Raw genomic sequence first — 72,089 nt, 5'->3', positions numbered from 1 at the left:
GGTTGCTATAGGGAGGTTTTGACACCGTTCTAGGGATGCTCTGGTGGCAGGATTTTGGTGGTTAGAAATAGCTGTGCTAACCAAGATGACTGTTGTGGCTTGATGGCAGTGCCTTCCAGTGGCGGTGCCTCTGATTATTTTGCTGGTGTTCATGGTAGTGTGGTTAACGGCTACAACATTGGGGCAGACGATGATGTTGTCAGCGGCGGTGTAGGTGGTCATGCTGGTGGCGAGGACGTCAGTGATGGCGGTGGCCTTTGCTATACTATTGGCCCTGATAAAGGCTACTATGGCTTGGAATATGTGGTTTCCATATTGGCCAGATGGATTAGGGTTTTGTCCAAACATGTGTGTGAACTAACCACACGAAAGGTAAAACCCCTTCACTTTCTTGTATAGCAGCTCAACCTCTACTACCTCCGAAGTAAACCGAAATAACCTGGATGACCATATATAGCTTGTGACTAACATTCAAAACCATCCTGAAACGTTGCTTCGCCGCACTGCGCTGGAGAGCAAATTAATCAACGTGCAAAAATCTTCCCATTAAGGATCCCAAGAGTATTAGCAACTGCTCCGTCCTCAGCTGTGGTGGTAGCTTCCTCACCACCACCCAAATTTTCAAAGAAGACAGCTGTGTTGGCCCTGAAATGCCAGGGACCGCTGTAGAGGATTTTGTTGCACTCCTCCTTCTTTTTGAAATGGAATAAGAACCATCCCTCAGCTTGTACAGTGATCAATTGCAAGAGGCGATCCTTCAAGCCCCACACTCTGGCTAGGGTTCTAGGCACCCATTTCCAGGCCTTGCGACTTACCCTTCACTACAACAAAACTGGTCTTTTATGACACATTTTACGGCTCACATTTGACGTGTGTCGTAAAAGATTGTCATTTACTGTGCACATCTCATGTGTGCCGTCAGAATGTCTTTATTCGGGTCATTCACGGCGTGCATCTGATGTGTGCAGTAAATTTAGTCATCTATTAACGACGTGCACAAATATATGTGCCATAAATGAGTTATTTTACTAGTCTTTTACGACATACTTTTCAAGCATGCCGTAAATGAGGTATTAATTTATTTTTTTAAAAAAAGATTTGATTTGAAAATCAGCTCATTTACGTTACGTTATTCTCTTGAAAACCTTCTCTATCATAAATGCATCTCCAAAGAAAACCTTCTCCCTATACTCAAAGTTTATTTCGGAGCTGCTCTCCACCTCAACAAAGTCATCCACGACGGAGCTGCTCTCCGCCTCAACAAAAACCACACCCTCCGGATTGCAATCTATTTGGAGCTCAGGACAAATCGATTTGGAGCTCAACAAAAACCATCCTCGTTTAGCGCCATGGGGGTTCCAGTTTGCCTCTGGTAGAAGTATCCGTTCATCTCGTTTCATTGAGCTCAGGACAAGCCTCTATATCTCTCTCTCTCGTTTTTACTCTCTTGGTAATTTCATCGAACACCTTCTCTGCATCTTCAATTTCCTACTTTCTTCTCACTTCCTACATTTTGTTGATTCACATTTTTGTGTCTCAGCTCGTTTTGAATTTCCTATTGATTTTGCGGTTCAATTAGGGTTTGATTGTGTGGACTGATTGTGAGGGCCAAGAAATATTGGCTTCGTTTCTCAGGAAATAGCGATAAACTTAACAGCATTGAGCAAAATCTAATTAGCCTAGGTGCTGTTTGTTCTTTTTGATTTGATTGGTATGCTATTTATTCAACTGGCTTTGTTCTTTTTGAGTTGATTGGTATGTTGTTTATTCAGCTGGTATTTGGATATTGAGAGTAGGATTAATGGGCCGTGTGAGTTTAATGCAAAGGCATGTAACTATTTGTGTGCATATGTGTGTGTGTTGTGTACACATTTAGTACAATTCTGATACAAGCTGCAGATTTGATATCTTGGGCTTTAGCTTATGTGGTTCCAGGTGGTACTTTCATTTTCGTGGTGTTGTTCTGGAATTTGTGTTTAAGAGAAAAGCCATATGTTCATTTTAGTGGTATCTGATATGAATACAATGTGGAAATGGCTCCCTATTTGAAGTATCTTGATACAATGTGGCTATTGGTCTATTAATGCACAAGATCTCTGTATGCACATGCTCATTTTTTAATTGTTTTGCTGCTGTAGTAACTGCACTTTATTGTAATACTTCGTTTTGCAGATCAAAGAGCTGAATTCATATGTAAAATTGAGGAAAACGTAAGTCCAGCTAGCCATTTTATACTAATATCCATTTTCAGTCTTCATGTTCTGGTAGTAAAGGTCTGCCATATTTACACACCATAATGAGTGTGTGTCTAGAATTGGAATCATTTCCCGAAGGGGGATTGCCATAATTACAATGACCTGGTGGAATTTTACAATACTTGATGAACGAAACAGTTTTAGATTTGAGGATGTAGGGAATGTTCAGTGTTGTTTTGTTGAGTGGTTACATCTATATGTGTTTTGAGTCTTTTGACACTGAAACTTGCCATAAAATCTTTGCTTGGATGAACATTTAACTATTCATGTGTGTCTTGTAGACTCTAGAAATATAAAGACGGAAGCAGCTCAAAATGTTTTGGTTGTTGGTCCATCTGCAGCAAAGGCACCGTAAGTAGTCTCTTTCTTTCTTGCTTTCCAGTTATGTTATTTTGCATTATCTTTAGGAAGATTGTAGACCTCCAATGATGTCTCTTGTATTTGTTGTTTAATTGCTATATGCTGCTCACCATTTGCCCTTTTCTCAAATATATTTTCATGTTGTCCTGCTCATCATTTGCCCTCTACTCATCATGGCTTTATTCTAATTTCTAACTCAAACACACATTTGATTATGTAGTGACATGTGATTTGTGCTTGTTTATTGCCAGGAATAATATTAGAATTTCGGGTAAAGGCACTTTAGTGGTTTCTGCTCCAGGATCATATGAAAGGTTTGAGCTTTGTCCTTCTCTGAAATTATTGATGCCTTTATAGTATCCAAGTTAGTCTGGTGATTACTTTCTTTTACATTATTTTTCATTCCAGACTGCAATTCATGTGTAATAGCTTTGAATACTTGGGATAAGTAGCATATTATGCATTTCTTGGCTGTGCTATAGTTAACAGAAATATATCTGCAATGTTAGGTAAATCGGGCCTAATAGTTTGTCAAGTTCAGTCTGGATTGTCTTTGCAGCTCTAGTTGTTCTTCCAATTAAGTAGTTCAGTTCTTCTTACTGTGATTTTCAAATGCAAATACAACATCATTGATGCAGTGTTTCAAACCAGTTCTCAATGCTTAATCCTAGTACTGTTTTGCTGTGATGCATTCTATTCATTAATTTTTCCAGTTCAAGCAAACATATGAACATAAGGACCAAGAAAGCTTTCCAAAGTAATATGAGCAAAATTTGAAAACTAACAGCATATATGAAAAAGTCATGGAAGATTTTATGCACACTTATAAATTATAGTAAGTTGTTTATTTATAGTATAACTCTAGTTGAATGTAAAGAACATAAACTCTTGGCCATGATTGTTGGAAAATTGCAGTGCACGAAGTTTTTCATGATATAGCTTTGTATCGACCGACAAGTGAGTTCAATAAGCTTGATGCATCTAGAGGAAGTGTAATCGCATGGCCTGTCAAATATATTAAGGTGAATTTGGCTGTCAATTGAGGTACATTAATACTCTCAAGTAATAATCCCAGCTGTGCTCAATCTTCATATTTTTTTTTTTTGGCTTCTGTTCTATTTTCTTGCTGGGAAATGAGAAGAAAATACAATGAGTTAATTGGCCATAAGAACAGGGGTTTATTTTTGATTGAAAATTGTTGTTTATTTCTGCCTGAAAATATAGTATGAGATATTGTTATTCTCTGTTTGAATGAATCTGATAGCCTTTAGTAAAGGTCGAACTGGATAAGATTGAGATATTGTTTATTTCTGCTTGAAAATATAGATTGAGATATTGTTACTCAATGTTCATCTGATCGCCTTAGGAATTTCCAGTAGTTTAGCATCACTAGCATAGCTCTAGATGGTCTTACCAAATAGCTAGTGTAGTAGACTAGGTTCAACGTTTCATTTGCCATGCTAGAAGGTGCATTTCGATGTTCCAGGGATCATGAATTGCCTTGTCAAGTTTCTTTTGCTACTTCAATTATTTGGCTATTATATGGCTTTGATAACATTGAGTATAACTTGGCAGCTTGCTTATCAATGGTACTCATGTATGTTTGTTGACATTCTCAAATGATTAAACATTTTTTTTGTTTGGTTCTTTTGCCAGTGTGTGTAGGAAATGATCTAGGGATCTTGGCTTATGTAGAAAATGATCCAGGTGGTGGAAGTGATGTTGAAACATCAGGAGGACCTGTACATCCTCAAACCTTGAGGCTGTGAGCAGAACATCACAGAGCAAGGATGATCTAGCTAGCATGTTTTATATTTGAATATTAGTTTAATTATACTATGATTTTGTAATATGAAATTTAATTGACATAATTTACTACATGAATGCTTCCTTTTATTATCCTTGAATGAAAGGATTTAATTGAAACATTGTCTATTAGAAGTGTGAATGATGACATCTTTTAAGACACGCAAAAAGGTCTCTTACGACACCCAAAATAGTATTTTACTACTCTTTTACGACACGCAAAATGGTTTTTTATGACACGCAAAAAAGTCTTTTTACGACGTGCAAAATGGTCTTTTACGACTCGCAAAATGATCTTTTACGACATGCAAAATAGTCTTTTACGGCACACAATCAAAGTTGTAAGACATCTTTTACGGCATACAAAAGAGTGTTTTACGACGTACAAAAAATGTTTTTTACGACACACATTTTGTGTGCCACAAGAGAAATATATCTTTTACGACACGCTTTTTTGTGATGTGAAGTTGTCTTTTACGACACACATTGTGTGTCGTAAAAGACCAGTTTTGCTGTAGTGCTTCTTCCAACGAGGTAGAAGAAAGTTTCCGCAATTGCAGCCGAACTAACATGCTCAAAAATCCATTACGTCGTCCTCCATGAGTACCAACATCGCCGATAGTCGTGCCACCATTTCCGCAGCCATTGAAGCCTTGAAAAATTCTCGAAACTAGAAAAAAACCCTAGTTTTCACAACCCTAGCAGAGAGATGCTAGATTTTTTATGATGTCAAGAAAAATGTGATTTCCTTTTGATTCATTCGGACAACGATTTAGTGTTGCTTAAACCCTTAAAATTTTGATCTCCTAGATAGAGAAAGAAAAGAAATAGAAATTATAATAGTTTTTCCCATGACATATATATATATATATATATATATATATATATATATTCAAGCTGCACAAATAAATTTCACCAAATTAAAGAGAAGATTATAGCTAATGAGAAAATTTTCTGAAAATACTATTCATTTATGAGAAAATCTAGAGATGCGGAGTGTGTCTATATCTTTCCCTGTGAGTGAATCAAGTTTGCGGCCGCATCACCAGTGTTTTATACTCATTAGTGTATTCTAAAATAAATGTAATCATGTATTTAATCATCATACCATAAAAAATGATCACAAGACGCAAGTTTAGGCTCCGTTTTAGATTGCTTCGCTTTAAAAAAAATCAGATTTTGTCTAAAACTTTATATTTTATTGTGTTTGGGAAACAAATTTAAAAAAAGCTTTAATTGAAAATTAAAGGTCACTGGCAACAGATTTTAGAAGCAACCTTTAGGTTGCTTTTAGAAGCTACTTTCAATTAAAACATGCTCTGAATTTGTTTTATGTACTGACAACACTTTTAAAAGTATTCTTTATCAGACACAAACCTATTTTAATTCACAACTGATTATTCTCACAACACAGCAGCAGCAGTATTTTTTTTAAAGTTACAACAATCCCAAACTAGTCCTTAATCTGTTTTTTTTTTTTTTAAAAAGTTATAGCAATCCCAAACTAGCCCTTACTTTGCAATCAATATAAATTGACTTTTTTTTTTTTTTTTTTTTTTTCTGAGGAGGAAAAGAAAAACAATTACAAATTGAAATCCCTACTACAATCAGATCTAAAAAAGTCAAAATTAAAAGCGAAAAGAGCTGAAAGATGAAGTTTGTTAGACCACGTCAGCGGAGAATCTGAACAGTGTTGGCAATGACATCGGCATAAAATTTGCTTGACGAGGCACATGGCAAATTCAATTGATATGTCCTGTTATAGAGTTCTTCTTTTTTTTTTTTTTTTTTTTGTTGGGTTTGAAGTAGGCCTCATCACTTAGCCCTTCGGCCCTAAGGGCTAAGTCCGCCCGGCCTTTGCATTAGGGCGGGCCGGCCCTACCCTTTCTCAAATAGGGTAGGGTAAGGGTCATGCAAATGAAGCCCGATGCTACCCTACAGCCGGGCCAGTTTGAGCCCGTTAGGGCCAAACCCGGCCCGGCCCTTTAAGCCCTAATAATTTTCTATTTTTTCTATTTTTTAAATATGTTTCTCTTTAGTCTATAACATACAACTTATCTATTTTTTGTAATTGATTTCCTAAGCTTTATTTTCTTTAATTTTTGTTTCCTTTGTTAAACAACAATTAATTTTGGGAGATTTAGAGAGATAATTAATTGAAATTAATATATGTTATATTTATAAATGTTATAACTTATAAGTTAATTCCAATATATATATATATATATATATATATTTGTATTAAATATGATCAACAAAAAATAATAAGTCTTGTATTACCTATATAACCATTGAGCCACATTTTGAGATAAAAAATAAAAAATATATATTTCTTTTTGTTAAACAAATTAAGGCCCTTTTAGGCCCATTTAGGCCCTATTCGGAAGGCCGGCCACACCCGGCCCTTTCGGTTCTAGTGGCTCGGGCCTTTTGAGCGGGTAAGGGTTAGCATATTTAAGCCCAGACCTGACCCTAAATTTTGTTGATTTTGACTAGGCCCGGCCCGACCCGACCCTAAGCCCTAAAATTTAGAGTAGGGCCTGCCCTAGCCCGGCCCATGATGACCCCTAGTCTGAAGTTATAGAGTTGTTGTTCCCAAGGTTTTGGCATAGACCAAAAAAAAAAAAAAAGCTTGAGTAGTTGAGTCGTTGGTTTCTAGTAACATGTACTCAGTTTGCAGAGAATAACATGTCAATAACTAGCCGCTGGACAACAACTTGTCAAAACTCGAAAAAACATGCATGGTCATTTGTGGACACCAGAAACCTGTCTGTGGACATAGGGGTCGTCAACGGGCCGGGCCCGGCCCATTAATAACGGGCTTGGGCCGGGCCGGACCAGGCCTTGCTATATTTTTAAATAATTGCGGGCCGGGCCGGGCCGGGCTTTATTAAAAATCAAAGGATCCAAGCCCATCCATATAAAGCGGGCCTTGCGGGTTTTTTCGGGCCGGGCCGGGCCGGGCTTAGCCTTGCGGGCTTTTTTGGGCCGGGCCTTGCGGGCTTTATTTATAAATAAATATTTAAAGACACAAGTATTTTTTTTTTTAATCAAGCTTTGGAAATTCAATGGATAATGATCAAATACAACCAAAGATAACAATCTATATAACTATATTGTACCCAAAAAATCTATATTTATATATAGATACTAATTTGTTGATAAATAAATTTTTAAAGACACTAATTTTTTATAAATCTATATTTATACATCATACACTCCAAAGAGCTACATATAGCAATTCAAAGAAAATGAGAAACCGACCGTTGGATGAGTTTATTACAATAAATTATGAGTGTGGTAAAAAATTTAGCCAATTTCACCATATTTTTGAATCCGATCGGATTGGTCAACCGTAGTCACTTATATGTTTTATTGGTTGACCAATGGCGTGGCAACCGCAAAACGTGCTTATTTTTTCACATCACATTTGTATATATTCCATCGATGGATGTGCGTGGACATAAGATAAAAAAACAATTAATTTTAATTACAAACACATTGGACTATACTAATTTTATTCCTATAGTTATATGACTTATACATTGCATTTAAATTGTTTAAGTTCATTCTAAAGCAACCATGAAGTGGAAAATGAATTCGGAGAAACCAACCGCTTGATGGAGAGATTGTAATGTTTCATGGTGGTTGTAGAAAATCCAGCCAATTTGGTTCACGTTTCGAATTCGATCAACTAGGTCAAACGTAGTTACTCTTATAAACTTATATTTATATATCATACACTCCAAAGAGCAACCCCTATCAATTCAAAGAAAATGGAAAAACCGACAGTTGGATGAGTTTATTACAATAAATTATGAGTGTGGTAAAAAATTTAGCTAATTTCACCATATTTTCGAATCCGATCGGATTGGTCAACCGTAGTCACTTATATGTTTTATTGGTTGACCGATGCCGTGACAACCGTGAAACGTGCTTATTTTATCACATCACGTTTGTATATATTCCATCAATGGATGTGCGTGGACATAAGATAAAAAAAATTAATTTTAATTACAAACACATTGGTCTATACCAATTTTATTCCTAAAGTTGTATGACTTATACATTGCATTTAAATTGTTTAGGTTCATTCTAAAGCAACCATGAAGTAGAAAATGAATTCGGAGAAACCAACCGCTCGATGGAGAGATTGTAATGTTTTATGGTGATTGTAGAAAATCCAGCCAATTTGGTTATCGTTTCGAATTCGATCAACTAGATCAAACGTAGTTACTCATATAAATCTATATTTATATATCATACACTCCAAAGAGCAACCCCTATCAATTCAAAGAAAATGGAAAAACCGACCGTTGGATGAGTTTATTACAATAAATTATGAGTGTGGTAAAAATTTAGCCAATTTCACCATATTTTCGAATCCGATCGGATTGGTCAACCGATATGTAGAATATATATATGCACATATTTTATATAGAAGTATAATTGTATAAGAACTTCCACACACACACACACACATATATATATATATATATCTCTCTCTCTCTATATATATATATATACACATACATATATATTAATATATATATATATATATATAAACACACACACACACACACACACACACACATATATATATATATATATATATATCTCTATATATATATATATAAACACACACACACATATATGATATATTGATATATATATATATATATATACAGATATCTATATATACAGATCCTATCCAGAGCGAGGCATCGCTTTGAAATTTCAGAGCGAGGTTAGGGTTTAGGGTCACTTTTCGGTTGCATATCCACATCTCAACCGTTAGTTTTTAGGTACTAATGTATAGATCATCTCTGCAAAATTTCAACGAAATTGATGGTCTTTAAGGTATCTAACTCGCTTAAACCAATGGACGAACTGAATCTGTCTAATCTGAACCGTACTAGCTTTAAGGCAGTTATCAATGCCTTAAAGACCATCAATTTCGTTGAAATTTTGTAGAGATAATCTATACATTAGTACCTAAAAACTGAACGGTTAAGATGTGGATATGCGACCCAAAAGTGACCCTAAACCCTAACCTCGCTCTGAAATTTCAAAGCGATGCCTCACTCTGGATAGGATCTGTCTATATATATATATATATATATATATATATATCTATATAAACACACACACAAATATATATCTATATGTGTCTATATATATATATATTTATAAACACACACACACATATAGATATATCTATATATAACACACACACACACATGCATATATATATATATATATATAAACACACACACACACACACACACACATATATATTATATATAATATTTTGCAGGCTTTTACGAGCCGGGCCTAGTGGGCTTTTACGGGTCGGGCCTAGCGGGCTTTTGGCGGGCCGGGCCGGGTTTTTGTGGGCTTTTTTGTGGGCCTCCATCGGCCAACTTGATCCGCGGGCTTTTTGATGAGGCCTATGTGGACACTAGAAACCTAGGTTTATTATTATTATTATTTTGTCTGTAGCCTTAATTAAATTCTAAAAATTTATTAGCTAATATATGAAGGATAAAATAGTAACTTTATATATTGAAATAGAAAGGAAAAGGCAAAAACAAAGAAAAAGTACGTGTGGGGGACAATTGCAGACCTCTCTTGGTGGTTCATGGTTGGTACTATCTTGAATATGAGTTTTTTTCTTTTTTTCTTTACATGTATGCACTACAGCAGAACTTCAATCAGAATAGTTGAATGTTTGAGCTAACCGTAGGTCCATACATGATTGAAGACACACGTACAAGAAAGAAGGATCTATCCTAGATTTTGTTGGGTTAAGAGTTGCAGGCCGCTCTGTTTTGGGGCCATGCATTTAAGTGTAAAGGACGTTTATTCAACGGTTAAAGTTTCCAATTAATCAATATTTCAGTTGTCCAATAATTTGATCAAAATCAAACTTTTATTGTTTGAATCATCGACTGATGGAAGGGATGATCCCAGGCTGCCTAGCTAGATCTAAATTTGAAGGATGGACCAGCCAGCTGGTTTTAATTAGATGAACAAATACGTACTATTTCTGAAAAGAAATTACCAGAAGCTTATAGAAATTGAAGAGAACATCAGCTTTCAAAACTGGAATTGGTTTGAACCTAAATTTGGCTAGATCCAGACTTGACCGCAGAATCAGCAAACCTGAAAGAGTCCAAGAAGCCATAAAAGCAAGCATCACGCATGAGAAGTTAATAGGTATCTTCTAAAGGCATAAGAAGGATATCGCATCGATAATTTTCTTGCTCTTAATTATATATACCTACCCATAGGCCATCCGCCATCCTTGGATACCGCAAACAAATGAAAAGATTTCTGATATTTATATATACCAACCCACAGGCCATACTACATATAGTCAAACATATGGATACACCAAACAAATGAAAAGAGATTTCTGATATTTATTGCAAGAGTGTGATAGATGAACGTGCAACTGTCCATCGAAGAGTTTTTACACAGTGGGGGCCTTGAGATTTTTTTTTTTTTTTTTTTTTTTTTTAAAAGGAGGTACTGGGAAGGACCACAAGGAGGCACGCAATGACCTTTTTTACCCGAAGTCCAACACAGTGCCGCGCCAAAGACGCAGCGACACCCCCCCTCCGGGCATCGAGTACACCAAATAGGTGGGCGTGCCCTCCCCGCATAGTCTTTTCCATACACAAGGCTCGAACTTGAGACCTCTGCCTCAAGTCCCTCAATTTGCTTAGTTCCGTCGCTTTCCCTTTCTTTTTGAAAAGGTCGTTTTTTTTTTTTTTTTTTTTTTTAAGAACGCCAATACGGCTGTCCTTAATAAATTTGCTATTGCTCTTTATTTTTTCTTTTTCTTTTTCTTTTCTAATTAAATAGTTTTATTATGGATTAAATTTAGTTTACTCTCTTGAGGTTTGGGGGTAATTTCATGTTAGTCTCTGTCATCTCAATTTAATCATTCTACCCCTCGAGTTTTTCAACTCTACTCAACCGTGTCCATTCCGTCCAATTTGGACATTAAGTCTTAAAAAAAAGCCACTTTAAGGGCTAAAATTGTCATTTCAAGGAAAAAAACACCATGACAAAAAAACAAAAATAAAACCATGACAAAAAAAAATTATTCTTCTTCTTCTTCTTCAATGAGAGAGAATTAAAAAAAAAAATACCATGACCAATAAAAAAATTCTTCTTCTTCAATGAGAGAGAAATAAAAAAATTTAAAAAAAACATGACAAAAAAAAAGAAGAAGAAATTTTTTTGTCATGGTGTTTTTTTTCCTTGAAATGACAATCTAAAAAAAAATTCTTCTTCTTCAATGAGGGAGAAATATAAAAAAATAAAAAACCGTGACAAAAAAAAAATTTATCATGGTTTTATTTTTGTCGTGGTGTTTTTTTTTTTCCTTGAAATGATAATTTTAGCCCTTAAAGTGGGCTTTTTTGTCAAACAAACTTAACGTCCAAATTGGACGGAATGGACACGGTTGAGGAGAATTGAAAAGCTCAAGGGGTAAACTGATTAAATTGAGAAGACATGGACTAACATGAAAGTAAACTGAATTTAATCATTTTATTATTTATCATAGTCAAAATACATCAATTTTCTAAGTTTGAATTCAAAATTTAACAGTCAAGCAATAATAAAAATTAACAACAAAGCACCGCTCATTCAGGTTGGTTAACTCATTTATTCCATGACATACAAATGACAATATATCTCAAGAACACATAATTTAAACTAATGAATCTTCAATTATCAAGTCACTCAATTGTGGTGCAATCAAATTTAAAACTGTCTTTATATCTCATATCATGTTTGTTGACATGAGCTGTATCAATTAACATTATTATAATTTATCTTGTGTATCGATTAGATTTATTTTATGTATCAATTAGCATTAGTGCTATGGTTAACTTAGATTACGATTGATTACATTCCTTTGTGTACATGGATGTAACCTTTGTGTACATGGATGTAACACTATATAAACCTCCTTGAGAGATGAATAGAGATATGACATTATTCCATATACTTTCTGACATGGTATCAGAGCAAAAACGCTCTTGAGACCTAAATTTTTCATACCCAATTCCGTTGCAGAAATAGCAAATACCCATACCCAATACCTGATTTATACCTATGTGATACCAAGAACAACTTCACTTGTTCTCATACCAGTACCGGAAAAGTATACCAAACTATCATACCCAATACCACATTCAAATACCAAATAACCGTATCCAAATACCCATACCATAGCTAAGGATTCAATTCAAGGCTCGACCAGATCGAACACTCGAACCAGGCCTGATCGACGATGACGTCAGTTTCATATTTGAAACTTGCACCAACATTCAAGACCCGATTCTTGGAGAGATCGGATTCGAAGGACCTGCTGACTTGCCTCGCAGAACCAGACGCCGACGAGCAGGACTAGCAGACCCGACCTAGACCAGTGCATTGTTCACCTTGCCACTCGACACTACCAGGCCTCCATCCAATCTACTAGACCTGGAACCAGACTAGAACCATCAACCCAGAGCCGTCGAAGAGCAACATACCAAACCTCGACAAAACAGACTTCCGGCGACTCGAGAGTAGATCGCATACGTACCCAGATCTATGACAAACACCGTCGATCGCTAATATCAGACCCGACGTCTTTATTTGCAGAGGACCAGTCGACCAACAATCGACTTCAAATCTGGCAGAGATCGAAGGTACCCAGACCACTGGCAACGTCAAGCATCATCGTTTGTTGCTGATTCATTCAAAGCCGCAACCCATTTTTTGTACGTGGCTCGACCTGCTTCAGGACCTGCTTTGTCAGATTCGGTCCAGTTGAGAATCTAACTAGACCTGACCCAACTCTCAAAAAAAAAAAAAAGGGAAGGAAGGAAAAGGAAAAAAAAGGATCCGTTGAATTGAAAACCAAAAGGGCGGCTCAAGCAAAAGTTAGGACACGGAAAAAAAGAAGAAAAAAAAGAAGAGGTTGACCGAGTTGAAAACCCGAAAGGGCAGCTCAATTAGAATTCATGAGGAATATATTTGGTGCTGACACGATGTCTGTCTCCAAGATGTCCTCAAAGACGAATGAGGTCAATCAGTACTTTTGCTATGATTCTGCCTTCGCTTCAGCCTTTCAGGCTAACTCAAGTACACATGGCAACTCTTTGAAAAATTCAAACTTTAAAAGGAAAGATATGTGGATAATTGACTCAGGTGCAACTTGACAGGACCCGCCCCGGATTTCATCCTGAAATCCGGAGTGGCCCTGCGGGGCCCACCTTAGTAATAACTCTACCGAGAACTGGTCGAGTCACCCCTAAAGTGGACTACCCAAAACAGTAACCCACAATAGATCAGAGCCAAACAAATAAATGCGGAAGCTATTCGTCAACTATGTCTCGAACCACGTACGCCCGACCTCAACTAATAATGCCTGCAAACTGGGCATTAGAAACCGAAAGGCCCAGGGGAAAGTAGACGAAAAACGTTAGCGTGAGTGGACAAAAATAAACAAATTAAAAAGAAAAAGATTTCATACTTTCCCACATTTATTTCTTTAAAAAAAATTCCCGATGCATGCAACATTTATAAAACGTATGTCTTTAAAACTCGGAGTCTCGTGAAAACATACCAGTCCCCGCTGGCTAAAAGAATCGGACTAGCCCCGCTAGTCAAGTAACAAATAGTAGGATATGGGGAAGGGATGTCACCATACGGGTAAAGGAGCCCCTTAGGCTCAACCTACCCTCGACTACCACTCACACATAGATTGTGTGAGGAGGAGAACTAATAACCTCGACTTCCACTCACACATAGATTGTGTGAGGAGGAGAACATTACCTCGACTGCCACCCACGTGAGGAGGAGAATACGTCACCTCTACTGCCACTCACCAACACAAAGTAAGTGAGGAGGAGAATAAGCTACCTCAACTGCCACTCACCAACACAAAGTCGGTGAGGAGGAGACCTAATCACATGACCCGTGTATGGTGAGGAGAAACCATCGAAAACCAGTAAATCCGTAAATCCATAAGGCTTCTCCAAAATCTCTCAAGATAAAATCCAAAAAATCCGAAAGGCTTTCCCAATATCTCACGAGAAAACAAATAAGTATATTCCAATGACGTGACCCCACACGCCAAATACTCTCAAATTCAGAATCAAACCCGGAAATTAGTACGAGCACAAATTCCTTCGGAAAAATCTCATTTCCAATAATATTCCAGAATATCTCAAAATTGACTACTAAATATAATATGTAATCCAAAAATCATCTCGGTAAAATAAGTCGTCGAGAAAAAATCACGTAAATCATATTTCCAAATAATAATCATATATTCCAAAACCAATTCCGAAAGTCATACCGAGATAAATCATAATTAAATTCCAAAATCAATTCATATGCTCGGAAAGTGATAGGTTAATTAAATAGAAAGTACTTTAGTAAATAAATGCATGCATCACTTATTTAAAAAAAACAAAAGTCCACTCACAGTACTATTGGGCGACCACGCAAACGAGTTCCTTCATCTAGCCGTAGCTAGCAACATTGCCCTGGAAGAGCTCCAATTTGGCCGGTGAAAAATTTCCAGAAAACTCCAAGAACCCTTCGACGCCGGTTTGGTGGCCGGAGACGACCGGAATTGCCGGAAATCGACAAAACTCCCAACCTGCTACAGTAACCGTAAGTTTCTCGGCGTCGAAACTGCATTTTCCGGTCGATTCACGGCGACCCACCACCACTAGCGAGTCCGGAAGGAGGAGACGAAGCTAGGGGTGGTCGCGGTTCATCCCCAGGTGGCCGAAAACGGAGGCTAGCCGGAGCTGCAGAGGAAGGAGAGAACCGGGGAAGAAGAGAGAGAAAATCGCGTGGAGAGAGAGAGAGTGAGAAAAATTTAACCCCAACAGTAACTTTTTTAAATTTATACTACTTACCATGAACAGTAACTTTAGTATTTCGCTTATAACTTTCGTATACGAGCTCCGATTTTTACGTACCACATATCCACGCGCTCGGTTTAACGACCCCTACAACTTTCATGAAGAACATTTTCTCAAATTTTGACCCGAATAAAAAGTCAACTTTTAGGGCCGCTAAAAGTACGGAAACGAAAGTAAAAGTGAAAGTAGTTGTCGTTTACCGTCCAAATGACTAGTAAACCGGTGGATTCAGGTTCGGGACGTTACACAACTGATCATATGACTCATGATCCTAGTGTCATCCAATAATTATCCCCTGCCTGTATGTTAGCTGTCACGAATGCCAATGGTGACGCATATCCTATCACTGGTGTTGGTTTTGTATCTTTGACACCTTCTATAACCAGATACAGTTCTAGTTGTCCCCTCTTTATCGAATAACTTGTTGTCTGTGCGTCAAATTACTAAACAATTATATTGTTGTGTAATCCTTTATCCTTGGTGTTGTGTCTTTCAGGACATCCTCACAGGATAAATTATTGGCCGGGGTATTGAGAAGGGGGGATTGTACTACATGGAAATGACACATGCTGGTGACCTCCGTGCAAGTGAAGTACACCATATTCAGAAGGATACTTCACCAGGAAAGGAGAGAGAAAACATATGGCTGTGGCACCAGAGATTGGGACATCCATCATTTGGTTACCTGAGGTGTTTGCTTCCTACCTTGTTCAAAACATGCAAGGAATCTGATTTCCAATGTGAGACGTGCATCTAAGGAAAGAGCTATGGTGCTAGCTATCCCATCAGCAATTCTCGCAATGCCATGCCATTCGATTTGATCCACTCAGATGTATGGGGGCCATGTCCAGCTACTCCTTCTGGTACGCAATATTTTCTGTTATTTGTGGATGATTGTACAAGAACGTGATGGGTTTACTTGTTGAAGCATAAAAGTGAAATTTGTTATATGTTTCAAATCTTCCATACTATGATCCAAACCCAATTCCAGACCCTATCAAAGTCTTCCGCACAGATAATGGTGGTGAATATGTGAACCATGCCCTTCATCATTACCTAAACAACCGTGGCATTATCCATCAGACCACATGTCCTCAAACTCCTCAACAAAATGGTGTGGCAGAGCGAAAAAACCAACATATCCTCCAAGTTGCCCGCTCCATGTTAATCGGAGCCCACATGCCTGAGTATTTATGGGATGATGCCATCCTTAGCACCGTTTATCTCCTAAATCGCCTACCTACACAAGCTCTTAAAGTACCAAATGAGGATGCACACATACGACCAAAAACACCACTTGAAGCTCTTGGCCAGTTCTTTACCTTACCACCTCTCCATACCCTCCCACCCAAGATCTTTGGTTGTGTGGCTTATAGACACATTCCTCGTAGTCAGAGAACCAAGTTGGATGCTTATGCTGAAAAGTGTGTTTTTGTGGGATATGGTTCTATCCAAAAAGGATATAAGTGCTACAATCCCTCTACCCGAAAGTTATATGTTACCATGGATGTGACATTCTATGAGCAACAACTTTTCTTTGCCCCAAAGACTTTTCTTCAGGGGGAGAGCACATCTAGAGAAGAGAAGTCTTCTTCAATATTGGAAGTGCCAGAAATTGTTGTGGAAGAAAGAATTGTGGTACAAGAAAGAAATCAAATAGATCTAGAAGCACCAGTAACAGGAATTGCCAATTGGTTTCAGTCAGTCTTGCCAGATTCAACTGAAGACCCTCTACTCCTACCACATCGGTCCCTATTTCTCATGAGGATGCTCTTGAGGTAAGTCTCAATCCTGAACTTGAGTCAGATATTGTTATAAATGATGAACATGTCATTGATCATGAGTCTAATGTCATCATAGATAATGAGGCTAACTCTGAAACAGACCCCAACACTGAAATAAGTGTGCCCCGTAAATATCAATTGCCACATCGTACAACGAGAGGGAAGCCTGAAGCCCAGTATGAGCCAAATCTTAAGGCTAAAGCCAAATACCCCATAAGTAATTATGTGTCAACTCATAGGTTGTCCGAGTCATATGCATCATTTGCGTTTCAATTATCTACTATTGTCATTCCAAATAAAGTGCAGGAAGCATTAGCATATCCCAAATGGACTGAGGCAATGAAGGTTGAAATGGAAGCTTTGGAGAAGAATGATACATGGGAACTAGTACCAAAACCTCAAGGAAAGAAAATAGTGGGGTACAGGTGGATCTATAGCTTGAAATATGCTGTTGATGGGACACTGGATAGGTACAAAGCAAGGTTAGTTGCTAAAGGCTACACACAAACAAATGGTATTGATTATCAGGACATTTGCACTGGTAGCCAAGATTAGTACTATTCGTGTACTACTGTCTCTAGCTGCGAACTTGGATTGGCCCTTGAAGCAGTTTGATGTGAAGAATGCATTTTTGCATGGAGACCTGAAAGAGGAAGTACACATGGATCTCCCCCAGGGTTCATTGCAGGTTCGCAGGAAGGAATGGTATGCAGACTGAAGAAGTCTCTATACGGGCTCAAGCAATCCCCTAGAGCATGGTTTGGAAGGTTCAGATAGTCTATGAAGGCAGTTGGCTACAAGCAGAGTAATTCAGATCACACTCTCTTCTTAAAGCATAGAAGAGATAAGATAACTGCCTTAATTATCTATGTGGATGATATGATAGTGACAGGAGATGATCAGAAAGAAGTGAAGAAGTTGGAAGCTTACCTATCATCTGAATTTGAGATGAAAGATCTTGGTGAATTAAAGTACTTCCTAGGCATTGAGGTGGCCAGATCAAAGGAAGGCATTTTCCTATCGCAAAGGAAATATGTCTTAGACCTACTCACTGAAACTGGCATGTTGGCTTGCAAACCTGCAGGTACATCTATGGAGCAAAATCACAAGTTAGCAGATTATCCTGATCAAGTGATGTTAGCCAAATAGCCACCCTCAAGTATAAGGGCCAAGTTATAGTGTAGGGGATTATGAGTATGGGATATCGTACCCAAGGGATTGGAAAACCCACTCTAGCTAAGGAAAACCTAAAGGGTGCTAGATGAATATGCAAATGTACAAATCATAAACAAGAGCTCACAAGTGAACCAAAGTTCATGGTGAATATATGCAAGATGGTGTAGTGGTTTGATTTTTGGCTTTGAAAATGGTTTCGAATCAAATTAACACAAAATGAAACTTGAAATGTAAACTAGGCTATGTTAAACTAGATGTGATAAAATAGATGGAAGTTAGAGCTTTAGGTTGTTCACCATAGCCTCTCTTGCATGCATTGATGTTCAAACTATAAGTAATGCAATCCCAAATATCCAATTACCCTCTTAGCATCCGGATAAGACTACTAAGGCCTAAACTCCTTTTATTTTATCAATTTCCACCGGATAAGTGCGAAACTAACTATCCAAGAACAAGTTACATTACCGGATAAGTATTAATTCCTTGCTCCTAGATGCATAAAGATTTGAGTTTAGATAATCAAGCAAGCAAACCAATCCTAGATCTAGGTGATTTTAACTCACTACCCTCACATACACACCTAGTGTGCTATCATGCTTTCAATGTCTAAAGCTAGCTATTTTCTAAACATTGTTCATGTAATGACAAATACAAAGTATTCAAATTAGCTAGATTCAAATACAAGCATTCACTTCTTGAATTAGCATGTGAAGATGATCATGGAAAATGCATCAAATAAGACTCAAACATCAATTCATTACAAGTTTGGCTATGGCTTTCAACCCTAGCCCCAACAAACTAACTACTCACTCATAATCAAATACATAAGCTTCAACATGTTTATGAACATCAAACTAAAAAGTAGGGATAGAGAAGGGACTAGTGATAATCAAGTTGAGGATGGTGTAGATGAACTCATGTGTTGCTAGACTCCTCTCCTTCTTCAAAGGTTGATGATGGAATATGAGATGTAGAGATGATCAAGTGGTGAAATAGTGGAGTAGTGAAGCTTTTTGTCTATGAAATGGAATGGGTAGATGGAAAAGATGATGAAGGTTATAGTGGTGGTAATAGAGGTTTTATGAAGGAGATGAAGAGAGAAAGAAGATGCTATGGATTCAGAAAAAATGGTCCTTGAGAGTGAGAGGAGAATGTGTTTAAATAGGGAAGAAAAAGAAGAGTGAAATGATGAGTGGCAGAAAAATAATGAAAGTGAAGTATGGAAGGGGTTTGTAAAATATGGAAAAGATGGAGTAATGATGAAATGAAAGCAAAGCATGAAGGTGAGAAATATGGAAGTGATGATGATATATTAAAGAGAATGGAGTAGAAAAATATATCCAAGGAAAAAGAGAAAAGCATCTAGCTTTCTTCATGTGGGTGGGAATATGTTGAGCTGTTTTTCAGGTCACTTTCTGCCCCTTTATTCCTTCAATTATATCTCTACCAAGAATTCAGAATGGGCCTCTGACGTATTCATATAAAATGTTCCTCTATGAGTCTAGATCATCCTGGTAGAATATTAGAGTTAAATTCATTGTGGTTCGACCGTAAATGCTTCTGAAATACGTACATATCAGGTTTTTCAGTTTTCATCTTTCAGAAGATTGGACCGACTGTTTGAAGGCTTTCCACTCAAAATTATCTCTAGTACTCTTCATAACAAATGATCCTTGGGATGTCTAGGATTAAACCGGAGCGTTTCAACTCATTCGAAGTTTTTTTGGTCAGGAAGCTACCCCTACTTTCTTGTCTAGCTCACTTTTTGCTTGCCGGAGTAAGAAAATGTTCTAGGGTTGATTTTTTAGTGCATTTCCATTCTTCTCCATCATTTCCTAGCATGATAAAGAAAACATAATAAATATATATAAATAAACACAAAGGTTAACCAAAAGTACAAGATTAGGGAAATAATGAAATTGGATTAGTCAACATTAAATTTGGACTTTAGAACAAGTAATTTCCATGTTTTAGGGCACAAATATGTATATGAATTATGATCCAACAAATACCTCCAAACTTGAACTTTGCTTGTCCTCAAGCAAACTAACCCAAATCCGACACTACAACAACTACCTAATCCTTCCAACAATTTCCTCAAGGAACACAATATAGATAGGGCATGAAAATCAAGTTAGGTTTTAAACTTCATGGATCATGGATCAAATGCTTGCGTTTTGAAATGTGTAGCATGTCTCTAATTTGTCATTCCAACGTACCAAAATTGAGAATGCATGTCAAATCATGTTAACCATAAACTCACAAGATATTCACTCTATTTTTCACACAAGTATTTATGGGTTAACTAATTTACACTCAAAACAATCTCATGCAATACCGCCATATGCTTGCTCTTCAATCTTATCTTCACTTATCAACAAAATCACATCTTGGATGAAAAAGGGCTTTTATTAGATGTAATGAGGCTCAAGGTGAGGGGTTAAAGAAATGAAATGGAATGGAATAACAATTTTCGAGCAACTTAATAAGTAACAATCTTTTGAGATTAAGAACTTAAGAACTAAAGATGCCAAAAATTTCCACTTTCTCACCACTCCCCCAAACTTAAACAAAAACTAATTATTGAATTGAAATGACATTCTTTTGAGATTTTTTTTTTCTTTCACTAATATAAAGTTAAATTGCAAAACAAAGAATACCCCCACACTTATTCTTTTCCGAGTACCCCCAAACTTGTTTCTTTTAGCATCATAACACAAACAATCTCGTATTGCTCATTAAGAAAACTTGAAATGGTAAGGCAAGTGTTTAAGTTAAGGGTAAACATTTATGGTGTGAAGAATTGAAAGGCTAACATAAAGGCTCAAATGGCAATCTAAGGATATTCAATCTTTTTGGGACATACTCATTTGGCCATGGTGGATTCCTAATTGCCTAAATCATTTTCAAGATGTAAAATTGAGACAAAGAGTTTCGAAAGATATGAAGCAAGTTCTAGAGATGCAAAGCAAATGAGATGTTCACTTATGAAGAAATTAGTGCTTAAAACTATGCATGCACTTCAATTAAGCTCAAATCTCACTATATGGCATGTAATAGCTCCCACAAGTCTCACTATGCTTCTCTAGCTCAATATATTGATATGACAAATATGGATATAAATGAAATCAAACACTTGATCCATAATGGTTTATTTTTAAAAACATAAAGCTCAAAAGACCCAAACATTCTTTCTAGCCCATATTTATATTAAGCTCAAGTTCATCATTGGTGTTGGAAGGAACCTAGAATAAACACAAAAAGTACTAGAAAAACTATTTTTTTTTTATATTAAATGCTAGCACACAATATTAAACACTAATACACATTCCCCCCACACTTGAACTTAACATTGTCCCCAATGTTATAAAGTATTTTCTTGAAAGCAATTTCAATGAAAAAGTCTAAGCATGGAAAGAAAGAGCTAACACACATTTACACACAAAGAATGCAAACAAACTACTAACTAAGTAAGATATAAGAAATTTAATGCAAAAGAAGGTTTAGAATTTGCTCCCCTTGTAGACCACAAGTGCTCCAAAAGTCACCAACAATCACCCACAACAAGGCATGAAAGCCTCACAATCCAATGCTTTCAAATTTGGTGATGCTATTTCAAAAAGGTGGCTTCAAGGGAACTCATCATCCTTCACTTGCATCATAAGCATGGCTACCTCCAAGTAGGGCTTTACTTTAAAGACATCTTGCCGGTCCGATGATTCTCCAAATCAATGAAGAGGAACAAGAGAAGCATCCATGAAGTACATGACCTCCTCTTCAACTCCCAAGCTAGCTAGCAAGTAAGGCTTCAATCGGTGGCCATTAACCTTGAATGTGCTACCATTACTTGGGTTCTTGATCTCAATGGCACCATGGGGAAAAACTTGCACAACTTCAAAGGGACCATACCACCTTGATCTAAGCTTTCCCGGAAAGAGTTTGAGCCTTGAGTTATAGAGGAGAACAAGTTGCCCTTCCTCAAATGTCTTCTTGATCAACTTCTTGTCATGATAGGCCTTGGTTCTCTCCTTATATAGCTTGGCATTCTCATATGCCTCCATTCTAATTTCGTCAAGCTCTCATAGATCAAGTTTCCTCTTCTCTCCCACTTTAGCAAGATCAAAATTAAACTTCTTGATAGCCCAATATGCTTTATGCTCTAATTCAACCGGCAAATGACATGTTTTTCCATAAACCAACCGATAAGGTGACATGCCAAGTGGAGTCTTGTAGGCGATCCGGTATGCCCAAAGTGCATCTCCAAGTTTGGTGCTCCAATCTTTCCTTGTGATTCCCACAACTTTCTCTAAAATGCTCTTGATTTCCAGGTTTGAGATTTCAACTTGACCACTTGTTTTGGGATGGTAGGGAGTGCCAACTTTGTGCTTGATGTCATACTTCTTGCATAGAGCTTCAAAATGCTTGTTGAGAAAGTGGGATCCTCCATCACTTATGATGGCTCTTGGAGTGCCATACCTTTGAAAAATGTTCTCCTTGAGGAACTTGAGACATTGTGATCATTCTTGGCACTTGCAATTGCTTCTACCCACTTAGAAACATAGTCAACTCCAACAAGGATGTATTGATTGCCATAAGAGCTTGGGAATGGTCCTATGAAGTCAATGCCCCAACAATCAAAAATTTCTACTTCCATGATGTTGGTGAGGGGCATTTGATTCCTTGAAGCAATGTTACCACTTCTTTGGCATCGATCACAAGTACTAACATAGGCATATGCATCTTTGAAAAGAGTAGGCCAATAAAAACCACAACTTAGTACCTTGAATGCCGTTTTCTTCCCTCCAAAATGACCTCCACAAGCAAGTGTATGGCAATGGGAAAGGATACTAGGAACCTCCTTTTGAGCTATGCATCTTCTCAACATTTGATCCTTGCCAAACTTGAACAAATATGGGTCATCCCACAAATAATGGCGTGCTTTTTTGAGGAATCGCTTCCTTCCTTGGTAATCAAGCTCACTTGGAATGTACTTCCCTTCACTTGCATGGTAGTTCACCAAATTAGCAAACCATGGGAGCTCCTTGACATTGATGTTGAACAATTGCTCATCCGGAAAAGTGTCCTTCAAAGGAATGGAAGAGTCGTCACCTCCTTCAACCAATCTTGACAAATGATCCGCCACTTGGTTTTCTTTCCCTGGTTTGTCTTTGATCTCAATATCAAACTCTTGCAACAACAAAATCCATCTTATCAATCTTGGCTTAGCCTTCTTCTTTGACAAAAGATACTTCAAGGCACTATGATCCGTGTGCACAACTACTTTGGTACCAAGTAAATAGCTTCTAAACTTCTCAAGAGCAAAGATAATTGCAAGAAGTTATTTCTCTGTTGTGGTGTAATTAATTTGTGCATCATTCAAGGTACGACTAGCATAGTAAATAGCATGAGGTACATTCTCCTTCTTTTGAGCCAAAACCGCTCCCATAGCATAATCCGAAGCATCACACATTAATTCAAAAGGAAGAGACCAATCCGGTGCAATCATGATAGGAGCTTGAGTGAGCATCACCTTGATTGTCTCAAATGCCTTCAAGCAATGTTCATCAAACACAAAAGGAGCATCCTTAATTGGCTAGCAAATCACAAAGGGGCTTAGAGATCTTGGAGAAATCCTTCATGTACCTTCTATAGAAACCGGCATGTCCAAGAAAGCTTCTAATTGCTTTGACATTGTGTGAAGGTGGTAACTTGGAAATCAGCTCCACCTTGGCCTTGTCAACTTCCACTCCTCTTGAACTCATCACATGCCCAAGAACAATTCCCTCATTCACCATGAAGTGGCACTTCTCCCAATTCAAGACTAGGTTGCAATCTTCACATCTTTGAAGCACAAGGGCCAAATGGTGTAGGCATTGATCAAATGAATCCCCAAAGACACTAAAGTCATCCATGAACACTTCAATGAATCTCTCCACCATGTCACTAAAAATGGAAATCATGCACCTTTGAAAAGTTGCTGGTGCATTGCACAAACCGAATGGCATTCTTCTATAGGCAAATGTGCCATATGGACAAGTGAAGGTGGTCTTGTCTTGGTCTTCCGGAGCAATGGGGATTTAATTGTAGCCACTATACCCATCAAGAAAGCAATAATACTCATGGCCGGCAAGTCTCTCTACCATTTGATCAATGAACGGCAATGGAAAGTGATCCTTCCTTGTGGCATTGTTGAGCTTCCTGTAGTCTATGCACACTCTCCACCCATTTGCTACTCTTTGAGGGACAAGCTCTCCCTTATCATTAGCCACAACCATCATGCCACTTTTCTTGGGAACCACTTGAACTGGTGACACCCACTTTGAATCGGAAATGGGGTAGATGACACCAACATCAAGTAGCTTCATTACTTCCTTCCTTACTACTTCTTGCATTGGAAGATTGAGCCTCCTTTGTGGATCCCTCCAAGGCTTCATATCATCTTCAAGGAGGATCTTATGCATGCACATACTTGGACTTATGCCTTTGATATCGGCAATAGTCCAACCAATGACCTCCTTGTGATCATCCAACACCCTAAGTAGCTTTTGTTGTTGCAAATCACTCAAACATGAAGAGATAATTACAGGTAACTTGTGGTTTTCACCAATAAAAGCATACTTTAAATGAGGAGGAAGTGGTTTCATGTCAAGAGTAGGTGGACATTTAATTGATGGAAGTAAAAGGGTAGAGTTAGTAAGAGGTATCTCCATCTTTGGTTGCAAATGCGGAGTGCAAGGCCTTAAGGCTTCAAGCATAAGCTCGGCTTCTTTGGTTGCCTCCTCAATGAACTCTATACCATTATGATGCAACCATGTCTCCAATGGATCTTGAGATGCATTTTCAATGAAAGTTTTCTCCACCATCTTGTCAATACCATCCAAAACATCAATTCGGAAACAATCATAGGCATTTGATGGCTTACTCATTGCATCAAAGATTCTAAAAGCAATGGTAGTATCATGAACAGTCATAGTCATCAAGCCCTCCTTGACATCAATCTTCGTGCCGGCGGTTGCCATAAATTCTCTCCCAAGGATGATAGGTAACTCCTTTTCATGAAGAGAAGCCTCTTCCATGTCTAGAATGATGAAATCCACCAGTAAGATCAAGTCTTCTACCTTTACAAGAACATCTTCCACAACCCCTCTTGGGTAAACAATACTCCTATCCACCATTTGCAAAGAGATAGCAATGGGCCGGATTTCACCAATTCCAAGAGACTCATAGATACTATAAGGCATTAAGTTGATACTAGTACCCAAATCCATCAAAACTTTATCAAAGAAGGTTTTACCTATCTTGCATGGAATGGTGAATGAACCCGGATCTTTCAACTTTGGTGGAAGCTTCCTTTGCAAAACCGCACTAACGTCTTCACTTAGACATACTTTCTCATCCTTCTCAAACTTCCTCTTGTGGGTTCATAGCTCCTTGAGAAACTTAGCATATGTAGGAATGGTTTTGATTGCATCCAAAAGAGGGATGTTAATCTCCACCTTCCTAAATAAGTCAAGAAACTCCTTTTTCACCTTCTCATTCTTTTGCTTCAATGCCTCTTTCCTTTGAAATTGAGGATAAGGAAGGGAAACTTCTTTCTCTTGAACTATCTTCATAGGAGGATTGAAAGTGATACCTCTCTTGAATGGTCTTTCAGTTGAAGTAGAGCCTTCTTTGTCATGAGTTCCGGCCTTGGTATTAAGTTTGTTCTTCAAGGCTTCCTCTTGCACTTCTTGTTCTTCCAAAGCTACTCTCAAACCCAAAGGTTTGTCAAAGGCATTCGTCTTCTCATTTAAACATTCTTCTTCACCATTATTAAACCCCAAGATGACTTCTTCATGTGACAACTCTCTTGCCTTGCCCTTTTCTCTCTTTTCAAAATTGGGTGGCTCCCTTGGAGTCACAACTTCATCATTGGTAGGCATGTGCACATTATTCTCAACTTGCCTCCCACTTCTCAAAGTAGTAATGGACTTGGCTTCATGCCTTGGGTTGTTCTCTACTTGGCTTGGAAACACACCTTGCTTTCTTTGGCTTAGGTCTTGGGCTAGTTGCCCCATTTGTATCTCAAGCTTGCTCATGCTTTGGTGAAGGACATTGATCTTCTCATCTTGCTTTGCTTGAGTACCCTTGTTCTCTACAAAGAAACTCATTAACATGTCTTCAACACTAGGCTTCTTCAACGACTCTTGGGGTGAGTCGGGTGACACTATAGGTTGTGCTTGAGGTGGAGATTGATAAGGTGCTCTTTGGTATTGATTGTTGGCTCCTTGATTGTTGTAGTTGGAGGAGCTTGCACCTTGATAGCCACCACTAGGCCTTTGAAAACCTTGGCCTTGATCACGATTGCCCAACCCTTGTTCTCGGATTTGATTGCCTCCCCACCCAAAGTTAGTGTGGTTTCTCCATCTGGGATTGTAGGTGTTACTATATGGATCATTTCTTGGCCTTGGTTGGAAACCAACTTGATTGCATTGCTCCATGTCAACTTGAAGTGCACCTCCTCTTGGACAAAGCATTGTCTCATGTTGATCACTCTCACAAATTAAGCAAACTTGCTCAACCATCTTGCTTGACATAGGTTGGAGTTGCTCTCGGTTTCCTTGAGCATTAAGAATCAAGTCTAGCTTCTTATTCATGTTGGCCTCAATCCTCTTCCACTCAATTTGCATTTGAGTGTTTGGTGGATCCATCTCATACATATCTCCTCTTCTTTGTTGATCTTTCAAAATCACATTGGCTTCCTTTACTGGCCTCCTATCACTTTTATTATCATAGAGTTGGGATGACTCGGCTAGTGACTCAAGAACGCTTTCCGCTTCAATCTCATTTTTATCCATGAAGCTCCCTTGACAAGCATTGTCACTTCTTCTCTTGGTATCTTGGCTTGAACCATTGTAGAAAGTGCTTAATAGCAACCACTTCTTGACACCATGATTAGGGCAATTTTGCTCCATGTCTTTGAATCTCTCCCAAGACTCATGACTCGGCTAGTGACTCAAGAACGCTTTCCTCTTCAATCTCATTTTTATCCATGAAGCTCCCTTGACAAGCATTGTCACTTCTTCTCTTGGTATCTTGGCTTGAACCATTGTAGAAAGTGCTTAATAGCAACCACTTCTTGACACCATGATTAGGGCAATTTTGCTCCATGTCTTTGAATCTCTTCCAAGACTCATGGAACAACTCCGATGGGAACTCTTGAAAAGTCATGAGTGAATTCCTTAATGCATTGCTTTTTGATGGTGGAAAGTACTTCTTGAGGAATGCGGCCTTCATGTCATCCCATGAGTTGATACTTGCCGCCGGAATCTTGTACAACCAATCCTTGGTCTTATCCTTCAATGAGAAGGGAAAAAGCCTTAGCCTAAGGTTGTCTTCATCAATACCATTGAGTTGGACCGTTGAGCAAACTTCATTAAATAGCTTGATGTGCCTAAATGGATCGCCGGTGAAGCCACCATCAAAAGCCGGTAGAAGTTGCAAGGTACTTGGCATAATGGAAAAGGCATGAGCACATGGTGGCAAGACAATGCAACTTGGATGATTTGTGAAAGTAGGAACGGTGTAGTCCTTCAATGGCCTTGGTTCATCACCCATGTTTAGTTTAGGACACTCCTCCCTTAGTTGCCTTAACAACTCCTGTGCTCTTTGATCAATGTATTGAAGTAGAGTGGGTGGACCGATGGGACGAGGTTCTTCTTCACCACTATCCTCTTGAATGATATAGTCTTGATCGTCACTTGGTGTGCTTGGAGGAGATGGAGGCTCTTCACTTGATTGAGCAATAAGATTCATACACATCTAAAGAACACACAAAGTGAAGGATATAAGTAACTAGAATTAAAATAAAATGCAAGGTATATACAAAAATAAAATAAAAAATCACGACCCCTTTTTTTTTTCTAAGTAAAGAGAAGAGGAATTCGATCTTTGGGTGTTGCCTATCACACAACAGTTCGGTAATTCCTTTCAATGCGACCAGGTAAGGAGGGAAAAGATTTTGGTGGAGCAATGCTCACTTTTCAACCTTTCGGTTACCTTTCTCTTATTCGATCCTTGCCTAGACATCGCATTAATTGGGTACGCCTACTTATGTTGAGTGAATAAGGTCGACGTTACAGAGATGAGATTCCTAATCTAATTTACTCTAATTAATATTTTTATAAATTTTTTTTTTTTTTTTTTTACAAATTTCTATCAACTTCTAATCCAAAAGAAATAAATCTAACTATTAAATATTTAATTTTGTAACTAGAAAGTAAAATTGCAATAAGTAATAAGCAAACAGTAAATAGGCAAGATTAATTCTTTTTTTATATTTTCTACAAGCTCACAATTTATCCTTTTCTTACCACAATTTACTAATTTACTTATCAAAGTACCTACCACAAATTCAAAAATAAGGTGACTACCACAAAAACTAATAAAACAAAGAAGAGATAAGAACACAAGTTGAAACACAAGAAAAGAAAATTTTCTAGCTTCCCCAAAGGCAAACCGAGCTAGGAATCGGATTTTACACCAATCCCCGGCAACGGCCCCAAAAACTTGTTAGCCAAATAGCCACCCTCAAGTATAAGGGCCAAGTTATAGTGTAGGGGATTATGAGTATGGGATATCGTACCCAAGGGATTGGAAAACCCACTCTAGCTAAGGAAAACCTAAAGGGTGCTAGATGAATATGCAAATGTACAAGTCATAAACAAGAGCTCACAAGTGAACCAAAGTTCATGGTGAATATATGCAAGATGGTGTAGTGGTTTGATTTTTGGCTTTGAAAATGGTTTCAAATCAAATTAACACAAAATGAAACTTGAAATGTAAACTAGGCTATGTTAAACTAGATGTGATAAAATGGATGGAAGTTAGAGCTTTAGGTTGTTCACCATAGCCTCCCTTGCATGCATTGATGTTCAAACTATAAGTAATGCAATCCTAAATATCCAATTACCCTCTTAGCATCCAGATAAGACTACTAAGGCCTAAACTCCTTTTATTTTATCAATTTCCACCGGATAAGTGCGAAACTAACTATCCAAGAACAAGTTACATTACCGGATAAGTATAAATTCCTTGCTCCTAGATGCATAAAGATTTGAGTTTAGATAATCAAGGCAGCAAACCAATCCTAGATCTAGGTGATTTTAACTCACTACCCTCACATACACACCTAGTGTGCTATCATGCTTTCAATGTCTAAAGCTAGCTATTCTCTAAACATTGTTCATGTAATGACAAATACAAAGTATTCAAATTAGCTAGATTCAAATACAAGCATTCACTTCTTGAATTAGCATGTGAAGATGATCATGGAAAATGCATCAAATAAGACTCAAACATCAATTCATTACAAGTTTGGCTAGGGCTTTCAACCCTAGCCCCAACAAACTAACTACTCACTCATAATCAAATACATAAGCTTCAACATGTTTATGAACATCAAACTAAAAAGTAGGGATAGAGAAGGGACTAGTGATAATCAAGTTGAGGATGGTGTAGATGAACTCATGTGATGCTAGACTCCTCTCCTTCTTCTTCAAAGGTTGATAATCGAATATGAGATGTAGAGATGATCAAGTGGTGAAATAGTGGAGTAGTGAAGCTTTTTGTCTATGAAATGGAATGGGTAGATGGAAAAGAGGATGAAGGTTATGGTGGTGGTAATAGAGGTTTTATGAAAGAGATGAAGAGAGAAAGAAGATGCTATGGATTCAGAAAAAATGGTCCTTGAGAATGAGAGGAGAATGTGTTTAAATAGGGAAGAAAAAGAAGAGTGAAATGATGAGTGGCAGAAAAATAATGAAAGTGGAGTATGGAAGGGGTTTGTAAAATATGGAAAAAATGGAGTAATGATGAAATGAAAGTAAAGCGTGAAGGTGAAGAAATATGGAAGTGATGATGATATATTAAAGAGAATGGAGTAGAAAAATATATCCAAGGAAAAAGAGAAAAGCATCTAGCTTTCTTCATGTGGGTGGGACTATGTTGAGCTGTTTTTCAGGTCACTTTCTGCCCCTTTATTCCTTCAATTATATCTCCACCAAAAATTCGGAATGGGCCTCTGACTTCTTTATATCAAATGTTCCTCCATGAGTATAGATCATTCTGGAAGAATCTCAGAGTTAAATTCATTGTGGTTCGACCGTAAATGCTTCTAAAATACGTACAGGTCAGGTTTTTCAGTTTTCATCTTTCAGAAGATTGGACCGACTGTTTGAAGCCCAAACAGGCTATGAATCTCTTTTGTGACAACAAGGCAGCCATAGACATTGCACATAATCCAGTTCAACATGACATAACAAAACATGTTGAAGTGGATAGACACTTTATCAAGGAAAAGCTAGAATCAGAGATTATTGATGTACCCTATGTGAAGACTGGAGATCAACTTGCAGATATTTCGACAAAAGCTGTTTCAGGTAAGGTATTCCACAACTCACTTGACAAGTTGGGCATTCGAGACATCTATGCACCAACTTGAGGGGGAGTGTTGACATGAGCTGTATCAATTAACATTATTATAATTTATCTTGTGTATTGATTAGATTTATTTTGTGTATCAATTAGCATTAGTGCTATGGTTAACTTAGATTAGGATTGATTACATTCCTTTGTGGACATGGATGTAACACTATATAAACCTCCTTGAGAGATGAATAGAGATATGACATTATTCCGTATACTTTCTAACAATGTCAAGACCCAAAACCAGTCGCCATCGAGCACCCACAATCCTGGCGAAAATGCCACTTCATCTCTTAGTCGTTGCCCTTCAAGGGTTGCAGGAACTAAACCATTCTCATGCCGTTTTGATTTCACACTTCCGCTGATGAATCTCCCCCATGACAAAGTTTAAAATCAGATGAGAACTGAGCCAAATCTTGAAGCTTCCATCCCCCCGAGTGATATGGAGTTCATGTTGTCAACAATTTGCCGTGCTTAATTGACATTTCTGATTCATACAAATTATGTAAGCAATAATTGTATATTTTCATTTCTTTCTTTGTTTTCTATAAAGAAAAATTTCCAACCTTAAAAGCAGAAATAAATGTAGCCATAAAAGCAAAAATAATGGTGGCTTATTCCCCAAGTAAGTCATCGCCTATATAAAGGAGGATGGACGTCCAGGTAATCCGTCTCATTCCGACTCTTTCTACTCCACTACTAAGAAACGTACTAACTTAGGTATCAGAGGGTTTTCTGCAAGTTCACAAGAAGGAATGGTCTGCAGACTGAAGAAGTCTCTATACGGGCTTAAGCAATCCCCTAGAGCATGGTTTGGAAGGTTCAGACAGTCTATGAAGGCAATTGGCTACAAGCATAGTAACTCAGATCACACTCTCTTCTTGAAGCATAGAAGAGATAAGATAACTGCCTTAATTATCTATGTGGATGATATGATAGTGACAAGAGATGATCAGGAAGAAGTGAAGAAGTTGGAAGCTTATCTATCATCTGAATTTGAGATGAAAGATCTTGGTGGATTAAAGTACTTCCTAGGCATTGAGGTGTCCAGATCAAAGGAAGGCATTTTCCTATCGCAAAGGAAATATGTCTTAGACCTACTCACTGAATCTGGCATGTTGGCTTGCAAACCTGCAAGTACACCTATGGAGCAAAATCACAAGTTAGCAGAATATCCTGTTCAAGTGCCTTCCTAACCGAGAGAGATATCAAAGACTAGTTGGCAGACTTATCTATCTCTCTCACACTCGTCCTGACATTGCATATGCTGTGAGTGTGGTGAGCCAATTCATGCATGCTCCAAGTGAAGACCATATGAATGCAGTATATCGTATTCTTAGTTATTTGAAGTCTGCTCCAGGCAAAGGGATCATGTTTTCTAAAAATATTCATTTAGAGGTGGTTGGTTATACTGATGCAGATTAGGCTGGATGTATCACTGATAGAAAATCAACCTTAGGATACTTCACATTTTTGGGAGGTAACCTTGTGACATGGAGGAGCAAGAAACATAAAGTAGTTTCCAGATCTAGTGCGGAGGCAGAGTACAAAGGAATGACTCAAGGTGTTTGTGAAATGTTATGGCTATGTAACTTACTAAAGGATTTAGGGTTCAAGCCCAAACAGGCTATGAATCTCTTTTGTGACAACAAGGCAGCCATAGACATTGCACATAATCCAGTTCAACATGACAGAACAAAACATGTTGAAGTGGATAGACACTTTATCAAGGAAAAGCTAGAATCAGAGATTATTGATGTACCCCATGTGAAGACTAGAGATCAACTTGCAGATATTTTGACAAAAGCTGTTTCTGGTAAGGTATTCCACAACTCACTTGACAATTTGGGCATTCGAGACATCTATGCACCAACTTGAGGGGAGTGTTGACATGAGCTGTATCAATTAACATTATTATAATTTATCTTGTGTATCGATTAGATTTATTTTATGTATCAATTAGCATTAGTGCTATGGTTAACTTAGATTAGGATTGATTACATTCCTTTATGTACATGGATGTAACACTATATAAACCTCCTTGAGAGATGAATAGAGATATGACATTATTCCGTATACTTTCTAACAATGTCAAGACCCAAAACCAGTCGCTATCGAGCACCCACAATCCTGGCGAAAATGCCACTTCATCTCTCAGCCGTTGCCCTTCAAGGGTTGCAGGAACTAAACCCTTCTCATGCCATTTTGATTTCACACTTTCGCTGATGAATCTCCCCCATGACAAAGTTTAAAATCAGATGAGAACTGAGCCAAATCTTAAAGCTTCCATCCCCACGAGTGATATGGAGTTCATGTTGTCAACAATTTTCCGTGCTTAATTGACATTTCTGATTCATACAAATTATGTAAGCAATAATTGTGTATTTTCATTTCTTTCTTTGTTTTCTACAAAGAAAAATTTCCAACCTTAAAAGCAGAAATAAATGTAGCCATAAAAGCAAAAATAATGGTGGCTTGTTTCCCAAGTAAGTCATCGCCTATAGAAAGGAGGCTCGACGTCCAGGTAATCCGTCTCATTCCGACTCTTTCTACTCCACTACTAAGAAATGTACTGACTTAGGCATCAGAGGGTTTTCTGCAGGTTCGCAGTTAGGAATGGTCTGCAGACTGAAGAAGTCTCTATACGGGCTCAAGCAATCCCCTAGAGCATGGTTTGGAAGGTTCAGACAGTCTATAAAGGCAGTTGGCTTCAAGCAGAGTAACTCAGATCCCACTCTCTTCTTGAAGCATAGAAGAGATAAGATAACTGCCTTAATTATCTATGTGGATGATATGATAGTGACAGGAGATGATCAGGAAGAAGTGAAGAAGTTGGAAGCTTATCTATCATCTGAATTTGAGATGAAAGATCTTGGTGGATTAAAGTACTTCCTAGGCATTGAGGTGGCCAGATCAAAGGAAGGCATTTTCCTATCGCAAAGGAAATATGTCTTAGACCTACTCACTGAAACTGGCATGTTGGCTTGCAAACCAGCAGGTACACCTATGGAGTAAAATCACAAGTTAGCATAATATCCTGATCAAGTGCCTTCCTAACCGAGAGAGATATCAAAGACTAGTTGGCAGACTTATCTATCTCTCTCACACTCGTCCTGACATTGCATATGCTGTGAGTGTGGTGAGCCAATTCATGCATGCTCCAAGTGAAGACCATATGAATGCAGTATATCGTATTCTTAGTTATTTGAAGTCTGCTCCAGGCAAAGGGATCATGTTTTCTAAAAATATTCATTTAGAGGTGGTTGGTTATACTGATGCAGATTAGGCTGGATGTATGCCTGATAGAAGATCAACCTCAGGATACTTCACATTTGTGGGAGGTAACCTTGTGACATGGAGGAGCAAGAAACATAAAGTAGTTGCCAAATCTAGTGCGGAGGCGGAGTACAGAGGAATGGCTCAAGGTGTTTGTGAAATGTTATGGCTATGTAACTTACTAAAGGACTTGGGGTTCAAGCCCAAACAGGCTATGAATCTCTTTTGTGACAGCAAGGCAGCCATAGACATTGCACATAATCCAGTTCAACATGACATAACAAAACATGTTAAAGTGGATAGACACTTTATCAAGGAAAAGCTAGAATAAGAGATTATTGATGTACCCCATGTGAAAACTGGAGATCAACTTGCAGATGTTTTGACAGAAGCTGTTTCTGGTAAGGTATTCCACAACTCACTTGACAAGTTGGGCATTCGAGACATCTATGCACCAACTTGAGGGGGAGTGTTGACATGAGCTGTATCAATTAACATTATTATAATTTATCTTGTGTATCGATTAGATTTATTTTGTGTATCAATTAGCATTAGTGCGATGGTTAACTTAGATTAGGATTGATTACATTCCTTTGTGTACATGGATGTAACACTATATAAACCTCCTTGAGAGATGAATAGAGATATGACATTATTCCGTATACTTTCTAACAATGTCAAGACCCAAAACCAGTCGCTATCGAGCACCCACAATCCTGGCAAAAATGCCACTTCATCTCTCAGCCGTTGCCCTTCAAGGGTTGCAGGAACTAAACCCTTCTCATGCCATTTTGATTTCACACTTCCGCTGATGAATCTCCCCCATGACAATGTTTAAAATCAGATGAGAACTGAACCAAATCTTGAAGCTTCCATCCCCACGAGTGATATGGAGTTCATGTTGTCAACAATTTTCCGTGCTTAATTGACATTTCTGATTCATACAAATTATGTAAGCAATAATTGTATATTTTCATTTCTTTCTTTGTTTTCTATAAAGAAAAATTTCCAACCTTAAAAGCAGAAATAAATGTAGCCATAAAAGCAAAAATAATGGTGGCTTGTTCCCCAAGTAGGCATCGCCTATATAAAGGAGGCTCGACGTCCAGGTAATCCGTCTCATTCCGACTCTTTCTACTCCACTACTAAGAAACGTACTGACTTAGAAATCGGAGGGTTTTCTGCAGGTACCCCCCCCCCCCCCCCCCCCCCCCAAAAAAAAAAAAAATTCTTCCTCGAGCTGACTATCAAACTTCGAGTCAACGCTCGAAGGAAGCTTCTCGATCAACTCCCGCTCCAGTCCGCATTCATTGGTGAATCAAACTTCTCTACGGAATTTTTCGTCTCAATTTTCGATATTACCAACTTTAAAACAATTAATTCTTTGTAGTAAACATTAGAATGAACAAAAGAAAGTCTTCAATTTTATAGTCGTAAACTTTGCATTCATCTCCTAATTATAGCTTTTTTTTGTATATATGACATCCAATTTTAACCATTTTCAATAAAACTAGGTTATTTAACCATCTTGACTAGGTTACTTAAAATACATGTACTACTAATGTAGTATATGTAGTAATGTTCATATTATTATAAAGAATTTTATGTTTATTTCGTAATATACATGTATGTTTATTGAAAACCATAGTATATAAAGCTAAATATTTAGATAATCGGTAGATTCGGTATTTACCAAAACCAAACTAACTTTTTCGGTAATTTTTTATTTCAGTTTTATCTGTCTCGATTACTAAAAAGTTTTTTTTGACTTGTCAAGGGGAACCCAAAGGCTTCCTAGGTCTAAGATAAATCTCTTCAGCGCATTTGAAATGCTCCAATTGTGCATTGCAGCACAGGACCTGACCACTTTGACAGCTTCGGGACTAAAAAGTTAGTTTATCAAACTTAAAACATCGGTCGGTAAGCAAGTGGCAGCCCTAATTACTACCATCATTTATTGTTGACAAAAACACAAGCCAAGTGGTTATTTATTGTTGACAAAAACACAAGACAAGTGGTTTCAATAATGTTGACAGGTACTCATTTTCAGTTAGCCGAGACACTACGTTGACAGACTAGCGAATTGTACGGTAGGTTCTGTTGAAAAGAAGTGTACATATATGACTCCTTTTAATGGATGCAGTGGTTCGATTATTTGCAAACCACCATTTGAAGACGTTCTCTTTGAGACCAACTATATATATTTAAACGTCCAGGGGGCTTAAGTTGTGTGTGCATGCTTCTGACTATCATATCAGTAATTTATTGCTGAATACTGATATGGAGTTGAGAAAAGGTGCATGGACCAAAGAGGAAGATCATCTTCTCAGGAAGTGCATTGAAAAACATGGAGAAGGAAGATGGCACAAGATTCCTCTCCAAGCAGGTTAGTAATATATAAATATCATCTCTTGATCTATCTGACAGTTGCATTCTACAGCTTACAATCCGTTACCCGATATATCTCTGTGTGTGTGCGTGCATTATGTACTTTGTATTTACTAATTTTGCTTCATGCATGTTTCTAGCCAGAATTAGAAAAATGATATGTTGCTTATGTCAAGTATAAGGTTATTTGTTTCATTGTTTGCAATATTGTACGTACATACTTGCAGGCTTAAAGAGATGCAGAAAGAGCTGTAGAATGAGGTGGTTGAATTACCTTAAGCCAACCATCAAGAGAGGAGAATTTGAAGATGATGAAGTAGATCTAATGATTAGGCTTTACAAGCTTTTAGGAAACAGGCAAGGACTACATACTACTGATCGATTTCTCTATAACATACTAATTAAGTTCCGGGCCAATAAGGTCAAAAAAAAAAAAAAAAAAAATCTTTTCTGCCCTTTCAAACACGAAAAGAAAAATTTCTGTTAATTTACTTATCAGATGAAATGGATGAAAATTTTTCTTGTTTGACAATAAAGTAATGTACTATCTACCAATAACTTTTTGTTTTTGGACATTTTAAAGCATCAAATATGAGACAAATCAAAACAAAAATGCTAAACACTAGTTAATACCATGCTATACTATCTAATTTGTATAATAACTTTCGATCAAATGACCAAAGATATAAACACTTAGCATATTTGGTCTAGTGGCATAAATCTCCCATTCGTGAGTAGAAGGTCGTAAGTTTGATTCATAGAAGACTAGTTATTAGTAAGCATACACTTGGTTACTAAGTAATCAAAGATTTTCTTTTTTGAGACAAATAAGTAATCAAAGATGTTATGGTGACTCACCCTTGAATTTTTTTTATTTGGGCTAAATACTGTTTACTCCCTGAACTTTCACGGAAAAAAAATAGTTCAGTCCCTCGCGTTTTAATTTGACACATTTGCTTCTTGTTCTTTCAATTTTACACACAATAGGTCCATTCTGTTACTCTCCATCCAAATGCTTCGTTAACTCCACATTTTTAAGAATAAAATTACCATAATAGCCCTGACTTTCTCATTCTTTAATTTTTTTTTAATTTTTTTTATTCTCTTTTTTTTTTTCTCTTCGACATCAGACCAGATTGCCTCGCTCTTCATCACAAGAACCCTCTCTTCCACCACCATCGAGCCTCCGAAATCAAAACCCCAAAACCAGTAATCATTCCCACACCAGAAAACCCAACCCCGTTGGAGTTCTCCACCGCCATAGCCAAAACCACCATAGCCAGAACTGCCATCGCCCAGATCTCTGCCCTCGAAACCCTAACCCACGTCGCGATCAACTACCTCGTGGCTATAGCCAAGTCCTCGACCTACTACAGCTTACTGAATTTGGTTTCTCCAAAGGACGAAAGAAGAAGTTAGATCGAATGAGAGAAGCTCTCGGTTTTCCGATGCCTTTTCCAGCAACTCCTGCGACGGTTTTGGATGCATGAGCTATGAAAACAATCCTCTCACCGTACTTTACGTGACAGGACCTGCCCTGAATTTCACCCTGAAATCCGAGGTGGCCCTGTGGGACCCACCTTAGGGATAGCTCTACCAAAAATTCAGCAGAGTCACCCCTAAAATGGACTACCCAAAAACCTGTAAAACACACAAAAACACTACAAGCAAACCAACCTTATACTCCTGGAGCCACCCTGCTCCCAATTACCAACAACTCCACTTTCATAAAACTCAACAATACTAATCCCAAAGGTTATCAGAGCAATACTACTATACACAGGGATATAAAAAGAAGAAGAAACGATCAAGGGATCCTACACTGCGGAAGTAGTGACAACTATGCCTCAAATGCCATGTACGCCCGACCTCAACTAATAACGCCTGCAAACTGGGCATTTGAAACTGAAAGGCCCAGGGGAAAGTAAACGAAAAACGTTAGCGTGAGTGGACAAAAATAAACAATTTAAAAGAAAAATGATTTCATACTTTCCCACATTTATCCTCTTTAAAAACCGATGCTTGCAACAATTAGAAAACACATTTAGCTTTAAATCCAAGAATTTCAAAACGATAAACCTACTAGCCTCGCTAGTCACAACATTCGAAAAATAGATCGTAAAACCGAAATCTCGTTTCTCAAAAAGATAAGACCAGCCCTGCTGGCTATAGTGAAAATCAGACTAGCCCTGCTAGTCAAGCAACGATAAGATATGGGGAAGAAGTATCACCATACGAAAGAAGGGAGCCTCCCAGGCTCGGGTCGGAGTGTCCCACACTCTGGAGCATCCCATGCTCTGCTCGACTCACCCGCGAACACATAGTAAGCAGGGAGGAGTACTAATAAGGCTCGACTACACCCACGTGAGGAGGAGAACTAAATGACGACCCATGTATGGTGGGTAAAAACCATATGAAAATCGAAAATCAGTAAGGCTTCCCCATAAGTCCCGCGAATAAAACAAAAACACGGGTACAATTCCCAACCGTACCCGGAAATTCTCGATAAAAAGTCATATAAATCAACAGCGTGTCCCACATGCTAAAAGAATAATTAGATCATCATCAAGGCATTCCCAATGCCAAAACCGAAGGTCGATGAATAAATATGAAAACTAACTCCATCGAAATCTCATTTCGAAAATCTCTTATAAAATCTCAAATCGACGAATAGAAACATAATATAAATAGTATAATTCCGGAAATCACCTCGAAAATAAATAATTCGTCAAATAGGATTATAAATCATAACCAACTTCGGAAACAAATCATTATCGAAAGAAATTATATGAGATAAAGTGAAATCAATCTCCGAAATTAAATCATATGCTCAAAATGTAATCTGATAATTAAATAGAGCAAACTCTAAGAAATAAATGCATGCATCATTATTTAAAAACAAAAGTCCACTCACAGTACTATTGGGTGACCACACAAACGAGTTCCTTCATTTAACCGTAGCTCGCGGCATTGCCCTGTACACAATTATATTTCAGTAAACGGCAATCCGATAAAATAATTACGAACCTAAATGAAACCCGAAAATCCCTATCTTCATTGCTTCTCGGATTCAACCAAAATCTCTCCCACAACACCAATTCCTCAATCGACATATTCCCCAATGAAAACGAGGGAAATCCAACGGCCGGATTTCCCACAATTCAATCACACAACTCCGAACTTCGGAAATTCACAAACAATTCCAAACTCCTCCAAAATTCACCAAACTTCACATACAAGCACTACAACATTTATACAATTTATTGGGCTAAAAAATGGAATTAAAACACTGCCCTCCACACCTCCACGCGCCACCAACAGTGGCAGCGCGTGGGCCCCACGCGCCGGCGGCCACCACCTCCGATGGCCACCAAATTTTGGCAGCACCACCTACACAACAGACCCAACAGTTTTCACAACTAAACAAGTTCCAATTTTACCTTGAAGGGCTCCAATTTGGCCGGTGAAGTTTTTCCAGAAAAACTCAAGAACCCTAGAAATTGCAATCGTTAATTCGACCTCCACACTGCAAATTGAAATGAAAAACCTTAGGGGAAATAATCACTGGCAAAAACAAAACCTTCGACGCCAGTTTGGTGGCCGGAGACGGCCGGAATCGCCTGAAATCGACAAAACTCCCAAACTGCTACGGTGAACTTCACGGCTCAAATCCAAGCTCCACCGGTCGAATCGCTGCAAAACACCACCACAAGCGTGACAAGGATGAAGAGGCGAGCTTGCTGGTGCCCGGATTCCATCGTGGGCTAGCCGGAGGAGGAGGAAATCGGAAGAAGAAGAAATCGGGCCGAAGAGGAGAAAGGATCGGGGGAGAGGAGAGAGAAAAGCCGGTAGGTTTCCAAAATTGGAAACTTACCACAGTAACTTGGCTATTTATAGAAACTTACCACATGAACAGTAACTTTAGTATTTCGCTTATATCTTTCACATACAAACTCCGATTTTTACGTACCACATATCCACGCGCTCGGTTTAACGTCCTCTACAACTTCCATGAAGAACATTTTCTCAAATTTTGACCCAAACAAAAAGTCAACCTTTAGGGCCACTAAAAGTACTTAAATGACAGTAAAAGTGAAAGTAAAGGTCGTTTACCGTCCAAATGACTAGTGAACCGGTAAATTCAGGTTCGGGACGTTACACTACGTCAGCCTATAATCAGTTTTTGAAGTCAACTATGTTTTGGAGAAATTGCATTTTGGGTGCGCACGGCCACCATCGTGGCCACTGTGTTCAATGGTGGTTTTGTCTCTTCTCCGTCCAATTCTAACTTGAATTTTCATTTCTAGAGTGAGAAATGATGTTGGCTGCATTTCGGTTACAAGATTGGTGAATTTGTGGAGAAGTGAGCAAAGGGAGAATTTTTCCCAGCTATTGTGTTCTTTGTCAAAGGGACAACTTCATATGTTCTGATGTTGTTTGGCATCAAGGTTAGTTAGGTTTTTCCTTGGAGGCTTTAGATGATATTGTGTATGTGAATATTTGGTATTCGATTACCTGAGTATGCGTATTGATCATAGGATCATTTGAAGTTCGTGTTGGCACAAGGAAGGATTCAATGAATTCACTGGTTCCCGGAAGTGGGGGAGCCGAAACTGGTTAAGAAGAGAAATGGGGAGGAGTTGTGGGAGGATTTGGTAGTTGAGAATGGGAATGGGAATAGGAAATAGGGAACTTGGGTTAAGAGTAAGAGGGGGAGAGTGAAAAGGTTGTGTTTTGGAGGTGAAGTGTGACACCAGTGAGGGGGAAATGACTTGAAATGCTGAGACGTTGGTCTTGTGGGATTTCAATGAGTTTTTATCGAAGACTGATAATCTGATACTAGGTTTTACAAGGTGATGAGGGGGTTGATTTTTGGGTTGAATTAGAGTGGATTTCCTGCTTGGGTTTGGATTCTGGGGAGGAGGGGGAGGATGAGCTTGATCGTTGCCGGGGTTGGCTTAAGGAGTCGGTGGCTGAGAGTGATTTAGTGATGCCATGGCTGGAAGAAGGATTAGTAATGTCGGGTGTGGGGTTCGATATGGTAGATAAAGAATTAGTGCCGAATAGAAGAATAAAAGAGAGAATAAAACAAATTAAAGAATGAGAAAGTCAGGGCTATTATAGTAATTTTATCCTTAAAAATGTGGAGTTACCGGAGCATTTGGATGGAGAGTAACGGAATGGATCTATTGGGTGTAAAATTGAAAGAACAAGGAGTAAACGTGTCAAATTAAAACGTAAGGGACTAAACTATTTTTTCCGTGAAAGTTCAAGGAGTAAACAGTATTTAGCCCTTTTAATTATTAGCGGTAGGGTAGCAAGCCACCTCGGTTACGTTAACAAGTTAATAGCACACTCAAGCAATTAGTATTCAGACCAAGGTCCACAAGGGTATCCCAGCAAAGCTAGACTAATCCCCCACTATAGGCGCACGAACTCGAAGGCCTGTCAAACCTGCTAGCCACAAACTAGTTGGAGTTGAGATTCGAATGCTAGACTGCTCGACGAACTTTACCACACCAGGTGGTTACTCACCCTAGAATTTAATATCAAGTGGTTGAAATTTTTTTTTTTTTTGGGAAAATTATATATATATATATATATATGTATATATATATTAAACAAAAAAAAGATAGCATCTAAGAGGGACATAAGGCCAAGATCCCTAAGAATAAACAACAAAAAGCAATATCGGCCAAAACATAAGGAAGATGAAACATAGAAAACTGAATCAAAAACTAAAATGCACAATAAGCGTTCGATTGCGGGTAGAGTAAGAGGTGGAAATTAAAAAAAAAAAATCATATTGTATCTGCCATTTCTTATACACTTCGGATCCAACGTAACTATTTTTATGTTTTACATTTGCGTTTACTATTTATGCCTCTTTTATGTGCAAAAGTAATGCAACCGCAATAACATATATTTCTTATTTTCTCTATACTATGTATATAAAGGTGGTCATTGATTGCTGGCCGACTTCCAGGAAGAACCTCAAATGATGTGAAAAACTATTGGAGTGCTCGGAGAAGGAGAAATATAGATCTGAACATCGTAAAAGATAAATCTCGAGAAATGACAAGGACCACTATAATAAAGCCTCGACCACGGACCTTCACAAAAAGTTTACATATTCCCGGTGACAGAGCAGCAACCTTAAAGAATAGTAATATAAACATATCATTACCTCCAGTAAACGGACTTGATGAGTGGAAAATTGTACCACCGGAACATGTCTCTACAAACTTATGGGTTCAAGATATGGCCTCAATGACCAAAACATGTGCCAATGTTGCCGAACGAAGTTTCGAATCTGACCTTTGGCATTTTCTCCAAGAAGAGATGAGAGAACAAGATTCAGATGATCTAATAAATCTCAAAATAAAAAATTAAAGTCTAAAAGAGATTCATGAGACCCTTATGCTACCAGAAATCGGAAGTCTGTTGTGCGTCTTGATTTTTGATTCAATCAGCTCTGCTTATTTATGCTTATGTTTTGGTTGTCTTTTCATTTTGGTATTTCTTCTAAGGGATCTTGGCTTCATGTGCCCCTCTTCGTTGGTACTATCTTTTTATTTAATAAATTACTTTAATTGCATTTCACGAAAAAATAAAAAAAAGATTTAGACGATCTAATAAATCCATGTCATCCAATTGTGTGTTGTAACTAGCTAGTCGCTATTTTGTTTTTTTTTTTTTATCTGGAGTTGCTATTTTGTTAAATTATTAATTACATTTGCTGAACGAAAGCCATTTAGCTCATTTGTCATTTCCTACGTTTTGGTATATTTGTTAGGGAATTGCTTTTGCATCGACCATCAAATTATGTTGTTTCAGGTAGGGGTCATCAACGGGCCGGGCCCGGCCCGACCCTGCCCATTCATAGCGGGCTTGGGCCGGGCCTTGCTATGTTTTTAAATAATTGCTGGCCAGGCCGGGCCGGGCTTTATTAAAAATCAAAGAATCAAAGCCCGTCCATATAAAGCGGGCCTTGCGGGCTTTTTCGGGCCGGGTCGGGCTTGGCCTTGCGAGCTTTTTTGGGCCGGGCCTTGCGGGCTTTATTTATAAATAAATATTTAAAGACACAAGTATTTTTTTTTAATCAAGCTTTGGAAATTCAATGGATAATGATCAAATACAACCAAAGATAACAAATCTATATAACTATATTGTACCCAAAAAAATCTATATTTATATATAGATACTAATTTATTGATAAATAAATTTTTAAAGACACTAATTTTTTATAAATCTATATTTATACATCATACACTCTAAAGAGCTACATATAGCAATTCAAAAAAAATGAGAAACCGACCGTTGGATGAGTTTATTATAATAAATTATGAGTGTGGTAAAAATTTAGCCAATTTCACCATATTTTCGAATCCGATCGGATTGGTCAACCGTAGTCACTTATATGTTTTATTGGTTGACCGATGCCGTGACAACCGCGAAACGTGCTTATTTTTTCACATCATGTTTGTATATATTCCATCAATGGATGTGCGTGGACATAAGATAAAAAAAAAATTAATTTTAATTACAAACACATTGGTCTATACCAATTTTATTCCTAAAGTTGTATGACTTATACATTGCATTTAAATTGTTTAGGTTCATTCTAAAGCAACCATGAAGTAGAAAATGAATTAGGAGAAACCAACCGCTCGATGGAGAGATTGTAATGTTTTATGGTGGTTATAGAAAATCCAGCCAATTTGGTTCTCGTTTCGAATTCGATCAACTAGGTCAAACGTAGTTACTCTTATAAACCTATATTTATGTATCATACACTCCAAAGAGCAACCCCTATCAATTCAAAGAAAATGGAAAAACCGACCGTTGGATGAGTTTATTACAATAAATTATGAGTGTGGTAAAAAATTTAGCCAATTTCACCATATTTTCGAATCCGATCGGATTGGTCAACTGTAGTCACTTATATGTTTTATTGGTTGACCGATGCCGTGACAACCGCGAAACGTGCTTATTTTTTCACATCACGTTTGTATATATTCCATCAATAGATGTGCGTGGACATAAGATAAAAAAAATTAATTTTAATTACAAACACATTGGTCTATACCAATTTTATTCCTAAAGTTGTATGACTTATACATTGCATTTAAATTGTTTAGGTTCATTCTAAAGCAACAATGAAGTAGAAAATGAATTCGGAGAAACCAACCGCTCGATGGAGAGATTGTAATGTTTTATGGTGGTTGTAGAAAATCCAGCCAATTTGGTTCTCGTTTCGAATTCGATCAACTAGGTCAAACGTAGTTACTCTTATAAACCTATATTTATATATCATACACTCAAAAGAGCAACCCCTATCAATTCAAAGAAAATGGAAAAACCGACCGTTGGCTGAGTTTATTACAATAAATTATGAGTGTGGTAAAAAATTTAACCAATTTCACCATATTTTCGAATCCGATCGGATTGATCAACCGATATGTAGAATATATATATATGCACATTAGCACATATTTTATATAGAAGTATAAGAACTTCCACACACACACATATTGATATATATCTATATATATATATATAAACACACACACACACACACACACACACACATATATATATATATATATTTATTATGCGGTAATGCATATATATCTTTTCTATATATATACATTTGGAAGCTTCACATATTGCAAAAAAGAATAGCAAGCTTCACATATTTTACAACCTTCCATATATATGTTTATAAACACACACACACACATATATATAGATACATATATATATATATATGTATATAAACACACATTTATAAACACATATTTTACAACCTTCCATATATATGTTTATAAACACACACACACACACATATATATATGTATCTATATATATCTATGTGTGTGTGTGTGTGTGTGTGTGTGTTTATAAACATATATATGGAAGGTTGTAAAATACACACACACACACACACAAATATATATCTATATATGTGTGTGTATATATATATTTATAAACACACACACACACATATATATATCTATATCTATATATATATATAACACACAAATATATATCTATATGTGTCTATATATATATATATATATATATATATATATTTATAAACACACACATATCTACATATATATATAAACACACACACACACACACACACACACACATATATAATATTTTACGGGCTTTTACGGGCCAGGCCTAAGGGTCGGGCCGGGTTTTTGCGAGCCTACCCACTACCCACCTAGACGGGTTTTTGCCGGCTTTTTAACGGGCCGGGCCGGACTTTTAGCCCTGAGGTCCGGCGGGCCTTCATCAGCCCACTTAATCCGCGGGCTTTTTGATGAGGCCTAGTTTCAGGCTTGCACCTACTCCATTAATACTATCCAGATTGGGTGCGAATCTACCTTCTACAGTGATTGCATTTTTTCTTATACGAATAAGAAGACAAAAAAAGAGTGCGCTACCACGCTCTTGAACCTTCACCTGAGTGTCCAGTTCTGTCGGCGACGCATTCTCAGACGGGAAATCGAAGTACGCCGGTAATCGACGCGTCCAGTAAGGTCCATGGTGGGATTTTGGCTCAATGTTCCTTGCGAGGATGGAGGGAGAGGACGCGGCGGTTGATGACGGCTGGGGGTTTGGTGGCTCGTATTGGTGGTAGAGGGGACCGGCGCCGGGGGTGGATTGGGGCGGCTGGGTTCCGGATCGCTTTTCAGTTAGCCGGAGGGTGATTTCCCCAAACCTATTCAATGCTAGCGGGAGGGTGACTTGTCGGTGGGGGAGAACCTGAGATCAGATCGTGGTTTCCATGGGGCATTGGTTTCGATTGTTGTAACAGATCCAGAAGATTTTGGTGTGGCTTTGGAGCATGGACTCTTCTCTGATCTCGGGGTGCGCACAAGATCTGGGTTGGAGAAGCGACTGGGTAGGAGGGACAGTGGTGCCCCGACGACGGTGGTGTCTTAGCGTGCGAGGGGTGATGGTGGTAGGGTTGGTGGTAAGGTCTTCATGGGTTGGATTGGTGGGCTGCAATGTGGGCCTGGGTCCAGTCAATAGGCCTAACTTAGTCTTCTTTAATTTCCTAATTTTAATTTGTTTTTACTATTTAGTATTGGGAGGAAAATGGTCAGTACGATACTTGAATTTTTCCTCCTTATAATTTTTGGTACCTGAACTTAAAAAAATATCAAATCGGTACCTGAGGGTCTTTGTCTGACCGAAAATTAGTACCTAGAGCCGTTAGCTCCATTATGGAGGTTGTCATGTGGCAATTTTTTTAGGGTATTTTCATCTTTTCATGCCTCTCTCTCTCTCTCTCTCGAGTCGCCTTCTTCTTCTTCTTATTATGCACATTGGTCAAACACATACCAAAAATCACAACTGCAAGGTGTGTGATTGTATTAGGATTGGGATTTGGGGTTATTGATCCCAACCCTAATTTCAGACCCAAATATGGAACTTGAGGGCAAGCAGATCCGTTACAGATCGCCTTCGTTCGCCGAACTCCTCCTCAGACCAATTTTCCGCCCTCCGATCTTGCTCAAATTCTCAAACGTCCCTCCAGAGGTAGCTGCGTTCCCTCTACGACAAGCTCTACAAGTACCGTAGCCTCCTCCTCCTTCTCTCCCTCCCTCTTCTCCTCTTGACCTCACCCCCTCCTCCTCTCACATTCAGCTTCACACCCCCGCTTCCACCTCCTACGCTGTCATCTTTGACGCCAGCAGCTCCGGCAGCCGCGTCCATGTCTTCCCTTTCGATCAAAACCTCAATCTCTTCCCCTTCGGCAAAGATCTGGAGCTTTTTTGTTTGGAATTTTGGAGTTAGTTTGTACAAATAACCAACACTGGACAAGAGAAAGAAGCTTTGACTAGGTGACTCCGGCAATTACCCACGAATTCAAAGCATGTGTAATTTAATTGGTTTGTGAAACAGAGAAGAACGATACCTAGAGATCCCAGGTTACCCATTTCAGCTTCCTGTAGAAATCTGATCCCTTTTGCCTCTCTTTAATCTGGGTTTTGTCAGATCTGAAAAATTCAAGAAAACTAATTTGAGGTATGGTTTGGGATTGAGAATTTAAAGACTTAGACTAATCTGAGAATCTTTTTAGTGATTTATGATAAGATGCAATTGGACGGGTCTAAATCCGTGAGCCTGAGTCCAACAACCCAAAGGTTACAGTCTCTGTCAGCCTCAGATACTAGAGGGAAGCATCGAATGTTGGATGAGTTGAACCGGTTCGAGCAAGAAGCAAGATTCTTAGAGGAAGAGCTGGTTCAAAGTTGAAGTGGGACAAGATAGGGAGGTTCAATCCTTGTTGTTGTTGTTGCCTCTCAAGGATGATTGAAAGTAAGAAAGAAGAACTGATAAGTAAGGAGGAAGAAGAACTGATAAGCAAGGATGAAGTGACGATGAACATTCGTCTTTTGCATTCATACTTTCTTTTGTTTTTTTTATTATATAAAAAATAATAAATAAGAAAAAAAAAATGTAGAGGGTAAATTGGTCATTTTAAGTTTAAAATTGCCACCTGGCAATCTCCGTAACGGAGCTAACGGCTCTACGTACCAATCTTCGATAGGGCAAAGAATCTCAGGTACCGATTTGATAATTTTTTAAGTTCAGGTACCAAAAATTATAAGGAGGAAAAGTTCAGGTACCGTACAGACCATTTTCCCTTTAGTATTTAGTGGCACTTTGCCGTTAATAAATCCCTATCTTTGCTTAGTAGGGTGAAATGTGCTTCGTCCTGGTCTCCATACTCAGTGTACCTTGTCTGGAGTAGTGAGGCAGCAGACTGTCGTTACATGGGAGCAACCTCCTAGTGGCAGAATGAAACGAAGTGTCACCAGATTTATTATTGGGCGGCAACATAGTAAGAAAGCTGTGATTTTGATAATTATACTTCGTTGTAATCGAGTTATCTTTCTGGTATGTCACTATTATGTCAAAGCGAATTGAATAGCCAGTAGTGCACTATTTGCTAATTGGTGCTTGTTAGAATACAAATATTTTGTAGAGACTTCTGATATCATTTCAGGATGTTCTCTAGATGCTAATTGTACCCAGGGCAAAACTTGAGGATAGCCGCACCAGCCCTTAATTTATAAAATAGATAAATAAATCAGTTTTACCCTTTTACAAGTAGAACACTTTACTTTACACTTCTTTTTAGCCATTAGATGATTTAGTCTTGATTCATTATAAGTATGATGTGGTAAATGACATAGAAATAATTATATATATATATATATATATTTTTTTTTTTTCACAGAAAAAATAGATAAATTTTAATTAAAATAATTTAATAAGGAAAATCAAAAACCAAAAACTAGAGGATGATCGTCTTCTTCTTCTGGAAATTATGAGAGATTGGAAAATAGAGGATGTGATTATTTCCATGTCATTTACCACATCATACTTATAATGAATCAAGACCATTGAAAGTACTTAAATCTAATGGCTAAAAAGAAGTGTAAAAATATGAGTAAAATAAAGTGTCCTAAACCTAAAAAGATATTTAAAAATATATATATATTAGACCATAAACCTAAAAAGATGAAAATATGAAAACCTAAAAACTAAAAGTAGGCCAATAGCCCCACCGTGACGGAGGCAACGTCACGCACCCACTGTACACATGGTCCCCATTTCATATTGAGCATGTGCTTGCATTGACATCGATAAAGTATATGCTATTCTTTTTTTTATTTTTTTAGTAGAAACGACAATTTTTCTTAGGGGTTTTGACCATTTACCCTAATTCTATAGACTTTTTTCCCCCTCACACCATTCACATTTTTTTTCCCACTTACACATAATGACTCTAATAAGTTGTTCTCTAATACCCAATTATGTTTATTTTTTTGTGTTTTATTATTTTAGAGATTACTTTGCTCTCGCCCTTTTATCACATAAAGAGAGAAAATGGAAAAGAGAGAAGCCATAGGAGACTTCCCGAATTCCCATCGCTAGAATCCAGGCACCGATCGCCAGTCGCCGGAATCTGGGCACCAATCGCCTACCGCGGGAATCCGGGTACCAATCGCCGGCTGCTGAACTTCTCTAAAAATCTCGCCGAAGGTCCCCAAAGAAGTCGTCGGAGAATCAAGTTGGCATTTTTTCCATTGGGTAAAACCTGCGGGTAATATACCCACCCATCAACCAAAATGGGTATTATCCATGATACCCATTACCTGGTTTATATTTCGCAGGTATTTACATACCCACCCATCGGGTAAATGGGTACCCAACTACCCATCTGCTTTCTTAAAAAAAAAAAAAATTTCTCCCCAAGAAAAGAAAAAAAAAACCATGATTCTACTCTCTTGCGCTGGGAATATTACTATATTCTTGACCAGGACAATAACCAGGTCCTTCAATTCTTCATCTCAACTCCAATTTCTAACCTCCTTCACCCAAAAAGCTCGAAGAGGACTAAGCATGCTTCACCGTCAGAGACAAGAACAACCACAACAAGCCTCCCATCGCCGGTTTCTGTGACGTTGACGGCGTCGAAGCCGTAGATGACAAAGATCAGGAGCTCAATTCAAAATCAAAGGAGGAAGAAAGTTGTCCATCAATGAAGAAGATCGGGAGGCCAATTTGAAATTAAAGGAGGAAGGAAGAGAGCTATTGTATTGGTAATCCAATATAAGAAGATGAAGATCTGAGATTATTGCCAGAAAAAGTTTCTTTCTTTCTTTTTTATTTTTTTTATTTAATTCTTATTGAAAATTAGAAAGGAAAAAAAAAAAACAATTTTTTCTGTAAGATTGGATATAAAACAAAAATTGAATAAGTTATATGGGTATGGGTACCTATGGATGTACCCATACCCGAGTGGGTATCTAACACCCATTACCCATTTACCCATGAGTAACTTACTGCTATCCATACCCATGGGTTTTTATGTCATCCCTATTGAAGATCTTATAAGTCATTGGAGTGGTCAAATGAGACCTTTATTGCCCTCAATAAACTATAATTGCCCCCAATAAATGTTCATTGGAGGGCAATAATAGTTTATTGAGGGGAAGAGAAACTAATCTCTCTAAAATCAGACAAATAAAACTTTGATTGAGGAAAAAGATGAGGAAATTATATCAACTCAAAACCTTTTATTGGCGGCAAAATGTTTATAAATGTTTATTAGGAGACATTAAAAGTTTATTGGAGGGCAATAAACAACTTTAAATTTAGAATTCAGTATTTTGGGCTTTTGGCAACACGTATGCACATCTAAACAACATTATATATATTGCTCTATACAAGGGAGAAAAAGAAGTAAAAAAAAAAAAGTAAAAACTTGGTTACATAAGGATGGTCAAGTTTATGCCACAAAGTAACCTCTTGACTAAACACTGCTCTTAGAGAAGATATTTCAGCGTCAGATCTATAGCCCCTGTTCTCCCCAATCTAGAAGTTTAAACATGTTGATAGCATAATTCAAAGGTGATTAGAAACTTGAGCAAAATATCCTAACAAACCCTATGGCAAAAAAGAACTAAATATAGAAAAAGGGAAAAATTCACCAACGATGTCTGGACACTGTTAGGTTAAAAATTGCACAAAGTGTAAAATGTCACCCAACGTAATTTCACTCGTATTCATTAACAGAATAGAGTTTTAATTATTTCGGGTTCGACCCATTCAAGACAGAATGTGTCTCTTAATTACAATATCTTATTACAAGAGAAACACCCTTTGATTCCATTTATAAAGAAACCAATGTGTGGTTGTTTGTTTTTGCGGCTGCACCCGAATTTTGAAATGGGTTGCCTACGTACCCGGGAGGGGATCAAGCCACTCGTAGTTCAAGAGTTCCAATGAGTGAATGACCCATTGGAAGGCTTGGATTTTTAGAATATGAATAGTGTTTGGGATGCGGTTGCATCTAGAGTATTTGATTCCAGATTGCCTACATACCCTTGCGGGATCAAACCACATGTAGTTCCAGGCATTTGGGATTTAAATGGGTGGATGACCCATTTATTTTTGGATTTGTGTTTGAGCTATTTGTGGGGGGTTTAGAGCCCTTGAATTTGTTTTTAGGTGATTTGGGAATGATTTGATTTTTCTGGTGTTTGGGTGAATTTGACTGGTGGAGTCAGAGATTCGGATTTGCTGAATTTGACTGGTGGAGTCAGGGATTCGATTTGAATTTGTGGTTGCATCTAGTGGGTCGCTAGATTGCCTACATACCCTGTGAAGGGATCAAACCATTGTAGTTCATGAAATTTGTGAATTTTGGGTATTTGCCTTTTCCTTGGTTTTGTACCAAAAGGAATTTCATTTTGGGTTTCGAAGCATTTTTTTTATGAAACCAATATTTGGGTATTTTTAATTTGGACACCCGCAATGTCGAGTAAACTACGAGGCGCACTTTTTAATTTTCGTCAGAAGACTGGAGGCACCATTGAGCTTTTCTTTTGGCCATTCTTGATTTAGACACCGCTGATGTCTAAACTCGCCTAGCTCTTAAATTGGGCCTAAATTTATATGGGCACCCAATTTCTCTCTGTTCCACTTCTCTTTGTTTTCACTTCTTTATTCTTCTTTTTCCTTTTCACCTCCTGTTTCGTGCTTCTCCTGCCTTGAACAAAACGCAGAACCAAACGAAATGAAGATGGACTTGAAGACTGAAGCTGCATTAGAGATGGACTTGGAGGTGGGTACGTAGGAGCTTCCACGAAGCAAAATGGGAGATGGGGCTGTGTCTTTATTCTTGGCGAGAGAGACCATACATTTGTGCATTATGAGGCCGAAGCGGTACCCTCTCACAGGCAGTAATTTGAGACGCCGTCATCCAAAATAAGAAAGCATGCGATTTGGAATCATGGTCGGGGATCGCTGTTTCTTATTGTTTCGTTTGTACAGCAGCGACATGATGTCCACCAAATGTTTGATGAAAGGTCGAAGACAAATTATGCAGCAATCTCCTTGCTAAATTCTGGCAGAGGTAGTCTTCGTGAGCTTTGTCTTATTGACTTTTGCTTTTCCTTTCTTGATTCCACACTCTAACAGAATTTGGTTTCATTATCCGCTTCATGTTACTGCACTTCTTGATCCTTTGTCTTATTCACCATAATTGAATGCCACCGCCAAGCTCTTTTTTGTTTGAATATGTTGATTAAGCTTTTGTGCATGAATTGATGGTCTGCAATGCCACTTTGTCAGCTTCTGCAATTATGTTGGAAACTTTGTTAATTAAGCCCTTTTGTCTTATGCCTAGCTTAATTAAACCATCTCGTGGCCTGCACATCACTGGAGCACTCATTCTTTGTTTTATGTATTGCTTTGTGCTTTTATGGCTTTCTGGGATTGCCTTGGATGATAGTGCTTTTCAACACATTTTTGACGAACAATGTGCCAAATTGTCTCCATTTAAAGCTTCAAGTTGGTTTTTGTCAGTCCACCGCTAGACTTTCATTATATTTGTTTTGTTGACACCGTTTCGAAGCTTTTTGGATGACGAATGCTTCAAAGCTGCTGCACATAATTGAACTTTGAAGTTTGTTTAGTCAATTCCACCGCAAATTCTCATGTTTCTTTCTTCTCTTGACACGCTGCACCCACGAACACATATTTGTCACCTTTTGAGATCAAGTCCCAGTCTGCCTCATTTGATCGTCTTGACCTTTTGCAAGTATAATGAACTGTGCATCAGATTTTTCATGGAATTGGCTGCCACAAAGTGTGTTTAATTTTGACGACTTGAGACTCGCCTCGCCATTCCATCACACAGCTTTCTTTCTTGCCCGTTATCTTTTGGTGTTAAAAGCTTCAGACCGCCTCTGACTATTTTGGCCTTCTGCAAACATAAAGACTTGTGCACCAAATTTGTTCTTAATTGGATGCTTCAAAGCTTGTCTTCAATTTTAACAAATTTGCTTGCTGTGCAGGTTCAAGAAGGACTAGGTGATTATAGTCACAGTAATGTCAAAGCCTTGAGGCTTTATTTTGAGGGTGAGCATCTTCTTCCAAGTGCCAGTTCTGGCTTCATCTCGTTGGCAGACATGAATTTTAGAGTTTGCTGCAGAACTGTATTTATTTTGACAGCCTTTCTCCTTCTCCTTCCTTTGAATCAGAAGGTCAGGACTGGCTTATTTTTGGCTACGGTGTTTTGAAAGAATGCAGGGGGGATCACATATAGTGTTTGAGTGAAATTGACAGAGTTCCCTTCTTTTTATCATCATTTTTAATTTGAACCAAGACGCCTTATGAAAGCATGGCCTGGATGGTGATTCACATGGGGTCCTCTGCCAGTTTCGGGATGTATTAACCCAAACTTGAGTCTTGAGGATGATTTCGGCACCTGAAGGCACGCCGGGTCAAAGCTCTAAAACAGTATTGATACCGTAAGGCACCACCACTGGAGCTTTGATAGTAGTTTCGGTACCCTAAGGCACGCCGTGCTAGAGCTCAACGACAATATCGGCACCCTAAGGCACGCCGTGTCGGAGCATGATATTGATACCCTACAGTATCGCTGGAGGCCTGCATCATTTGAGAATAGCAAAGGAAAAGGTGCACATCGGTGGTGAAAGTCTCACCCTCTTTTTCCTTGCTTTCTTCCTCTCCTTGGCTGCTATCCTCTGCTTCTTCACAGTCCTCTTCACGCTGCTATACTCCTCACGTTCGTCCCCCTTCTTTTTGATGTAGAGTATCTTTTATAGGAGTGATGGATGAGACTTTGAATTTGAATTAGTCTTAAACACCACCTTGGCACCAACTTGCACGGGCAAGATATATCACCAGCTGTATAATTCCTTTCTTTTAGAGATAGATATGAACCAATTAATTATCCACATGAAGAGACGGTAATTGTACTGGTTTCTACACTCCCATCTCTACTGTACTTCTTTGCATTTTGTATTTGACCAAACATGAAATTTGTGTTCTGTTTGGAAGAAGCATGCTGGGACATATACACCTTTATTTTCCTACTTTCGTATTCTCCTAGAAGCCTTGTGCCTATATTTTTTTTTCTTTTTTTTCCTTCTTTGTGTTCACCCACATAACTTGCTGGGGTAGAATAAATTTTGGAATTGTATATTTTTTGTCTCAACAGACACTTTGGTGACTTTCAGAATGATACCTGAACTTACAAAGTTATCAATGTGATACCTGGACTCATTTTTTCATATCAACGTCGTACCTATGAACAGTTTCCGTCACGGAGCCGTTAAATTTTGCACGTGAGTCACTTAATGAAAATAAAAAGACCGATTTACCCTCAAAATTTTTTGGAAAAATTCACCACCGGTGTCTGGACACTTAGGGGACTTTCAGAATGATACCTGAACTTACAAAGTTATCAATGTGATACCTGGACTCATTTTTTCGTATCAACGTCGTACCTACGACCAATTTCCGTCATGGAGCCGTTAAATTTTGCATGTGAGTAACTTGATGAAGACAAAAAGACCGATTTACCCTCAAAATTTTATTCTTCTTCCCTTTCTTTCTTTCTTTATTCTTCTTCTTCTTTTTTGTTTTCTTCTTCCCCTGATTTGAATCATGAAGATTCAAATCATCTTGCTCGGCCGATTCCCACAGCCGATCACGGATCAAACACCGCTATTGCGTCTTAATCCACCTTCATGCACCGCAGATGCTTCTGATTCCTCCCACTTTAAATCTTACGGCAAATTGAAATTGTGCATTGAGGCTTCGCTGCTCACTTCGAGTTCATCCTCGCCGCCGACGACTTAGCCACCACCACTCTTGTTCTCTCCTCTGACCCCCTTTTATACACCATTGATTAGAAACTCAGACCTCGCCAGCCCTCCACTCTCAAATCACAGCTCCAATCCCACCCCACCATCCTCTCCGTCATTCCCGACATGCAACTTCACCGGTCTAGCCGACAACTTCGGCCTTTAGCCTAACTTCAATCAGAGGCAATTGTAGGCAGACAAAGATTAACATTAACTTCGGCCTCCACAACATCCTCACCTGCAGAAAATTCGAGCTGTTCTGATTCACCAGCTCCGCCAATCCTTTGTTGCCTACCATTGCGCCTCGCCAATTAGCAAACAAAGAACTCGGAGCCTCCACCATCGAGAAATGGAGGCTCGCGTTCTGCATGTCCTGCGCCGTGGATAACGGCACCATCGGAGAAGATGTTGTTTGAACAGAAATTGAGTTCGGGTTCCACGGCGGCAACTTGTCGATTGCGGCCTTGGCTTTCTTGATGAGCCAATCGACGGCCATGCTAGGCCGGTCGTATACGAGCCAGTCCTGCACGTCCTAGAATTGAATGGCGGTGTGGGCGGCGAGCCGGACGTGGTGGTCCCTGGGGCCTTTGGCGGTGCAGACCTTGTTGTGGCGGTCTTTCCGGCCGGTGGCCCTTAGAATGTGGCCTCGAGTCTCCACGATTTCGCTAGCGGTGGAGGAAGAAGCAGTCCTTATCCCCAAACCCAATCAAGAAGCAGCGAAGGATGACGTCATTGCGCGGTGGTGGAGGTTGTTGTGGCTCTCCCCCATTTTTCTTCCTGCATATTCGATGGTGGGTTCTCCGAAAGCGGTGGTGTTGGCAAGGAGAGAAGGAGAGAATAAAGAATCTGAAAAAGAAGAAGAAGAAGAATAAAGAAAGAAAGAAAAGAAAAGAAAAAAAAAACTTTTGAGGGTAAATCGGTCTTTTTGTCTTCATTAAGTGACTCACGTGCATTGCAAATGCAAAATTTAACGGCTCCGTGACGGAAATTGGTCGTAGGTACGACGTTGATATGAAAAAATGAGTTTAGGTATTACATTGATAACTTTGTAAGTTCAGGTATCATTCTGAAAGTCCCCTAAGTGTCCAGACACCGTTGGTGAATTTTTCTAAAAAATTTTGAGGGTAAATCAGTCTTTTTATCTTCATTAAGTGACTCACGTGCATCGCACGTGTAAAATTTAACGGCTCCGTGACGGAAATTGTTCGTAGGTACGACGTTGATATGAAAAAATGAGTCCAGGTATCACATTGATAACTTTGTAAATTCGGGTATCATTCTAAAAGTCCCCATAAGTGTCCAGACACCGTTGGTGAATTTTTCCCTATAGACAAACTGCATATTAAATGGAAATGACATAATCGACCCAATCAACAAATAGTTGCATTAAAAATGACTGACTAACATAGTTATCTTCAAAAACCAAAATAATCCCAAAGGCCTAGTTTGGTTCGTAGAATTGAGGACTCAGGAAATGAAAGTTAAAACTTTCCTTTGTTTGGTAACCACAAACTCCGGAAATACTTTTGTGATGCCCAGGAAATTCGTATTTATTTTTCAAGGATTTTCCGGAATCTAAATTGTGATTATTGGACTGTTTCGTGGCTCGTGGATGGAGCGGAAGTGTTTTGGGCGAATAATTATTCGAAGAATATGGTTTTAGGGGGGTCGCAAAGGTTGACTTTTTATTCGTTGGGATTCTCCGAAACCTTCCTTCATGAAAGTTGTAGAGCGCATCGATACGAGTTCGTGAACATGTGGAACGCGAGAATCGGAGTTCGTTTGAGGAAGTTATGGCTTTCAGAAAAAGTTTTCGTTTTAGTATAAATAGGGGATTTCCGAAAATATCTTCATAATTTCATTTCCATTTCTGGAAACTGTTTTCTCTGTCTCTCTTATCTCTCGGCTGCACCTTCAGTATTGAAGTTTTTCGACCGACCCGACCCAGCTTTTCTGGAGGTCTCCGGCGGCGAAACTCTCCAGATCAGTTCGCCTCCTTGCTCTGATCGTCCCTCTGGCATCCTCTTGCAGCGATTCTCGGTAGTGGCGGCGCTAGAAGGCAGCGAAGTTTGAGGAAATCGGACCCAATTGGTCCTCGATCTCTGACGTCAGCAAAACTTCAAACCAGGCTTGGGAAGCTCGCAGCAACCTCCTGGATTGATTCACGTAAAACTTAGTTCAACTCAGATTGAACAGTAATCCATGGCTTGCGAGGTAGTTTTCGACCCTTTATGCTTCGATTTTAACTTCATGATAGTTATGAAAGTAGTTAAGCATGCTGGGATGAACAACTTTGATGTTGGGAGTTTTGTGAAATATTGAGTTTTAGCCGGCGGCGGTGCGCCACGGCCTGTGGCGGCGTTATGGCAGCATTCCTAGAATTAGGAACTGTTTCTAGTATTATATTTCTTCTACTCGTCGATACGAGCGTTTCGATACATAATATGCAATTTTTGGAGTTCGTATGGATTTGTTATGATTTTTACGGTTTCATACCGGTTGATTATTCGATCCGTAAGGTTCCGAGCGTCCGATCGACTTGTGGTTTTGCGTCCGATCGACTTGTGGTTTTGTCACATCGATCGTAGAAGTGTTCTGGAGACTTAGGGAGGTCTCGGATGAGGTTTTACCTCGATTGGCGTTACTTATGGGGATTTAGTTTAAAACGAGAGTTTCGAACTTTAATCACTTTGTGATTCGTGCACTGAATCAAGACCCTATGTGTTTAAGTGCTTGTTAGACTTGTTGAATGGATTACGGCGATTGTGCTTGCTTTGGTTAACGTGTGATGATGCAGTGGGATTCTGAGGTGTGTAAATCTCACGATATTTGTTATGAGCAAGATCGATATTCGTTATGAGCAAGATTACCCTATTGTCTTGGAGTTATTAGGTTAACTATAACTATTGTTGGTATTACTGGTATTCCTGAGTGAATGACTATGTATATATATATATATATATATACGTGAAATATATATGTATTTATGAATCTTTGTGATGATTGTCATGTAAAGCTTGTGTAGGAATATTTGTGTAATGAATCGTTAGAATCAGTGTGATGAATCTTTATGATGATTGCCATGTAAAGCTTGTGTAGGAATATTCGTGTACTGAATCGTTGGAATCAGTGTGATGATTGTCATGTAAAGCTTGTGTAGGAATATTCGTGTAATGAATCGTTTGAATAAGTGTGATGAATCTTTGAGATGATTGCTATCTGAGTGATGACCGGCAAAATCTGTGTGATGATCAGCTGGGCAATTGTTATCTGTGTGATGACCCTCAAAATCTGTGTGATGATCAGTAGGATGATGGCTATATGTGTGATGATCAGTGGAATCTGTGTGATGACTGCTCAATAGCGAAGCTTAATTGTTATTTAGTTAACAATAATCGAGAAGACTGCTGTGATGGCTGGGGCTACCTACGGACGTCAGAGTGTGGGGTTACAATGACTACTATGATTTGAATTGCTTGACTTAGTGTGACCTCCTGAACTAAACTATATGCAAGGGTTACCAGGAATTGTTTTGCTTGTTTTGAAATGTGATTGCCTTGTTTCTTCTTGATTGTATTGATTGATTGTTTGATTTATCTTAAGAGCCAAAGTGGTGACGAATTGTACTTTGTGGTGAGGATAGGAAGGTGATTCATTGTTTTTCACCTTTGATGTCATGTTGATGACAAAAGCTCCTACTAGGAAGGGAATGAGTGTGATTTGGAATTTGCCGTAGTGCGTTAGAACGACATCAAACATTGCTTGAGGAAGTCTTGTTTGATTGAATTTATGTAATGGGACGCTAGTTGAGAATCTAAGCATCAGGCTTTAGTCACCAGTTGTCTTATGTAGGCACGATATGGAAGGTTATGGAATTGATGGCCATAGGTGTGAGATATGTGCATATCGTGTTTAGGTTAAGATGACTTAGGAATGTATTTATGCTTTGTGATTTTGAGTTTACTCATATGGGCATGCAAAAGCTTACCGAGTTTGTTGTGTGGCAACCCATGCACCATTCAAACGGTGTAGGGGTTAATCCTGCAGGTTAGGGTAATCGTGGCTGAAGCGGAGGCGGTATCCTTGCAGTTTTACGATAGGAAGCCATTTTTGTGACTTTACCATTGATAAGGACTTCCGTTGTGTAGTTAGCTCTGAGGAGCATTTACGTTTTATTTTGTTGTTGGTAATTTAATTCGTAAGCTTTTGTAATATATGACTCTACAGAGCAGGTCAATATTGACATAGTGGGTTCAGGGTATCAATATGTATGTAGTTTAAAGGGAAAAAGTTTCCAGATATTTGATATTGATGAATGAACGATCACGCATGTATAATTATGAGATTGTATATCGATTTTTATTTGTGTTAAAAATCAGGGGCATGACAACTTTCCTAATAGAGGGGAAAGTAAGGGGAAAATCATTCCACTCAGACCCCATGGGATTGATTTTCCCTTCCCATTTTCTAGCATTTATTACAAAAGTTTTGGACAACAATACCCTATCTTGCATAAAAAAATTGGTGTACTTTTAAATTTTTGTAAAAGTAAAATGACAATTGGAATTGGTCTATCATTTCATTTCATAGTCCCTTTATATAGGGAGAGAATTACAGAGGAAATATCAATTACAATGATGACATTAAATGCTGATTGATACGTAATCGTGTTGATTGATGGTAATCACCGATTCCTTGATTCCCTCTCCGTCAGTCGCTTTGACAAAGGCACATAATATGTTTTTCCTTTAACACTCCCCCTTGTGCCAAGTCAAAGACGAAATGATGCATGAGTTGTTGCCTCACTAAAAACCTTGCCAAGTAACAATAAAAATCCTGTGGGATAAAAAATAAACATTGGGAGAAGGAACAGAGCACAACGCACCTTCTACATTTGAGAATGACATGTGTGTGTTAGACTCCCCATAATGTCTACACCTCCCCCTGATCTTTACATTAATCAAGGGAGCTTGGAAAGTCTTCGCATTCCTATGCTTTTCACATGTTTCTCAAATGTGGCCTTAGGAAGTGATTTGGTGAGCAAATCTGCCATATTCTCCTCAGACCTTACTTGATTCACTTGAATCTTGAGGAGAGCCTGTTGTTGCTGATTGTAGGAAAACTTTGGCGTTATGTGTTTTGTATTATCACCCTTTATATATCCTACCTTCATCTGCTCGATGCAAGTTGCATTATCTTTATAAATGCAAGTAGGCTTTTCAGTTATAGAACTCAAACCACTAGTCCCTTGAATATGTGCAATGATAGCTGTTAACCATATACGCTCACGAACCACCTCATGTAGAGCAATGATCTCTGAGTGGTTCGAGGAGGTAGCCACAAGGGTTTGCTTGGTTGATCTCCAAGATATCGTAGTGTTCCCAATGGTAAATACATAACCAGTTTGGGAACGACATTTATGTGGGTCAGAGAGGTACCCAACATCAGCAAAACTAACCAAAACATCATTTGGGGTTTCGGTATAGGGAGTGGCTCTTTCGCCATCAACATTTCCTTTAGGGATTACAGTTCCATCTGCTATCCCTCTTGTCTCTTTGTAGGGAAAGAACAGTCCCAAGTCAATGGTTCCTTTTAGGTATCGAAAAATGTTCTTGATACTATTCCAGTGACGCTGCGTTGGCGCTGAGCTAAATCTAGCTAATAAGTTCACTGAGAATGTAATGTCTGGTCGAGTACATTGGGCTAAGTACAATAATGAGCCTATTGTAATTAGATAGAGAATTTCTGCTCCCAACACCTCTTTGTCATCTTCCTTTAGACGAAATGGATTTTTCTTTGCATCCAAACTTCGACCGATCATGGGAGTGCTAGCAGGATGTGTTTTGTCCATGTTAAATCGCTCGACTTTTGGACATACACAGACTGGTGGTTTAGTATTCCACAAACTCGGTGTTCTAGTTCAAGGCCTAGACAGAATCGAGTTTTCCCAAGATCCTTCATCTCAAATTCAGATTTCAAGTAGCTCGAAGTTTCTCTTATTTCATCAAGAGTACCTATTATGTTCATATCATCGACATATACGGCTACAACTGCAAATCCGGAACTTGTTTTCTTCATGAATACGCAGGGGCATAATTCATCGTTCTTGTATCCCTTTCCAATCAAGTAGTCACTTAGACGGGTATACCACATCCGTCCGGATTGTTTCAATCCGTAAAGTGAGCATTTCAACCTAATTGCAAACGCACTCCGTGGTTTAGAGTCACTTGATTTGGGTAATCTAAGGCCATCAGGCACTTTCATATATATATATATATATATATATATATATATATATAATATCTCTGAATCTAGATCCCCATAGTGATATGCAGTAACCACATTCATGAGCTGCATTTCCAGCCCTTCGAAAACTACCAAGGTAACTAAGTAGCGGAACGTTATAACCTCTATTACGGGAGAGTATGTCTCCTCGTAGTCAATTCCAGAACGTTGTGAGAAACCTTGAGCCACAAGGCGAGCCTTGTACCTCAAGACTTCATTCTTCTCATTACGCTTTCTGACAAAGACCCATTTATGTCCTACAGGCTTTACACTTGGTGGGGTTAGCACTACCGGACCAAATACCTGTCTCTTTGTCAGAGAATCTAATTCTGCCTGGATTGCTTCTTTCCATTTAGGCCAATCTGCTCTTTGTTGACATTCTACAATAGGGCGTGGTTCGATATCATTGTGCTCTATGATTTCTTGAGCAACAGTGTATGCAAATACATCACCAATGTGTATGGAAGATCTTTCTATCAACTTATACGCACTCTCGTAATCCATTGAGATTTCTTTGTTCTCTGAAATCATTTCAAACATCGGAGCGTCTTCTAGTATTGGTTTATGGACATAACTATAATCAGAGACAATCTCATGAGAGGGATTCTCTTCATTGATGATTAATGGATAATTTTGTGCCTTACTCGCCCTCTTCTTCCTTGGGTGAGTGTCAATCGAACCAAGTGGCCTCCCTCTCTTCCTTTGGGGAGCCACGGCCTCAACCACACCTCTACTAAGTATGGTTGCAGTGCCTCTATATGTGGTACCATGCCCCTTGTTAGGGACTTCTAACCTTGCAGGCACATTTGCAGCTGATATATGTGATCTTGTCACGTTTACGATATCAGTAAACGCATCAGGCATCGAATCTGCTACGTTCTGAAGATTGATTATTCTTTTCTCTTCACTTTCACATTGTGAAGTGCGGGGATCAAAATGAGACAGAGTGAGGACAAACCACAGCAATTCATGTCGTTCCCTTGGAAAATCCTTTTTTCTATCTCCCCCTAACAAAGGGAAGACTGTCTCATCAAAGTGACAATCCGTAAATCTAGCGGTAAAGAGATCGCCTGTCAAGGGTTCCAAGTAGCGGATAATTGTTGGAGATTCATATCCAACATAAATACTTAATCGTCTCTAAAGACCTATTTTGGTGCGCTGTGGGGGCACAATAGGCACATATACTACCCAACCAAATATGCGTAAGTGTTAAATGTCAGGCTCATATCCAGTTGCCAATTGGTACACAGAAAATGGTTGGCTAGCAGTGGGTCTGAAACTAATAAGTAAAGATGCGTGCAATATTGCATAACCCCATGCAGATATAGGTAGGTTGGTGCGCATAACTAGTGCCCTAGCCACCATATGTAGCCTTTTAATGGTGGCTTCTGCGAGACCATTTTGTGTATACACATGGGGTACAGGATGCTCTACATCGATCCCAATAGACATGCAATAATCATCAAATGTTTTTGATGTAAACTCTCCAGCGTTATCAACCCTTATAGACTTGATAGGGTGATCAGGGTGTTAAGCCCTTAAGCGTATAATCTGTGCTAGGAGTTTTGCAAATGCAACATTTCATGTGGACAATAAAGCGACATGTGACCAGTGTGTCGAAGCATCCACCAGAACCATATAGTACTTGAATGGCCACATTCTGGATGGGTAGGTCCACATCTATCTCCTTGTATCCTTTGTAAGAATGGAATGTTTTGTTTTGTGTCTTTAGCATAGGAAGGTCTCGATCCTATTTTTGCTAAAGTGCAGGCTTTGCAAAAAGAGTAATGTGCCTTTGAAATAGTCAATGAGGCATAATGGGAGGGAGGTAGTGCTTATTGTAATTCATAAGGCAATGGCAGCATTTGAGCAGTACTATGACCGACACCTTGCAGTGTGGCGGATTTTTCTCCCATTTTATTTTTCACTCGAAAGAAAGGATGTCCATATGAGTTCTTTAAAATACAGATCATCATGTCACGACTGGGGTGCCCTAGGCGGTCATGCTAAAGCCTGTATGAGTCAGTGTCCCACATTTCATTATTGGTGACAGCATAGGATTCAATGATCCAAATAGTGGTGAGGTACAATCCACTAGATTGACTCATAAGTTTCTCTAAAATGCATTTCCTTCCACACTTATTAGAGGTAATATAAATGTATTCAGTTCCATTCTCACAGTGTGTTTTGACATGATAACCGTTAGCACGAATATCTTTGAAACTTAACAAGGTTCGATAAGCTCTTGGTGCGTACAGAGCACATCTCATATTCTTTAGAGTATTTCTATTCAGGTAGAATGATAATCTTTTCATTCTAATAATTTTTTTTTAGATGTATTGCTTTACATCTTTATAGTGCTACTTCGAACCATGTAAATATGTGTAGTAAATAAATTTGAATAAATTTAGTGCTTCAGAATAAAATTCAAAATTTATTAATAAGCCAACGATAATCAAATCAAGGTCTTGTTCTAATTCATCAAACCATTATTGAAATAAACTTTAAGACCAAGCAATAGTCTAATTAAAAATAAGGCATTATGCCTTCACATCTGTCTTTGAAAAATAAATAAAGCATATCAGTCAAGATTGAGAACATCCATTGACTGAGCAAGTTCCTCGTTGTCATTGAAGTCTGCAATTGTGAAGTTGACGTCTAGGTCATGGCCTCCTTCTTCCATATAGTAGGCCGCTTGTTCTTTAGACTCCCTATACCTCTTGTAATCGGCTGCTACTCTGTTACTTGCTTGGCAGTTCTTGTACCAATGCCCAATGACTCCACACCTATAGCATGGTTCATTGTCAACTCGTTCCTTTTTGACAGAAGGATTCTTAGGTGCCTATTGCACCTTGTTTCCACCACCTCCACGTCCTTTTCCATGTGGTGCATTATTGCCACGTGGGTAGGGATCAGCACGTCTAAACCCCTTTGCATTTGAGTTCTTTCCACCTTTCATTTTTCCATAATTAGCCTTGGGATTTTTCTTTGTCCCAGTGGGCCTGGCATTATTATTCAAGAGAATCTCATTATGTCTCTCAACCATTTGTAGTAGGCTGATCAACTTATTGAATGTTGTGATTCTTTTGTTGTCATACTCTAGCCTATACTGGTTCGCTAGTATAAATGCTGAAGTAGGAAAGGTGGAAAGAGTCTTGTAGATCATATCATCTTCAGTGATTTCCCTTCCACATAAATTGAGACGTGCCTTTAAGCGCAACATATCCTTGTTGAAGTCATTTACCCTTTTGTAGTCAAGCAAGCGGATTCCATTCCACTGAACAGCCAGTTCTGGGAGCAAAGTGTCATGAATGTTCCCAAAACGTCCCTTAAGGGCATCCCACAGTTCTTTGGGTGTCTTCAACCGAAGGTACTCCCAGCGTAGGCTAGGATCAATATGTCGCCTCAGAAACATTAAGGCATTTGCTTTCACCTTATTAGATAGTTCATCATCTTTGGGGTCGGTAATGGTGATAGTGTAGTCTTTTGCCACAAAGACAGTTTCCACATCAGAAACCCAACGATGGTACTCAAGTCCTTCTGAGTCTAAGATGTCAAATTCAGGTCGAGTTGGATCAGCCATCTACATAAACAAGAGGGAAGATATAAATTACGCAGTCATAAAGACATCCACGTGAATTATTTTCCAAACATATGAATTAGATTTCAAGACCAAGATTCGTAATGGTCACATTTTTTTCGATGCTATTTGAAAATGTTTTATTACAGTAAGTGTGTGTGTGTGTGTGTGTGTGTAATGCGCATGAATTTTCATTATCATGGCAAAGCGGATTGTATATGTTGCATTCTAAAAATAACCATAGCACATTTAAACATAGAATATATAAAAATAAACTACATGGCATGCTCAAATTTCACAAATATACAACAAATTATATACTACACATAATAATAACAATAATATATCATACATAAAATAAAATGTAAATAATAGCATAATACAAAACATGCGTAGGCATAATTTATATAAGCGTAAATAAAAACATGCTCAAAATTTCATAACATAAACAATAAAATATAAGGCATGCTTAAAAATAGAAAACATATATGAAATTCACATGTTTTAGATTTCACGAATATATATCACATATATAATAAGCAATAATATAGCATGCTCAAAAAATTCTAATTATAAACAATTAAATATACCATAGTATGAAATTAAATAAATAAAAGAGAGCATACTTGGTTTGGAAAAAATAAAACAATCCTAACGTACACGCATGTTGATACAGGCGTGCGTAACAATGTTTTTGAGCTTAAAAAAAAAACTGGGCTACTTTCTCTTGCAGGGGCCACAAAACCTTGTTGTTGTTTTTTTTTTTCTTTGCTTTTCTCTTTTTTTCTTTCTAGGCTTGCACGCCTGTTGCCTATTTATTTTTGTTTTTTTTTTAATTGGACCGGTCCTTTTCTTTGGGTCGGGTTACCTTTTCTTTTTCTCTTTTTTCCTTTTCTTCTCTTTTTTCTTTCTTCTCTCTCTCTCTTCTTCACGTCTTCTACTTCTGGTTTTCAGATGGGTGGCTGCAGATGCTGGTCTGGACGAAGGCAGGGAGGGGGGGGGGGGGGGGGGCGGCTATTGTAAGTGAGATCTAAGGCGTGCAGATCGGAGGCTTGTAGGTGGGACGGTGATCTGGAGACGTTGAGAGATGGTGGCTGTGACGGTGGAGAGCGCCAGCGTGGGGCACTTGTAGGTCTAGACAAGGCCGGTACGGATAAGCAAGCAGGGGTGTTGCTGCGTCGGGGCTGGGACCGGTGTTGCATCAGAGATGGGCTACAAGTGAGCGATTGGAGAAGTCGGCGCTGGTCTGGTGCTGGATGAAGACAAAGGCAGTCCGGCAGGAACAGTGCCAGAATCGAGCTGGAGGAGAGCCGGATTGTGCCAAAATTTGGTCGCAGTCGGAGCTGGGCTCGGAACCATATCCGGGTCTGGACTTCTTTGGAGGTTACTTCTAGGTGGGTGTCCAAAAGGAAAGCTTGGGTGCAGGGAGGCTCTGCAGTAGCGCGGAGAGAGAGAAATTTTTTTTTTTTTTTTTTTTTTGTTTAGGGCGGCAAAGGAAAAAAAAAATTCTAGGCTTTGCAATGCTTGTTGTTTTCTTCGACGGAAAGAAACAAGAAAACTAGTTTTTTTCTTGGTTATTGGCTCTGAGCGTGCTGATAACGTGTAAAAGTAAAATAACAACTAGAATTGGTCTACTCATTTCATTTCATAGTCCCTTTATATAGGGAGAGAATTACAACGGAAATATCAATTACAATGATGACATTAAATGTTGATTGATACGTAATCGTGTTGATTGATGGTAATCACTGATTCATTGATTCTCTCTCCGTCAGTCGCTTTGACGAAGACACATAATATGTTTTTCGTTTAACAATTTTTATGATGTTGTTTTTATTTTAATATACAAGGGTATTATTGAAACATTGATACATTTTTGCTTTCCTTTCCTGCACCAACCAAACACCGGAAGGGAAATCAAATTATCTTTTCTAAATACTTTCCTTGCTTTACCAAACAGAGGAAAGGAAACCTGACAGAAACTTTAGTTACAACGGAATTGATTTCCCTTTCGTGAACCAAACGAGGCCAAAATTTGGCATAATATTGCCTCTGAGACAGTAGCTATAAATCATTACAATGTCTCCCAACCTATAGGCAAAATTAATTTAAGGGATTGGAGGTGTGATGTGGGTGAAGTGTTAGTACGCACAGCTTAATTTCTTTCTTGCTACACAAACTCACATGCATGTATGAAGTTATGAAATCATATATTAAGTTAACTCCCAACAGAACACAATGCTAGAAAGAACATATTAAGGTAAGCCAAAAATACACTCATGTATAACTACAGATCGACCCCTACATCTTTTGAAATTGTTGAAAAAATTCTACAAGTAATCGAATTTAATTAAAGCTTGACTTGTTCAAATAGCAAAGCTTGCATAAGTAGTTAAGAAACTCGATGCATTATCCCAAAACCTGACCAAACTATTTGTCAAGAATAAACTCAATTAAAACCATTAGTAAGTAGATTCAAAGGAGAATTCCTAAATACACACATAGCAGGCAGCAACCCAAGTGAAGTTGACATAATATAGTACATCACAAATCCTTCACCTGCCTCAAATCTAGATTTCGGACCGAAGCCTCATCAAAGATTTGGGAATCGATCACGTAGCTAAGCTACTTCTCACGCAAGTGGAGAACTTGGTTTCGATTAATCGTTCTCACCGGTGCTCTGGGAGCCTCAGCCTGCTTCTCTCGTTGGTGGTGGTATTTTCGAGGTTCAGACGTCGAGATATGAGCGCTGGAGACGGGAGACAGAGAGTTTGAGAGAGAGAGAGAGAGAGAGAGTCTGTTTTATGAATGAGATGTAATTTTATAATTCTTTGAAGGTTAAAAGTAATATTTGCTAAATGGGTTAGTGGGAATAAAATCTATTAGCGAGGTGAGTGGGTTAATGTTGAGTCATTTTTGTGCTTTGGGTCAAGGCCCATTTTTCTTACCCCACTTCTCTTATGATGTCAGTGAGATTTAAACATGTGAACTACATAGTGTCGGTTAATCAAAATAATCAACATGCCACAGTTCATTGATAAGTATCGAGTAGTTGATAGTTACTTTTCACAAATTTAAAAGCACTTTTGAATTAGTAATAAAAATTTATAAAAAATTGATATGTGTCTTGAGTGAGTTTTTTTAGAAGCACATATCAATTGCTTCATCATGTAAAAGAGATTTTCAAATCTAAAAAAAAAAAAAACAATTTTACATTTTCAAAAACCATCTCAAATTGATGATGTCTGCTATCATTTAGGACGTCCTCTATGGAAGACTTATGTAATTCACATACGGGTCAAGGTTTCTGTCTCCGGTGTGATTAATCAACATCAATAAATTTGAGGTTTTTCCTCCTTTCAAAAACCATATCAAATTGACATGATTTCAATAATCAAGATATTTGACCAATCATATGACAAAGTCTATTCCTTAATAATTAATATAAAAGAAGTTATCCGGGTTAATTAATTTTGTCTCTTGTGTTTTTCCTTTTAATACCATTTTTTGAGTCATTCAAGACACTACACCCCATAATTTTTCTCGTGTATAGTCCTAAGAGTCTTCAGTACACGGCCGTGTCCATGTGCTGGACACGTGATACCCAAATTGATGGACGGCGTTAGTGAATAAGTGCGTGGAAGACCAAAAACTAAGCACGCAGTAAAACAAAGTTTTACCATAACCAAATGTTCCTCCATACACCTTCAAATGCAATATGGCTTCTCAAATGCTGAGGGATTTCAAGGTTTTCTAAACAATCACGCAACAGCCTAAACATATGTATCAAGCATATAAAAAATACATAAAATCCAAGGTCAATAAACATATCAATCACACCTCAACAAGGGTATTTCAATCAGTCCTACAACATATATAAAGACCTCAACAAGGCTATTCCAATCAATCCAGCAACATATATAAAGACCTCAACAAGGCTTTTTCATATAATACTGCAAAATATATAAGCACTGGTTAATCGATCACATTGTAAAATCCAATGCGTTACTGAAAACTAAAAAATAAGCGGTGGTAGGGAAAAGTGATGAGATAGATGTTTATTTATCAAACCCTAGTAGGGAGTAGAAGCAGCACTTACTAATAACTACTGCTAAATGTTTAAGAATGGGGATTGTAAAGATGAAGAACACGAAGAACAGAGAGGAAAAAATTTACTGGTATTTGATGATTTCTATAATTGCACAAGTCTAAGTCTAATCTTCTTGCTTAAAGAACCAACTACAGTACATTAGTATTTATACTAACCATGACTAGCTAAAATCTCTAACTCCTTCACTAAATTGCTGACGCATGTCCCTTATTTGTAGCTTCTGGAAATAGCTTAGGTAACCAATTACCTGGCAATGCTTCATTACGAAGATGCAATGGCAATGCTTCACTAAATTGCATTACTAAGTTCTATGCAATGGAGTTGTGTGATATATTTATAAGCTTCTCAAATGCTGAGGGATTTCAAGGTTTTCTAAACAATCACGCAGCAGCCTAAACATATGTATCAAGCATATAAAAATGCATAAAATCCAAGGTCAATAAACATATCAATCACACCTCAACAAGGGTATTTCAATCAGTCCTTCAACATATATAAAGACCTCAACAAGGCTATTCCAATCAATCCAGCAACATATATATAGACCTCAACAAGGTAGTTCAAAAAATGCTCCTAGTAAGGTAGTTCAAAAAGATGTTTCCAGTAAGGTAGTTCAAAAAATATACTTCTCTTCCTCCAATTGCCAAAATCCTGCTTGGGTGGCCCTTCAGATGTTCGCTTACGTTTTCGAGGAATTTTCATCTTTTTCACATTTCCAAATTGAATTATCAAACCATGTGTTGCTCTTAGACATTTTGTACCCGACAGAGGCTTTGGGCGAGGCCTTCATTCAGCAGCACTATTGAAATTGTTTTTCCATCTACGGTACCGATGATCATCATTCAACCACCGACAATGACCCATAAAACATTCTTTTTGAAAATTTACCAACTAACAGACTCTGTATCTTCAGCACACACCAGACAAGCTTTGTAACCTTTTGTGATATAACTAGATAACATGGTATATGCAGGAAAATCATTAATAGTCCATAACACAGCATGGTAAAAGTCTCTTTCTTGAATGCATCATATGTCTCAATCCCTTCATTCCACAACATCTTCAGCTCTTCAACTAATGGTTGTAAATACACATCAATATTGTTACCGGGTCCCTTTGGGCCTGGTATAAGCAATGACAAGAACAAGTAGGGTTGCTTCATGCATAACCAAGGTGGTAGATTATAAACACACATCACAACAGGCCAAGTACTATGTGAAGAGCTCATCATTCCAAAAGGGTTAAATCCATCACTAGCCAACCCCAGCCAAACATTACGACACTCGTTACCAAAATCTGGATAATTTTCATCCAACTTTGCCCAAGCTGGAGAATCAGCAGGATGTCGGCGTACCCCATCTTTAGTCCTTAGTTTTGAATGCCAAGACATCGAATCTGCAGTATGGCAAGACATATATAAACGTTGCAATCTAGGACCCAATGGAAAATAACGTAAAATCTTAGCTGCTTTTGGTTTTCCACCAACTTCAGTGCCATTCTTCTTCTTTTTCTATCGGCTAGTACTACAAACGTGACAACTAGTATCATTTTCATGCTCTTTCCAATACAACATACAATCATTCGGACATGCATGAATCTTTTCATATGACAACCCAATATCTTTGATCATTTTTTTTGTCTTGTAAAAACTCTTTGGGAGAGTCGTACTTGCAGGAAATGTGTCTCTCAATAGATCCAAAGTTTTAGAAAAAGATACATCACTATTTGAGTGCAAACACTTTATCTTCTATAACCTCACTAAAAATTCAAGCTTCTTTATTGGTGCCCTCGGAAAAAGATTAGTATCTGCATAGTCAAGTAGTTTGTAGAATTTTTCGGCATCTAGCGTAAGACCAGAGTCTTGACCTCCAATTGGCTCTGAAGAAGACTGAGGCATGGTTGTATCATCATGAAACCCAAATGCATCTTGTAACATATCAACCATATCATGGTCTAGCATAACGTTGGGAGGAGGAGGGACGTGTTACGTCTACTTCATTTGTTATAGGTAATTCCTCACCATGTGAGGTCTAAGGAATATTTACATAGTCATTCCACATGTCTACACAAAGTATATAGTCCTCCACATCTTTTACAGTTTGTCTCTACCGATTTTTACACTCTTTCCAAGGACAGTAAATTTTATTCAGAACAAGGGAGATATTTTGTGCATGATTGATAAATGCACGGAGTCTAAAAATATATTTATCACTTCCTTGATCCAGAAACACCCAATTTTTGTCCATATTGCTCAACTATTCAGCCGCTTCGATAGAGAACCACTGCATAATAAAGAAATCCATTAAAAAAATGCACATGATGAATATAATCTAACTCGCCTTATATCTTCTTTCCTAAGGTGTAGAACCTAACCCATTCGGAAATGACATATTATGTATATTCCTATGATCCCTAAATCGTTGATACATATTATTGAAAAATTCAGCAGCACTCCACCTATGATCCCACATGTGCACTGACTTAATATGCACAACACGATCATAGGGTTGGGCGGTCGAATTTTCCAATAACATGTAACAATGAATGGATATCATAGAATATACATAATACGTCATTACCAAACTGTCCAAAAATGGGACAATTTAAGGATTTGGCATGGAGGCCTCAAATTCCAATACCAAATCCTTAAACGGGTACTAAGTTTTTGTGCAATGCAAAAGTATAAACATTCTAGGAAGATGAATGGTATAAATTTTTGGGCTAAATACTAGTTAGTACCTTGTGGTTTAGGTCAAAAATCAATTCAGTCCCTGGACTTCTAATTTCATCAAAAACACCCCTGCACTTTCAATTTTGATCTAATAGGTCAAATTCCTTAATATTCTGTTATGGGTTCAAGTTATAGTTGGATTATTTATTGAAAAACTATTTATTTTTAATAGTAGGACTCACTCCTAAATTGACTATGCAAACTACCTCG

General features: G+C 38.3%; 1 protein-coding gene and 1 pseudogene across 1 annotated transcript; one reads left to right on the top strand and one right to left on the bottom strand.

The window, feature by feature from the left end:
- Positions 1 to 23,912: 23,912 nt before the first annotated feature.
- Positions 23,913 to 25,595, bottom strand: LOC112199309 (annotated as a pseudogene).
- Positions 25,596 to 36,294: 10,699 nt separating this feature from the next.
- On the top strand, positions 36,295 to 43,007 carry LOC112199308 (transcription factor MYB90). The gene is made up of 3 exons (XM_040519050.1): positions 36,295 to 36,454; positions 36,684 to 36,813; positions 42,414 to 43,007. Exons 1-3 carry the CDS (start codon positions 36,349 to 36,351, stop codon positions 42,847 to 42,849), a joined length of 672 nt encoding a protein of 223 aa, XP_040374984.1. The 5' UTR covers positions 36,295 to 36,348; the 3' UTR covers positions 42,850 to 43,007.
- The last annotated feature ends 29,082 nt before the right edge of the window (positions 43,008 to 72,089 follow it).

Source organism: Rosa chinensis, chromosome 4 (genome assembly GCF_002994745.2).
Source record: "Rosa chinensis cultivar Old Blush chromosome 4, RchiOBHm-V2, whole genome shotgun sequence".
Lineage (NCBI taxonomy): Eukaryota > Viridiplantae > Streptophyta > Magnoliopsida > Rosales > Rosaceae > Rosa > Rosa chinensis.
The sequence above is the reverse complement of the archived record's forward strand: the minus strand, read 5'-3'. Positions and strand labels throughout refer to the sequence as shown.

Excerpts from the sequence above, each read along its gene's own strand:
- LOC112199308 (XM_040519050.1), top strand. The coding sequence starts at position 36,349 with ATGGAGTTGAGAAAAGGTGCATGGACCAAAGAGGAAGATCATCTTCTC. Across the intron at positions 36,455-36,683 it reads CAAGATTCCTCTCCAAGCAG|GCTTAAAGAGATGCAGAAAG; the intron begins GTTAGTAATATA and ends ACATACTTGCAG. Across the intron at positions 36,814-42,413 it reads TACAAGCTTTTAGGAAACAG|GTGGTCATTGATTGCTGGCC; the intron begins GCAAGGACTACA and ends ATGTATATAAAG.